The 58525-nt window shown below is 50.9% G+C and overlaps 1 protein-coding gene and 1 long non-coding RNA gene across 3 annotated transcripts; one reads left to right on the top strand and one right to left on the bottom strand.

Annotated features, from left to right (window-relative positions):
- Positions 1-10321: 10321 nt before the first annotated feature.
- Positions 10322-35476, bottom strand: MASP1 (MBL associated serine protease 1). 2 transcript variants are annotated; one of them, XM_061452189.1, is made up of 11 exons: positions 35212-35476; positions 32517-32742; positions 24654-24831; positions 24253-24384; positions 23591-23787; positions 23143-23290; positions 22509-22627; positions 21594-21672; positions 17059-17196; positions 16037-16111; positions 10322-12906 (listed from the first exon to the last, which is right to left on the bottom strand). In XM_061452189.1, exons 1-11 carry the CDS (start codon positions 35430-35432, stop codon positions 12011-12013), a joined length of 2409 nt encoding a protein of 802 aa, XP_061308173.1. In that variant the 5' UTR covers positions 35433-35476; the 3' UTR covers positions 10322-12010. The 2 variants fall into 2 exon arrangements, with proteins under 2 accessions (XP_061308173.1, XP_061308174.1); XM_061452190.1 differs by lacking the exons at positions 10322-12906; positions 16037-16111; positions 17059-17196 and adding an exon at positions 19425-19988 and having other exon boundaries at positions 35212-35469.
- On the top strand, positions 34204-56753 carry LOC133268703 (uncharacterized). Its single transcript, XR_009743147.1, has 3 exons — positions 34204-35203; positions 54608-54737; positions 56676-56753. It is a non-coding gene; the product is annotated as an uncharacterized LOC133268703 (long non-coding RNA).
- The last annotated feature ends 1772 nt before the right edge of the window (positions 56754-58525 follow it).

The raw sequence follows: 58525 nt of genomic DNA, 5'->3' as shown, positions 1-58525 counted from the left end.
CTGCACCAGTAAGAGGCTGAGATTTGATGGGCCTGGTATGGCTTTGGGGTACATCCAGCTGCTTTGCTGGCTGTGGAGGAGCACGCGTGGCACGGTTTCAATGGTCTTTGCTTTAGGCTGTGGACAGGAGGTTTGCTGCAGAGCAGACAGGCAAACCCTACCATCTGGCTGTCTTGTTTGACCTCACCCCCTGCAGCACTGCAGCTGCTGGGGCTGACCCCTGTGCCACAGAGTCCCAGCCTTGTCCTCATCATCCCATTTTGGGAAGACAGGCTTACAGCAGTGCAAGCAGGAGAAGAACAAGGCCCTGTAAAATTAAATAGCACCTGGATCTGACTCTTCTGTGCTCTCAGGATGTGCCGTCACTGGGAATGACTCCTGAAAGGCCAGAAGGCAGAGGACATAGGTTTGGATCTGCTCACCTCATTCCTACCAGTATCATGGTGTGAGTGACAGAGGATGCGAGTGACAGCCTCTTTTGCTGTGCTTTGTGCTCACAAACACACAGCAGCCAAACTGAAGGGTTTGAATTATATTTTTCTCTGTATCAACCCAGAGCGAGTATCCACAGCCTGGCTATGGACACTGATGTGAAAGCACAGACAAATGAACACAGAAGTGTGCGCACACCCCTAGATCTGTACAGTTACTGTGTGCCAAATAATGCACACCTCTGCAGACACACTGCACCCAAACCACCCCATCCATATGCAGCACCTCCTCCCATCCCAGGACCTGGGTGCAGCTGAGTAGGTGGCTGCAGGCACCAAAGCAGCTGTGTTTCCTGCATGCCCTGTTCTGGCAGAGCAGCTTCTTCCAGCTGCAGGCACCCAGCACTGCCACCACAGCCAGTACCAAAATGCTTTGCCAGCTCCCTGGCATCATACCTGGGCTCATCCCCCAGCCCATGTTGGGGTCTTTGGTGATGGGGAAGGGCCAGACGCTGGTGGAAGACCCCAGGGAGCTGATCGCTGTCAGCATCTGCAGGAAGCTGGATGTATGACTTCAGCATGCCCAAACTATTGTACCTAAGTAGCAGATGCTGAAAGCCAGCCTGGTTCCTTATATACCCCAGCCTTGATTAAAGGTGATTGGGAACAATATGTGAGCAAACACCCCTTAAAGAAACTTGAGCCCAAAAACCAGGTCTCAAGAAAACTGATGAGCTGCTTGCAGCAGTGTCTTCAAGGAGAGCTATGCCATGGGGCAGCAAAAGCACCATCCCTACAGAATGAGACATTGCAGATGCTGGGGCTGGGGGGGAGAAGGGGCAGGAGGTTATGTGGCAGTAAGGTCACTTACAAATACTCTCCTGGTCACTGGGAGGTCTCACCTGTGTTTCAGGTTCAAAGAGGTTGGGCTGGAGGTACTGCAGTATTTGGACCCTGGGTTGATGGCATGATCTGTGGGCTACTAGACAGGTTGCCTGGACCCCTAACCACGGCAGCTTGCACAGCCCTGGTGTGTTCGCAAGGGTCCAGGCCCACTGCATCTCCTCTGTCCTGTCTTACTAAGAACCTCGCCCTGTTGCCGAGCCTGCTGAAGGCTTGCAGAACATCTGCATTTCCTCCTGCCACCCTCATTTTGCTTTCTTTAGTTTTGCTTTGAATCAGCTCCAGGGTTTCTCCTTCTCGCTCTTCTTCTCTTTGGTGGGATATGCTGCTCCCTTTGGTGGGATGTGCTGGTGCCAGCAGGCCAGATCCTGGTGTGGGGGGTTCCAAGGGCTGGGAAGGAGCCCTGGCCCTGCCCATCCTACTGCCCCAAAGACCAAACCCACCACCTGTGGCACTGAGCCAGAGCTTTGTTGGAGGGGGCTTAGCTCTCTCCTGATGCCTGGAGGGACCATTGTGAGGCTCAAGAGGCCATGTGGGGTAATACCTGACCACATCTTCACATCTACCTCCTTTCTTAAATCTCTCCCCATTCCCCAGCATCCCTCTCCACCTCAGCAGTCCAGGGCAATGGGGCAATGACTCCTCTCTACAGTTCAGCTTGGGCATATCCCTATTTCCAAAGGACCTGATCTTCCTTGCCTCAACTCCACCCTGAGAAAAGTGGAACCCACTGTCCTGGGTTTAGCTTGTCCAAGGGCTTGACTATGAAGACAGACCAGCCTGGAAGGGAACCTACAGCCATAGCTTTGTCCCTGGAGGCAGTGAGTTTCACCACAATGGGGTAACCACCATTCACCCATCAACAGTGGCAAGGTTGGAGGGGGACAGGAATGCAGAGAGCTGCCATGGAGCTGTGTCCCAGGAGGTACGGATGCCCAATTCACCATCTGCTTCAAAGAAGGGGAAAAAAGAAGACCTGAGAAATTCTAGATGAGTCAGCCTGCCTCGGCACCCAGAAAACCACTGGAACAAATTAGTAAGGACACCAAGCGGTAAACACTGAGAGGGCAGCGCTGGGGCTGAGAACATAGGTTGAGCAGGAACCTGCTGTGTCAAACCAATCTCATTTTCTCTTCATTAGGGCTGGGTACTACAGGGAAAGCAGGAGCGATGCTATCTCTGTGCTGCCTTATGTGACATTCTTATAAGCAAATAGGGGAAATGGGAAATTCTACCATTGTGGGTAGATGGCTACCCAAGAAGCTGTAGCCCATGAGCAGTTATTAATAGCGTGTGACAGCAACACATCAAACAGGGGTTTTCTGGGGAAGCATGGCTCAAGTCAAGGCAACAGGCAATTGAGGGAGGGTGTAGGGGCCGTCTGGGAGAAGGGTTAGAAATCAAATTCACCCTGATGATCTGGAGAAAAGAGCAAAAATTCCCTGAAAGAATGACTGATGGGAAAGCATTGGGTGTGCTTAGTGCAGGAAGAGTCTTCGGAATGGAAGAAAAGTCCTGGCAGGGAGCAAGCAGTGAAAGGCAGAGAAGTGTTTAGAGTTACGCCCTGCTGCTCAGACGGCAGAAAGAGCTTCGGGAAACCTTCCTCCTTTCACACAGGCAGCGCACCCGGGGGTGGGAGCTGCACTCAAAAATAACCTCAGGCAGTGCGAAAGCAGCAGGGAAATTACCCCTCGGGCTGCACCTTGTGTTTTCCTCCTGCACCTGCGGAGCAGCCACAGCCAGCAGCTGCGGAGCAGCCACAACCAGCCATGTCCCTAGTCCATGCCGGGCTGTGGGGGGACCGGCAGGGGCAGCTTTTGCTGTCAGGTGGGTGCCAGTAGAGGGCAAGGTGCTTGGGCAGCGCCGGGAGGCGTGTGCGAAGTGGAACAGGACGTAAAAGCACTTTCAGCTCCGTGGGTGGTTCTGGGAAAGTCCCTTCAGTAAAAGCAAGTCAAAGGCTTTAATAGCGCGACCAGCTCAGGCTCTGTCACAGTGATGACTGCGAGGGCTTTGTACATTGTGAGCCGATATCTGACCTGCGTTGCCATGATGTAACGGGGGACTGGTTTCCATCACAGCCAGAATGGAGGCAGGGGCCTGTCCCCATGCTAGGGATGCCATCAGATTCCTGTTGAGGAGTGTGCCTGAGGGGCAGCATATTGCCCCCTGGGGTGGGCAGTGGGGGGAACAGTGCCTGCACCGTGGGGAGCATTCCTTCGCCCTGTGGCAGCAACTGGAAGGAAGAGCTGGGCTGAACCCACAGATTCCCTGGATGAAGTGACTGTTTTTTGGGGGGTATTTTCGTGAGTTTTGTGCCCTTTCTATGCATAGGATGGTCTCCTCTGAAAGCTTCACGTTAGGTGACATGGCTTTATAGAATCATAGAATCATGGAGCAGTTTGGGTTGGAAGGGGCCTTTAAAGGTTATCTAGTCCACTCCCACTGCAGTAAGAAGGGACATCTTCAACTAGATCAGCTTGTTCAGAGCCCCATCCAGTCTGACCTTGAATGTTTCCAGGGATGAGGCATTTACCACCTCCCTGGGCAACCTGTGGCAGTGCTTCACTACCATAGAATCATAGAACAGTTAGGGTTGGAAAGGAAGGACCTTAAGACCCTCTAGTTCCAACCCTGGTTGTCTTTCTGGGCTGTGAGTGCACACTGCCAGTTCATGTCCAGCTTCTTATCCACCAGTTCCCCAAGTCCATCTCTGCAGGGCTGCTCTCAATTTCCATGGTAGGCTGAGCTTGCCTTATCAAGCTGCAGATCTTCCTCCAGCTCAAGAGAAGTTATCATTTGGCCTCTTATCTAATCTGCTCCCTGTCCTGCATTGCTCTCCATGGGATGTCCCAGGAGACCTGCACACCTGAAGAGAGGTAAGCTGGAGGGCAAAGGGCTACAGACAGCTCTAGTACTCCCAGCTCAGAGCACACCTCACCTTTTTTTGGTTTTACATGTGGTACCAGCCTCCCCAGCTTTCCACCCTGCGGTTTCATGTCAGGCCTTTTTCTGCTTGAGTTGGCTGAAAGGTGTTAGAACCAGACTTTATTTGGTGGCAACTATTGAGAGAGGTAAAGCAGCCAAATCCTCTGTTTTTGTGGTGGGTTTCACTTCTTTTATTCCTATGCTGGGCACAGTCTCAGCTGGTTCACCCCTGCTCATGTGATGGTGATAGGCACAGGCAGCCTGGCAGGCGGTTCCCTCTCAACATCAGTGCCTACCTACGGATGGAGTAACATCATGAGAACACGGCTTCAGCGGGGTTGGGAGTTCATGTGTGGGGCTTTGTGAAACCCTCCTTTGTCCTTGCTTTGGAGGACATTCCACCTGGTCAAGATGTGGTGTAGCATCATCAGAGCCTGTTGTCACACGGATCAGGATGGGGCATTGCTGCTCACGTGAGAGCAAAGGTTCCCCTCTCCAAGCACCAATACGATGTGCAAAGAGGGTATGTTTGGAGAAAAGACTGTTGCACACATGTCTTAGCACTCAGAAGCTACAAGCTTGAACTGCAGGCTTGGTCACTGCTTCTTGCCCAGCTCCAGGTGAGACCATGAGGATCTCGCATGACATTTTTGCAGAGAAGATTGCAGATACGAATTTAACAGAGCTGTGGATGCTTCAGAAGGATGATACCCTGCAGGTGCATGCCCTCAAGCCTGGCTGGAAGGAGTTTGTGCAGTGCCATGCTCTTGGGAGGTAGGGGGCTGCTGGCTTGGTCCCTGTTGGAGCAGGACCAGGGAAAATGGGCTGTCATGGCAGACCTTTCTCTTTCTCAAAGTTTGCTTGTAGGAAACAGCTTTTGACACAAAAGAGGCAGTTTACAGGTGGGTGAGGCTGGGAGAGGTTGTCCCATTTTGTTCCAAGCTTGGTGGATTATTGCTAAACTGGAAAAAATCACGGTAATTGGAAGGGAGGAGAGAGCAGAGGCTCCACAGGGCCAAAGGGCAGCTGGTATTTGGCCAGAGTTTCCCCATGTTGGTGTCAAGATACAAAGATCTCCTCCAGTGAGCAGAGGTAGTTATACCACACTCAAAACAAATCTGTGTTTGCACCCAGAGGATGAGAATAGCCTCTGCCTGCTGGGACATGGGAGCGATGCCTCAGCAGTCCCTGCACCAGGCTGCAAGGTCACACAGCAGAGAGATCTGCATTGCTGATGAGAGGCTCCACCCCAAACATTTGTACCCCAGGAAAGACCCTGGGCATCAACCAGCCACCCTGACCAGGTGGCAGCAAACAGAGACCTGGGCTGCAGTTCCCATGCAGGTTGTGCAAGACAAAGAGTTGCGGATTGCACACCTTTTGGTTCCTCAAGACATCTCCTCACCTGCCCTGCAGCCTCCACCCACACCTTCCTTCTATTTGTCTTCTTTTTCCACTTCCCCAGCCTTGAGATTGATGTTGGCTTTCCGCTGAGCTGTGATGAGCTGGTATGGGTGAGGGGCTGCAGCACCAAACAGACCAGGGGCCTGGTGCTTCCCACCCCAAGGACCCCTGCTCCTCGGAATGGGGCCGGGATGGGCTAAAAAATGGGACCAGGGTGGTGCTGGCAGTCAGCCTGGCTCCTAAAATCTTTAATGCTCGGGCCAGCCCTGAGCTCACATCTGTGTTGAACTCCTCAGACACTGGCATCATGCTGTTAGGGGGAGGGCAGTTCAGTGTGAAGCTTGCTTGAGTGAAATGAATCCATCAGACCTGGCTGCCCTGGTCCCTGCTGACTGCATGGGAAGCCGCTGGCTCAGCACAGGGAACCTAACATTAGCTGATCTTCTCTGTGCCCTGGCAGGTTTTGGTGCTCCCAGTGCTTTCATGAGTGGTCTTTGGCCAAAGTGCACATCCTGTTCCACATGCACCAGTGCCAGGGCTGGGGCACGGTGTGGATGCAAGCCTTCCACCAGGCTTGCGTGCTGGAGGAGCCTGAATTCAGCCTGGAGACTGTGGAGATGCTTCTGCACAATGCTGTGCTAGGATCCTCAAGTACTGCTGAGTGTGAGTTCAGCCCTCTGACCTCCTGGAAGTTGTGCTGGATGCGCTGGTGACAGGGCCGCACGACAATGCCCACTGCTAGGGGATGCCAGCTCGACATTTGCAGTGAGACACGGCTGGACCCGGCGTCGAATGCCTGGAAGCCCTTGATGGATGCGGACAAGGCCAGGACACATCACACCCTTATGAGGCCTTATGTAATTCCAATCCACCACCCCTCACACTTCAACAGCAGCTTCTCTTGGAAATGCTGCTGCTTCATTGGCAGCTCCTTGCTCTGTATTCTGGCAGTACTCCTCTTTGTCCTGTTTTATTTCATCTAGAAGTCATGGGAGCTTGCAAAGAGGAACTGGGGTGATGGCTAGGTACCTGTTGGAGTGCCTGGAAAGCTGGGTACCCAAAGTCAACTTCCCCAGCTCCTGGAGACATGGGGACACAGTGGGGTGCCTCAGCCAGGCACCTCATCCCACAGCCTCAGGGAGCCTGGTGGATCTGACGGTTTCTCATGAGACATTTTGCATAAGGATGACTCTCAGCTGCCCAATGCAAAGGACAAATGTACTTGCAAGAATAAAACAAGCCCTTTCTCCTTAGTTCAAAGATGCATTTGTGCTTTTTAATTTCTCCAAAGCCCTTTTTAGATACATGGAGAGAAGCTGAGGGCTGACTTTACCTACCATGTGGGCTTAGCTGCCAGGGAAGCACATCCCCATTCTCCCCTGCCTTAGGAGCTTAGGGGCACCTACAGCTGGAGGTCTGCAGCAAAGCCATGGGGAGCTGGTGCCCGTAGTCACTGGTACTGCCTCCTGTGAGCTGTGTACAGCAGCATCTGCCCTGTCCCTGTGCACTGAGTGTCACCAGGGGTCAGGAGATTGCTTTATCCTCCAGAAAAATCTGGGTGTTGAGCTTTTACAAGGGGACTCCTTATTAGGCAGTATCATGGTGGGACTGAGGGTAATGCTTTTAAACTGAAAAGGGGTAGATTTACATTAGCTGTTACTGTAAGGGTGGTGAGACACTGGAACAAGTTGCCCAGAGAAGTTGTGAATGCCTGACTTTGAAAATTATTTGATGCTGAAGATGGGCATGACAGAAAAAGATTTCATGACTGAACTGATGAAAAAAAATGGGCTGAAGGAAAGGCAACAACCAAACCCAGCATCACCTGTGCAGCTTGCATAGCATCAAGCCTTTACAGTGCTCACTGTGGGTTTTCTTTTTTGCTAGTGTAAGTTTCTCCTCTATTTTCATATATGCAACCTGCAGGCTATTGGTTAAAAAGATGAAAGCAAGAATAAACTCCCGTGTAATCCAGGGGCCGTGTGGGTTTTGTTTCTCAAGCTCTCTGTCCCGCTAATTCCGCCAATTCTCCCTTTCCCCGGCCCCTTACCTTCTCTGCAGCCTCTGCAGCACTGGCCATTAAGCCAGCAGATGGAGCTGCGAGATCTCCGGCACTACACTAGAAGCGCTGGACCGCCGGCGCCGGAATTCGCCAGCATTCCCCAGGTGGAGGATACCCTCCCTGCCATCCTTTTGCCCAGCTGTTTGCCTGTAGCTTGGTTCCCCCAAATCATTTCCTACGTGGGTACAGTCCTGGTCTGTGGATAAATTGGTCTCTCACTGTGATTTTCCAGTCTCACAGCACTGGAGATGCACACATGATGCAAAGCACGGGGTCTCAGACCTTTACAGATCCCCAGCTCTTGCTGGGGGGAAAGTGGTGCCTCAGCAGCAGGGCTGGGGACCAGCTTGGTGCCACCAGCAGGGACTTCCCCAGGAAGGAGAGTCAGCATGACCTGTCCCCGTTAGAGAGTATCAGTGATGCCTGGACCATTTTGAGCAGAGGAACAGTAGCTGAGGGAGAGCTTGGGACCCAGAGGGTCTCGTGTCTAAATGGACCTGTCTTTCTGTCTCTCCTTGCTTAAGGTGGCTGTGTCTGAGTGGCTCTGCTGTGGAAGGAGGAGGCTGATCCTGCAGCCTGGACCAACTCCCTTCCCTCCTGTGTGGCTCTCTGCGCTGGGAGCAGCCCGCCCTCTCCCTGCTGGCGTTATGTCATGAAGCAGAGACACGGCCAAGTTTCTTGCTGCCGTTGCCCATAGCCCTCTCCTTTCCATGCTGAGGTTTTCCCAGCCCCAGTCATCATGTCTGGCTGGATGCAGCCTCTCCATCCACTCAGCTTCTGAGGGGGAACTCCCTTGCCTCCGCCTGGGAAGCCGGCTCTAATGGAGACCACATCCCTGTAGGGGTCCTTATTTTCTAGCTTGGGTCTCTCTGCTCTTTTACAATGGCAGAGCCGTTCCCTGCTCCCCTGCAATGCCCTCTGCTCACATCCTGTGCTCCCCCACCCATGGCTTTGCGTGTATATGCTGCTTTTCCCCGGGACCCCTCCCTGCTGCTGCCAGCTTGCCTGCTTGTTTCTTCATGCTGTGCATGCATGTCCCTCCATCATGCAGCCTTCATCCTCTCCTGTGCATACATTGGCTTCTCAACCACACCCTCATTTTTTGAGTCCTTCGAGGATACCGCACTCTGACATGCACTTGTGCCCATCTCCCACTTGTTTCTTAGTAAAATGGTCTCTCTCAAAGTGCTGCTTTTTGTGGCTCTTGGCACTTTTGGAGCCCAGAGCAAGCCCTGATGGCTCAGTCCCTTAGGATTCTGAGTGGTCACCAGCCCATCAGCTGGAGCAGGGACAGTAAGCCCATTACTGGGGCTGAAGGATGAACGATGCTCTCTCTCCCCACAGAGCCTGGGCCTGTCCCTCAGCTGTCTTCCCCTGGTCCATCTAAGGTTGGGCTGTGCTGCAGCCAACTCTCAGCTCAAGCCTGGCCTTCAAATGCAGCCAAGCACAGGCAGACCTCACCGAGGGATGTTTTGCTGACCCTTCACTGGAGCCAGCTTCATAAATGGCTTTCTCCATGCCTATCTCCCTGGGGAGAAGCTCTCACCACTCCTGCAGGTCGTGAGGTGCCAGCAAATGCGAATGGTGGTGTTTGCTCTTGCTTCTCTCCTCTGTTGCCCTTTCCCAGTGCTGCCTGCAGTCAGCCACAGCGGCTGCAGGGCAGGAGGGATTTGCACTCACAGCACAGCAGCTTGATGAGCTGGGGATGAGGGCTGGGTTTGCATCGGGGATTTCCCAGCAGAGCTATTGACGGGAGGCGCAGGAGAGTCTGCATTGTGACTGATCTATTATGGTGCAGCAATATTTTTTACTTTGCCTTGGAGCTGTCTAGGCTCAGACCCTATAGTTGGTGGTCTAATGCTCAGGGAAACATACCCTGATCTCAGTGTTTCTCTCTCCTCCCCTTCATCCCTCAGATGTCTCTGGACATGTTAGCAGACTGTGAGAAAGTGAGCCAGACCCACCACCCTCCTCCCTGCTATCAACTCAGAGGAGCCCAGTGCTGCTATTTCAGTTCTGTGCTGCAGGAAAATAGGGATCAATAACCCATCTCCCAGCCCGGTATCCAGACACATGGTAGGAAACAGTGCCCATGATTTCAAGCTGGATTTTCACAGCCTGTGATGCAGAGAAGAGATGCTGGGCAGAGCTATGTCCCTAACTCAGCTCCCATCTGCCTGCTGTGGAGTCTCTGCTATGAAGATGCACTCAAGCCAACATCTAGTGGGGAAGGGCTGATTCTTCACCCTTTTTAAAGCAAAAGTAACATATCTGTTATTCTTTCTGTATGTCAGTTGAACCCAGATTTAATTGCTATTCCCAGAGAACAGGTTGCTGCACTCTCCTGCTGCCACTGTCCCTATCTTGAGTGAAGTGCTGAGGTTATAAATAATTGAAGGGCAGAATCTCATCTTCTGTAGTTTGTATTCCTGGATGGTCGGGGTCTGTCTCAGCCCATGAAGCTGGGCAGGCCATGGCTGAGCAGCTGTTGGGGTGAGGGACGGTGTGAGAATCCCCCTGGGAGCACAGGCGCGTGTGGCAGGGACTAGCAAACAACGTAATGTTCCTCTTGGAATAAAAGCCTCAGGGCACAAGCTCAGTACATATCAAAGTTTTATTTTGTTTCAGGAGAAAGGTTACACAGAACCATCCTTATGTGACATTGGATATTTTTCAGAATGTAGTATCAAAAAGTAATATATATATGTATGTATATATAAAAATACCTTGCAGTTACATGACATAGCCAAGAGTACAGTTCTTAGCGTGTCTGCAAGTTTAACCTTCTTTAGGCCTTGTGCTCCTCTGCATGCTCTACAAATGGCTTTTTGGGTTATACCAAAATGGCTGAGTGGTTCATTCACTGTTGACTCCTTCTTTGCATGGCAAAACCAAAGGAGGAGGAGGAGGAGAGGTCCAGAAAAGGCTACAGGCATGCAGAGAGGACAGCAGGCAATTTTTGCATGTGGCTTACAGCTATAGGAGAGCTTTGCTGGCAAGTGAAGGAGATTGTCCTTACTGAAGGAGGGCCAGCTCATCTGAACTTGTTCCTTGGTGGGTTTACTTGTTTGTGTGGACCATGGAGAATGGGTGGGAAGATATGAATACTTCTTGTGTGATAAATGAGATAGGGTAAGTCTAGAATGGCTCGGACATCTGCAATAGGCCAGTGGATCCTATTAGAACAAACACTGAACACCATCAACAACCTGTAAATCAGCCAAACCAATGGCCTTAAAAGCAGTTAGAAAGGATGAGGTTCTTGAAAGAATGAAGGCACTGCCATACAGGACTACCCAGGCCCCTAAAAAAGAGGTGAAAACACAGAAAGGACACTTTGTCTGAAATGATTCTGCTGAAAATAAGTATTGCTTAGGTACAGCAGGTGTGATGCTGTCTCATGTGTTGGAAAACTTCCATTGGGAGGACTGCTGTGGCTGGAAACCATTCCAAGTGCTAGTCTGGAGGAAGACTGGAGAGGGCTTGAGGTGATAGAGGGCTGGAGAAGTTCTAGTGGCTGGAGGTGAATGTGACAGTGGGTCCAAACCCCGCTCCCTGTCTTTGTGTTTTCTGTGGGGCATCCATCCCACATGGTGGGATAAGGGTAGCCCATTTGAGCTGGTGCTGCCTTGGCAGCCATGGCTGAAGTTTAGGGCTAACGGGGATACCTGCTTACATCCCTGGGGCCAGGTTGACATCACCTGAGATGCCATCAGGCAGGGATGTTTGTTTGCAAACAAAAATAATAGCAAATCCTCAGGGCTGTCTCACTACTCCTACCTTGCACAGAAAAGGTGTTACATGGGGGGGGTGGGCTGTGAGATCCAGGCTTGCTGAGCTGGGTTTTCTGCACTGTCTGTAGCCTCTGCAGCTCCTGCAGTTGCATCTGATGGGAAGATCTGGCTGGAGAGCACAGGTATGGGGATAATTCTCTGCACAGCCCAAAGCTTTGGTGGCAGGGAAATGCTGCCTCCATTGCTGTGCCTTTGTCCTGTCTTGGAGGTAGGCTCCCCAGGAGTGTGTGTGAGGTTTGCAGATGGGCAGCACAAGCTGAGGATGCCAGCTGAGATCTTGCCCTTCGCTCCCTTCCTCCAGCTCCCTAGCAATCATTTCCTAGGAGTGCAAGAAAAGGGATGTGGGACCAAGCAAAACAGATGATGTGGAGGGCTGGCAAAGGCCTGGCATGCACTGAGCGTTGTGGCTACTGCTTGCGAAAGACCAGAGTCTGGAGCACATTAAACAACAACAAAAGAAAGGGAGCTGTGGCAGCAGGCTGCTTAGTTACTCATCTCTCCAGCTCCGGGTCTAGAAATGTCCACCTCTCCGAGGAGCCCGTTTTCTTCTCCACCCAGTCCACATAGTTGGAGACTTTAGTGTACACACCATAGACCTCCTTGCTCCCGCACTCCTCTGGGCCACCCCATGAGACCAGCCCTTGGGCCACCCACCTCCGGGTTCCCGGGTCCTGGATGACGAAGGCTCCTCCGCTGTCTCCCAAGCAAGTGTCCTTCCCACCTTCATAGTAGCCAGCACAGAACATGTTCTCAGTCACACTGTAGTTCCCTGACCGTGACTCATAGCTGGTCTTGCACTCTGCGTGCAGCACCACCGGCAGCTTGACGTACTGCAGGATATCGGACAATGTCCTCATGCCCGAGCTGATGATCTCATCCACCGTGATGTTGGGGTTGGAGATACCCCAGCCAGCCACCAGCCCCAGTGTGTTGGGGTGAGGCCCCTCCAGCTCATGCTCAAACTGGGGCAGGCAGACAGGCATGACATAGTTCCCCATGGTCACCTTCTCCTTCAGTTTGACTAGAGCAATGTCATGGTTGTAGTTCTGAATGTCAAACTCCTCATGGAGGATGATCCTTTCTACTGTCCTGTTGACAGCCTCCATCTTGTTCCTCACATCATGAAGGGCCAGGTAGACAGTGACGTGCTCCTTGGAGACAGGGATGACAGTCTTGTCCCGGCGCTGGGAGCGCAGCACGTGGGCAGCCGTCAGCACCCAGGAGTCCGAGAGCAGGGCCCCGCTGCCAAACCATTTGTCGTTGGGCACCCGGGACATGTCCTCCACCACAATCAGGGCCTGCCAGGGGAAGAAGCCGGGCTCTGCATTCCGCCCGCCAATGATGCGCTTGATGATCCCTGGCAGAGGACGAGCCGGCCGGCCGCACACTGCGGGCAAAAGGGACAGGACAGTTACTGCCCACTTCAGAGCTTTGAGCAGGCTGGATGTTACACCTCACTGCCTACACTAACAGGTCTTTGGAGTTAGTCTGGAAAAGGAACACATCTGTCCTCCTGAAGTGTTTTGCTTCCTAAAGTCAACCCCAGCTTCTTTTGGGTATTCCTTTCCCTGATGGAACCATTCCTAGTGGCAGTGGTTTGCCTTCCTGGAAAAGGGGTGGAAAAGGGCAGTGATCTGTTGCCCACTGGGCATGAATATGGTCAGTCAGAACTGTGTACAGCACACTGCGGAGCCTTGGAGGCTTTCATCCAGGGTTAGCTATCCCAAAGCTGTACCAGATCTCCTAACACTGAAGTCAAGCATGGATTCAGCAAAACACGTGAGCCAGGGTGGGACTTCAAGCATGTTAAGAGGTATCAGATCATAGTCTTGGTTTACATCTATGTGATCTGTGCTCCAGATGAGGACATGGTGCTACCAGCTTCCTTAAGAAAGGGCAAGCGGAGGAATACTGCTATCTCAAAGACCTGGTGTCATGGTTTAAACCCAGTCAGGTAACTCGTTCACTCGCTCCCCCCCTTCTTTAGGGAAAGGTTAAAATATTTGTGTATGCAGAATTTTAGGTGAAACTTTGCTAAGCCTGCTCAGGAGTTAGTTGTCAATACAGGCTGCCTTAGATGCTGTGCAGCAGACTAGGTGTGAGTAGGTTAAGTAGAGGTTGACAGAAAGCAGCTTAATTCAGGTGTCACCTCTGATGCTATGATTTCTGCCAAGCCTGGATTGAAGTAAAACAGGGCTGTACTTAAGAGTTGTACAGTTGAGCTGGTAAGTGGGACAAGGAGATGGCTTGAAGGCTAGCCTGTACTTTGCAATTCCTCACTTTGCAGCTCAGTTTCTGGAGGGATTTGGCTGGATACACACCACTTCAGAAGCAGAAAGGCCAAATGAGTAATCCCGCATCCTCAGTATGCTCTTCCCAGACCATTCAGCCCCTTGCCTGGCTCCTGTTCAGTGTGCCAAGAAACCCAGGAGAACGCCGTTTGGAAGCGTTTGGAAGAGGACTGAAGCCTGACATCAGCCCAGCCTCACCCCTTGCTCTGAGACCTCTCATGAGGTCTGTGGTCTCATGGCCATGGCATTTGCCCTCCCAGAGGAGCTGTGGCTGGGGAAGTCTCTGCTGTGGGATGTTGCCTAGCACCATGGGGTTTACTCTTGCATCTCAAGTCCTCACAGTTCTGGCAGCCAAACCAGCATCCCTCTGCTCAGCTCCTCAACAGACCTAGAATCAATATCTGAAGAGCAATGACAGGCTGCCTCCAGCAGATTTATCCAGCTTGCCCTTCTACTCCTGGGAGAGTCCTGTGCTGCAGCAGCTCATGTCCTGGTCTCATCCCTCCATGTCTGCAAGGGGAACCCATATCCTCTGAGGAAAGTGCCAGGACTCTGCCCCAGTGCCGCTTGTGCTTCAAGGTGGGGACACAAAGCCCCAAAGCAAGACTGGATTTGGGCTAAAAGTCAACCCTGCAACCAGGGCAGGAACACCAAGAGCTGCTAACATGGATTTGTTGTGGCTGGGGTCTGCTGCTAGGAAAACTGTGACTCCTGCAGGGAGGGCAGGGAGCATGGTGAGTGTCTTTGCATGTGCTCCACTCCCCTGCCTTTCCCAGTGCAGCAAGGAATAGAAAATGTGCTCAGGCAAATAATTCCTGCATCCCGGCCCGGCTGGTCTGCTGCGCCGAAGCTTATGGCTGTCCCAGGAAGATGGTTTTAGAGGAAGTGCATCCAGCCAAATATTTATTCTGTTAAATTACATATCAGAAATGCTGACCAGGCTGCAAATGCTCCCACTAATGGCAGCGGCAGGCACAGAGTGGCCTGGAAGAAGAGTTCCTATTGATGGGGAGGTGGCGTGAGACACAGGGAAGATCTGAAGAGCAGCTGGCCAGCTGCAGCCTGCAGATCCCAATCTCAGGAGAGCATCACCCTCTCTCTGGGATTTTCCGTTTTCCCGAAGTCTCTTTGACTTCTGTCACTAATCAGGAGGCCTGGAAGTGGCCCATGAAAGCAGCTATGGCCCCAAAAGATGTCCCCATATGCTCCCAGCTCAAATTAGTTCAGGCTGAAACATCAAGGAGAGATGCAGGGAGCAGCCACCGCAACAAAAGCAGCCACAGCCCTGATCTCAGACCTCCATGAGATGTAGGGAATCTGAGGGGGTCCCTCCTCTGGCCTTGCAGTTGTGCAGTGTGGGCAAGAGCAGATACCCTCCATGAGCCTGAGCCTCCCCAGCCCCAAGGTGGTTGTGGCGGCAGCAGCTCCACGGCAGCTGGGTCCCTGCACCTCTCTGGAGAGCTGTTCCTGCATATCAGACTGCAGCTGCACCCAGGGCTGCCTCCAGCACTGCCCGTCCGTCCCGTTCCCCCCCCCGCCTGGCAGCTGCAGCTGGCCCCATGCTTGGCTATGGCCAGCCAACATCCCAGGGACTTTTGTTTAATCCCAAATGGGCGCCTGGCCTGGAAACTTGCTGGCTGCAAACATTTCTGCTACTGCTCAAAGGCTTGGGACTTTTCCTTCCCTGCAAAGCGGCTGGGTTTTTGTGCAAGGCTTGGAGAGGTGCTAATTGCTTCTGCATGTGGACACACTGCTAATGGGAGCTGACAGCCAGCGGTGCTGGGGCAGGTAATGCTCTGCCCTTGGCTGAAGCCATCTCCGGTGATACTAAGGGTTGAACACAGCCAATGGCTCTGTCCTGGGCTCCTGGTTTCCTTGACTGTTGGAGTAGGGAGCCTGGGGAGCCCTGACAGATGGGGTGGCTATGACCCACTGCTGCCCTTTACTGACAGAGAGACAGGCCCTCATCACTGCTGTCCAGTGCCACCACTGCATCCTGACCTTCTGGACCAGCTGGGATAGCAGGAGGCCTCTGACCCCACCACCTTCCTGTCCATACATCGGAGCAGTTGTATACATATACTTAAGGCATATTGCATGGTCACCAGGGAGCAGGGTCCCTGCCTAGAGAAACAATATGTCACATCGGGAGGGGAGACATTCTCTGATGGCACATCCCTGCCTTGCACCCCTTGCCATGGGAACTGGCCACCCCAGCACTAGTACCTGGTCGGCAGGATGGCAGCTTGGTCCCCAGCTCTTCACTCCTCCATACCCCTGATGCATCACACGTGTAAGTGGCTGGAAAAGAGCAAAGCATTAGCTGGGCTGTGGTTCTGGCACGAGGGGTGTCTTCTGCAATGAGATGTTGGCCAGCTCCCAGATGTGCTCCCTTTTACACCCTCTGTGCTCCATTCCCTGGGCAGCCCTGGCGGCCCTGCATCCATGGACATGCCACATCCTCAGTTTCATTGCCTTGAGTTGTCTGGAGGGCTGTGCTGTGCCCTCAGCCTTGGCTGGCAGTGCTGCTCTGGTAATGCTGCCAGTGCCTGTTCTGCTAATGCATGCAGGACGCTGGGACCAGACACATGGGGCCAGCAGGTATTGCAGGGGGGATACAAGCAGGGAGACAGGAATGTGAGGAAATCCTTTGGCTTTGCATGCTGAGAGAGGAAGAAGAGCTAGCTCTGAAAGATGTAGAGACCTGGGATGCTTGGCAAAGCACTTTGTAGTGTCTCTGTGGTTCTGGACCAGGGGTTTAGGGGGAAACTCTGCCATGATCCTACTGCTGTCTCTTTGGCTTTGGCTATGCTGGACGATTGGTTGCTGGGGTGAGGAGCCTTCTGGAGGATCCCTTTCTGAGACTGTTGGCCCTGCTGCTCTCTGCTGCAGCATCTCCTTTCACAGACACACAGAAAATTCCATAGGCTGCAGGGAGCAGATGGCAGAGTAAGAAGGCAGAGTGCAGAAAAACAATCACTCTGCTCTGCTGAGGCTGTGAAACATGCAAAGCACCAGACAGTGGTAACTCCCATCCTACCTCGTTGCAGAGCAGGATGTGATCAGTCTCACGATCCAGGCAGTGCAGATGCAGGGTACGATGCGTGTAAGCTACATCCACAGCCTACTGCTTGCAGAGCATCCCAGAGGGGCCATCCTAAGCTTCCCCCGCTTGCAAATACACACACGCATGGCCACGCACCCACCCACACCGTGCCCTGGGGATGTGGCCCAGTCCCACTGCTCACCGGTGTTGTTGGGGGCCATGTGGTAGTAGGGATGTTGGCAGTGGTACTGGATGGTTGCTCGGTAGGTGGTCAGGTTGTTCCTTGAGGAGAAAGTGACAAAGCCATGCTCCAGCTCCGGCGGCGCTTTGCAGTCAGCAACTGAAAGCCAACACAGAAGGGGGGTTGAGGCCTGTGCTATGTCTTGGGTGCCCATCCAGCCAGTGGACAGTAATGCTGGGCTTTGGCATGTGATGGTGGTCCTATGGGGCAGAATGAGGGCCTGCATAGTCCTGTACCCCATTTCTCTAGGGCACTGTAGGGGGCACAGCCTGACATGGTCTCAGATGGCAGCAGGAGGCTATCCCCAGCCAGAGCAGCCCACCCTCCTGAGCACCCAACACTGCCACCCTGCAAAGACAGGGCATGCAGGCAATAGTGCTGAATACCAACAGCACATCTCACCCACAGGCTGTATGGAGAACACCACTTATGCTGGTGGAGAACCCAGCCCTGGGAGCCCCTCCTGTGCACTTCATTTAGTGCAACATCTGTGCTATACCGCTGAAAGGGGAAGAAACCTGCTCTGGCAGGTGAGATCCATTGGGAGATGGTCCCAAAGTATGTTATTGTATCTGATATAGGCAATGGTTGGCAGGGAAAAGCAGGCACTGATTCACTAACCTATGCCATGCATCAGGGGAGCTCCTTTATGCACAAGGCTTTGCTGAGTGCATGGCCTCATCCCTCCTGCTCTGGGTCTTGCTCACCATTCAGTGCTGATAAGCATTTGCAGATCAGGCTAAGCAACCCGTGGTTCTGGCTGCCTGCAATGGCAGGGGATGAAGGACACTGACAGTGTGGCTGAACTGGTCTGGGAGGCCAGCAGATGTTCGTGAGACCTCATCTGCTCCACCCCCCAGGACATGGGCAAGGTTGGCTCTGCTTCACCCATCTCTGGTGTGGGCTCAGGGTATGATGGAGAAGGTCGCCATTTCCCTTCCCCATGACCTGTCCATGGTCCCCTTTCTCCCCCACATCCCTCACAGTGCCCTGCCCTGCCCAGCCTCTACTCCCAGCTTGTCCCCTGAACTGGGCTTGTGCCACCCACTCCAGGAAGGAACCAAAGCTGAGAGGCCGCTCATCCACCAGAGCCATGGAAAGTGCAGCTCCCTGCCTTGGGGACAGTTCACAGCACACCCAGGTGATGCCATGCAACCTCCCTCTGCCCTGTCCAGGAACTGGGGTCTGATCCTGCTGGGAGATGTGGTGCTGAGTTCTGCCACATTTAAGATGAGAGGTTGAGTAGGGGATGGGTGACTTTGCACAAAGCAGGCCCTATGGATCAGGGATGATGTGAGCTCTGTGGGTCTCCATGTGCTCCAGGATGCAAAGGGGGTGGGACAGGAGGCAGAACTCCTTACACAGTGATCCAGGCTAACTAAGAGAGAATTCACTAGGAGTGGTACCTGGACCAGGGACATGTACTGATGCTCAGGATTGCCTAATTGCTTGGATGAATGAAACTCTGGACCTCACTGCTCACCAGGGTGCCCTCCACCCACTGTAAGGACAGCAGGGGTGTGTGGGTTCAGCCAGGTTGGGTAGAGGCTCTGGGCACTTGTGCCTTGCAGAGGGGCAGAGGAGGGGACACAGAGCCCTCTCCAGACCGAGGGGTCCTTGACTGAGCTTTCCTGCTCAATTCCCAGGGTACTTGGGTGCACCGTGCTCCTGTGCCATGGTACCAGAAACCATGGGGCATTTGTAAGGAACTGGGGGATGCTTGGGTTTGCAGGAAGGAGGGAGTGGATACTGGGGGACCAGCCCGGCTTCCACATCTGCTCTGGGGTTGTTTATAGCTGCAGGGCAGCATCCACTGGCCGGCACAGTGCATCCCCTCCTTCTGTGTCCCCCAGGCCTGCAGCAGGCCTGATGCCTGGAGAATGGGCTCTTGCACAGAGGTGTTACTCCAGCAGTGTCCTGGGTCCTGCTGAAAGGGTGAGCACAGGGAGTTTATGTCGTGCACTTTTCCAGACTTTTCCCTCAGGAAAGTGGCCATTTAGTATTAGTGTCATTGTAGGAACAGAGAACACATTCCAGCATCCTCCCAGTGAAGCCTCTGGTGCCTTGGGGAGTCAAGGGTGCACGCCCATGGCTCTTGGGGACATGAGCGGGACCAGACACAAAGCTCTGACCTTCCTCAGCTGCAATCAGCTTGAGGCCAGACTGTCTTTGCCTCTGCTGGGCCAGCACTGCAAAGAGAAGCAGAGGAGCATCCATCCCCCTGTGCTGGAGCCAGGGCTCGATGTGTGCAGGAAAGGGCTGGTGATGCCAACCCATCCTCCAGACCTCCTTGCCCAGAGGGCTTGAAAGGCACCAGGACTCTCAGAGAGAAAAAAGGAAGGAGTGTTTCTTATTTGTGATGCTGGGCCAGGGAGGAAGGGCAGCCAGGGAGGAAGGGCAGCGGGAGGCTGAATCCAAACAAGCAACCAACCAACCAGGCGGCCATGCTGCGCTCCTTTTGTAACGGCTGCCTTGAGGGGGGAGCCAGGCTGGCTGAGGCATCTGAGTGGAGAGGGAGGGATGCAGAGGACGTGCTGGGAGCTGGTGGCAGCACACGGTCCCCAGGCAATGGGGCTGGGCAGGCACCCTTCCCGTGGAGTAGTGTGACAGCAGGGAAAGGGAATTGATTCCAAATTTCTTTCCCCTTCTCGAGATGGAGTTAAGAAAGCACCAGACGCAGGGGATTAAGAGTGCCATGCCAGTTAGACAAGCCGCAGAGATGGGTTTGGCAGCCGGACCAGGGGCAAAGGGGACATGCCCTCGGTACCGGATAGATCAGAGGGACACTGAGACAGGCTGCCCGTCGTGGCGGCGCAGCCGGCACCAGCCTCACGCGGCCACTTGCTCCGAGCCGGCTCTTCCCTCTGTCTGGTTGTCGGCTCTATCTGCAGCTGCACCGAAAGCAGAGGGGAAGGAGGAGAGCAGAGAGAAAGCCCAATTAGTAGATGAGCAGAAAGAGGCATGCAGGAAACCCAGCCCCCAAAACACCAGCAATCATTAATGAGAGCCCAGCAAGCCGTGCCAGCGTGCTGCGGGTGCCGGCGGAGCCAGGGCTGTGCCGGGGACCTACTTGCTCTGCTTGCCCAGGGCAAATTGGGGACAGGGGCTGGGAGAGGCTGTCACTGGTTTGTGTTCAGACTCGCCAGGCCACGGAGCTGGATTTTATCCACCTTGGCTGAGAAGTTTTCTATTTTCTGCATTGCGTTCTAAAACTGGTTTTGCTTGTGCCCTGCCTCTCCCACACATCCTGGGGAGGTGGGAGGCATTGCACTTTGGAGGCCTGCACTGCCCATTTAGGGGCTTCTTGGCTTTCCCCAAAAAGTCCTAGAAATTTAGTGTGGTGAGTCATACCACACAAGAAGGGATCAGTTCCAGCCCGTCTCGAGCAATGTAGGTAATCATTTAAAAAAAATAATACTTCCTGGGATTAAAAATATTTGTTCTTTTTTTTTTCTGATCAATGCCAATTTTCATCTGATCACCGTTTAAGCTGGGTAAAATCAATGGGAGACTGGTAGTAAGAGTTGTAGGAGTGGGGATTTCCTTGGTAGGGCAGGGGCATCTCTGACCCCACAATTTCTAAGGAGCCCTTTCAGATACAAATTGATTTAGCAGGTCTGAGAGCCTCACAATTTTCATTTTGAATGAGAAAACATGAATTAAAGCTCCAGAAATGCTCTTCTAAGGTAAGATCCACAATATCATTAAAAGAAAAAGGATCTCCCCAGATGAGGAGAGCCTGGATCCCAACATCCCCTTAGAGCATCTCATCTGGCCTCTCCTGGAAGGTCTTGGGACCTTCTCTGGGTGTGCTTACTCCTTTTCTCCTCTCTGGGACAGCCTCACAGCCGGCTGAGCAGCAGTGAGCACCTTCCTGAGGGCTGGGGGTGTTTGGGGGAAAGGAGAAATGTCTTATCGGGTACATCTGCCAAGCCTGAGCTGACAGAGGAGCTGGGTTAGATGAAAGAAGGGGTGATGCAAATCATCACCTGTCCTTTCAAATGGCATCTCCTTTCTTCTCCCCTTTTCTCCTGTTTTTAAGGTTTGCAAATATTTGGGCAACTTTTCCCTTTCACTTGGCTGAGCAGCACTCAGTTTAGGCTAGTGCCTGGGACCTAACACCCTGGGTCTTAGTAGCCTCCACTGGGAAGGAAATTTGTACCAGGAATTAGATTACCCCAAGTTATGTCAGATTTATCCAACACACCCAGCTCTCGAGAGCCAGGCTTGCTCTTTCTTTGAGAAGGAGAGAGCCAAGCGGCTCGCAAATCAAGTTATACGAGTAATCTAAATAAAAGCACCAACCTCCTGCTTGTGGCGTTTGGAACGAGCCCCTCTGTTACCCAAGAATGAGCCAAAAGAGCTTTGCAGAGTTACGTAGCCTCTCTGGCTGGGTTTGAGTCTCTGAGTAAGGAACTCCACTCTGGCAAGGCAGCTCCCTTTAGCATGAAATTATTTCAGCAGGACATTGGCAGGGTGGGGAAGGGTGTTCTTACTTTTGCAGATAGGGATCTTGTTACTCCACGTCCCATCCTTTAGACACTCAATCTGGAAGGAATCACTTTCCAGGTTATCCTGTGCAGAAGATGCCAGCAAAAAAAATACTATCAATGTACAAGGCAAGAAAATCAATCTCTCCATAAACTGCCAATTTCTTGGTGATTAAGTCAAGCTATATCCAGACCCTCCTGGAGGAGGACTTTCCTAGCTAAATATGGCAATATAATCATAATGAAAATCTTGAAAAGTTTTATTGTTGCCCGCATCTCAGTGACTTGCTGAACACAAAAAACCCTGGAGTCATTTATTCCTATTCTAGGTGCTGGGATGGGTCAGGAGGCAGCTCTGCATGAAGGATGGGGCTGGGAAGAGATCAGAGAAATACCCAGCTCCATGTTGGAAGTCAAAGCAGGCTACTGGTTTGGAGGGAAGACAGCCACCCCGTGAGTCACCCGCACTCCCTGTGGCTCCCAGCTGTTTCCCAGCGAGGGCCTGCCAAAATCCCAGCCCCCTTGACTAGCTGAAGCTGTTCCAAAGTCCCAGAGAACCTCCTGGTCTGCAGGGCTGCCCAGAAAGCTGAGCCAGAGCCTGCCTAGGTGGAGAGCAGGCACAGTTCTGGCAGCTCCCCTGGGGCTTTTACTGACTTCTTCCCTGGCAGAGGTGCCAAGCCTGGCATTCTGTGAGACTGGCAGCTCTGGAGGGATGCTGGAGGGTGGCTTGGGAAGGAGCCATCTCCTCTCTTCCTCTGGAAAGCAAAGGTGGTGGCTCTCAGAGGAGGCTTATTCCTTGCCCCTGGGAATTAAGTAAGTGTATGTGGATTACGTTCACTCTCCCAGAGATGCAGTGGCTTTGGGAGGAAGGATCCCATCCTTTCCTACCCAGGTGCCCAGCTCCACAGGGTCACCCCATACCTTCAGTACTTTGTATCCGGTGTTGCAGCTGATGACAACCTGGTCTTTGAAGGTGTACTTGGCTTGGGAAGGCTCGATTTTCCCATTGATTGGTGGTTGTACCAATGGGCAAGGGTTTCCTTTGAATAAAAAGCAAATGAAGCAAACCAAAACTCAGCTGAATCAGTAACAGGAAGTGGAGCCCCAGCTCTGCCACCCAGTTCATGTTGTGCAGTCCGAGCATCCCTGCCCTGCTCTTGCTGTTAGCCTACACTGGCTTGGTCAGCCAGACTCTTCTCCTGGAAGAAGTGGAGGCTCCAAGTGTTTCCTCTAGATGTAATACCCTGGCTTTGGGCAAAACCAAATTATTAGCCCAAATATTAGCTGGGAGCTATTAACAGTAGCTTGTGCAATTATCCTGCCCAAATATGCTCTGCTTTGCAACGTGGTCTTGTTTCAGAGCTCATCTTGAGTAGGGAAAAAAATAGAAAGGAGGTTCCTTGTTATTTTATTCCTCTCCTCATATGATTTCTGTAACAGACCCTTTCTGGAGATGGGATCATGGACCACCAAATTCATGTTCTCCACCTGCAGGGTTTATAAAACCCTTCCCATTGCCCAAGCCCAGCAAACAGAGGAAAGCATGAGCAGTTACCAATAGCTGTGTATGACAGCTTCCAGCCCCTGTTCTCTCCAGAGTTGTCACTGTGGAAGAGGATCTGAACGCTATTGGTTTGAGTTTCAATGCGTCCTGGGGACTTCTCTCCACAGAAAGGGCCAAACTCCCTATTTCCAGCTTTGATCTGCCAAGGCAAAGAAGAGTGGGTGGTTTGAGGGGGATCTTTGATCCCTGAGGACTGCTTCACCCTGAGGCTGGCTAATGGGGCTGTGGTGGGGTCAGTGGGATTTAAGCACCATGTGTTGGGGACATGTGAACTGAAAGAGGGTCACTGTTGGCTGAGAGGGTCAAAATCAGATGTGGTAAGAGACATGGGGTCACTTGTGCACTAGTGTGTAGACAAGGATGATTTCCGTCCCATCACCAGGGCACTGGGGAAGTGACAGGAGTGTGGGATGGGAAGAGTGTGCAGAGGCCAGCTCACCTTGATGTAGTCATAAGGACAGGTCACCTCGGGGTGGTCTTCCACATCGAAACTCTCCTCGAAGCTAAGGGTAATGAAGAAACCCTCCTCCAGCTCGATACGGTACAGGCAGTCTGAGCTCTTGGGGTAGGGGCTGGGGAAGTCGGCGCTGGTGACCACCCCGCTCCTCTGGGTGTACAGGTTGTCGCTGCACTCCACTGAAATACACCCATGGCTCTCTCAGGACCCTGCCAGCCGCATCCCAGCCCTGACCACTCAGCAGCCCTCACAGTGGACTGGGGTCTGCTGGACCCAAATATGGGACTGTGCAAGGGGGACCTCACCCAGCCAATCTCCAGATATGCCTGTGGCATAGAAGTCCTGGGCTGTGAGCTAATCCCAGGTAATCTACATGATGCAGATTCAAAGCTAAGACTAAACCTTTTAATGTCTCTGACTTGAGAAGCACAGCCCATAGGAGAAACCACATCTCCTTTCCCTACAAGAGAACTACAGGCCTTAGGCACTCTTCAGTCCCATGCTATTGGTGTGTAGGGGAAGAGGCAACTTGTTTGCTCTGGCAGCGAAAGAGGGCAGTTTTGCATGTGTTTGGTAGGTCTGTTGCCTCCTCAGGGACCCCTCTGTGTGACCATCTCCACATCCAAGCTGTGCCTAGGTAGTACCTTTGCAGGTCCTGTTGTCGGAATGGAGGATGTAACCGAACCTGCAGGAGCAGTAGTACCCGCCAATGTAGTTGTGGCAGTAGTGGTCACACGCCAGCTCCTCATCACTTTTCTCCAGGCACTCATCCACATCTAGGATGAAGATAACAAGGAAGGGAGGTCACCCTGCAGCCCTCCACATGTCACACCTTGTGGTGACATTTGTCACAACACTGAGAAGCTAGTTGTCCCATATGGCACCAAATGAGTCCCATATGGCACCCAATGAGTCCCATATGGCCCAAGGGCTGCATACAAGGACTTCTCTTGCTAGGGTCCCCAAGGCTGGCCTGGGGTATGATCCCATCAAATTTATTTTGCTACCCTAAGAGGCTGGTCCTGCAAGCTGAACTGCTTCTTACCCACGGCAGTGTAATGGGCATCAAAGCCGGTGAAGCGTTCCTCGTTGGAGAAGTCAGACCTGAAAGTGAGGCCCATGTAGGGCCCTGGGGACAGGATCACTTGCTGGCCAGGAGCCTGCTCTGTGTCTGTGGTCTCCCTGCCGCAGAAGGTTGCCAGCTCCTGGTCCTCAGCTTCAATCTGTTAGCAGAAAGAACGGGTGAGTGCTTCGCAGGGCTTGGATGTCTGCCAGCCAGAGAGCTTTCCTGCAGGAGGTCAGGATTGGAGTCATGCTCTGCACCTCAGAGCTCACATCTCTGCCTGTGCTTCCCCAGCCTGCTCCCTGCCAGGGCTCTGCAGTATCTCTGTGGGGCAGGCTGCCCATCCAGCAGCCTTTGCCAGCCACAGTCTAAGGATGCAGCTCTGGGCCCCTGGGTGCCTTGTCCTGCTCAGCCTTGTGCTGCCTTGGCCCTCCCCAGACCACCTTTGGAACAGCAATTTCCAACCATTCCCGCTGCATCCGCTTCACCTTCTGCAGGCAAGCAGGGACTCTGCCTGCTCTGCCCAGAGCTTCTGAAGCAGATGATGAGAGCAGGCAGCATCTGGGATATAAGGAAGAGCTCGGGGGTGTAAGGGGGAGGATGCAGGTAGGGAGTCTGTTTGGGAAGTGGGATGAGGATGTAGCCAGGTGGTGGGAAGAAAGGGTGTGAAAATCAGCCCTGAGTGTCATTCCCACTCAGACCTATTGGCACCTGAGACACTCCCCCTCACCTCCTCCCTTGGCCCAAATGCTGATCTGTGCAGCAGCATCTGCATGAGGGCTGTGCTGCTGGGAGGGCACTGAGATCCCAGAGAAGCCCCTGCCCATTGGTTCTGCATCAGCTCAAAGCAGGAGCTGTAACGTGGATGGTGCTTCTGTCCCCTGGGCTGGCTTGCATCAGCTGGGTCTTGTCCCTGCCACCCAGGGTCCCTATCTGGCTCCAGACCTCCTTTGGACTCTGATCTATGCACTCAGGAGGGCTACAGCAGAGCACCAATGGGCCAGTGTGTCATGTTGGCACATCAGCATGCTCACTAGTGTCTATGTGTGTCCCTTTAAAGCAGAGCCTCACCTGTGCCTTAAAGCACTGTAACCCCTGGAGAAAACCCTCCGGTTTTCCCCCGGAAACTCCCTTTCCTCTTTTTTCCTTGCCATTTTCTCCAGGACCATTTCAGCATTGACCCCAACTCATTCTGTACATCTCATCTCCAGCCCCTGTCTCAACCATAACCTCTCCCAGCTGGTTCCCAGTATCCCGCCTGCTTTCCCCCAGGAGATATGAATATAAATATGAATAACCCCTAGTCTGAGGAATGCTATGAACACCACCACAGCAGTTTGCTGCCTCTGGTGCCAAGCCAGTGCTATTGAGGCCATTATGAAGCATGCAGTCCCCCAGCACATGCCTGGGGAAACAGCCGCCAGCTCTGGGACCCATGGAATCCCAGAGGCGTTGAAACACCATCCTCAGCTTGCATGGCCTCAGAGGCAAGACTCTCCTCTGGCTTCATCCCTGTCTCCTGGATACCCTCGGGATGCGCTGGCTCAGGAGGGTCTGGGGCTGAAAGGGAAATTTCCCAGGGCTGAACAAGCAGGCGGAAACTCGCTCACACCAGGGAAAGCCAACATGGAAATGGCAACTCAGCATGCCTTGACATTGCCTCCAGATATTTTCCATCTTCTCATACAAGCTGGAGCTGGCCAGAAAAGAGAGAGAGACTTTCCGATGATAAATTTTGAGAATTCGGAGAAAAAACATGTGCCTGCACTGGGACAAAAACCCAATTGAATTTTAGCTTTTTTTTGTGTGAAACAGTGTTCTGGGGAAAAAAAAAAAAAAGGAAAACAAGTAATTTGGGATCCATCTGGTTTCAATCCCTTTGAAATATACTGTGGTGCTTTAGAAACTCTTTTAAATTTGAAAGAAAGCTTGTTTTGAAATGAAATAGTGTTTCAGACTGACAAACGGGAGCGCCATCACTAAAAGCAAAGGAAAACGGCATTTGGCCCCATCATGCAGTCTTGGCTGCGCAAGCACGTGGCATGCAGCCTTTTGTGCAGGAACTGCTTTTTCTTAAGGGAAGCTGTGAGAAGGAGCAATTTCCAGCCAACTGCTCTGGGCAGGGCTGGTGGCTGTCACCTCTGCAGGGACACATGGACCATCATGTGGGCTCCCATCCCTCTCCTCCAGCCCTGGTCGGTGCAGGACCTGCAGCGTAGCATCACTGAGGAATGGCAAAACCTGCCCTTGTGCCCCATGTCTTGACCTAAGGATGCTCCTGCCATGGGTCCAGCCCCAACACTGCCACCAGCATCCCTGGATACAGCCCCAGATTGGCAGGATGAGGCCCCAGAGCTGTGGACTTCTTGATGAAGGTATCCAAGGCCTCTTATCTGTGATGGGTCCCATGCCCCGAGCCCCAGGGAGCAGAGACAGCCCTCCAGCAGTAAACTAAACAGAGAGGTCATCATCCCTGGTTAATATTTGGTGGTGCTGCTGAGGACTGTATACTTTTTTGTAGATCATTTACATCCAGCGAGCAAGCTGGTAATTAAATCCTGGTTGTTTGTTTGGAGTTTCTCCCTCTCGGGTCACGATGTCGACGTTTTCACTAGAGAAGATGTGTCCCTGAGGGAAATATCAATTGCTGCAGAGAAATTCCCTATAAAAATACGCTGAAAGAATCCTCCTTTGAAAAATAAAATATAGTGACACTCTCGTGCCTTAAATTTATCCTTCCCATTGCCTCTTGCCATCTGCCCTGTTTCTGCCTGCCTCCTTATTCTCTTGTTAAGATTTCTGTCTCTCTGGATGGAGGCAGATGGGGGTCCCTCGTTGGCTGTGGCTCTGCCCGCCTGTATTGTGGCTTGGGTTGTGGCTAAGAGATATGGTGACTCAAGCCATGTGTCCCCTTCTGTCCCATACTGATTTCCCCCTTTGAGGCAGGAGCTGGGGTGCTGCCCCGGGGTGTGAGTGATGCTCCAGAAATGCCTCCTGCAGTGGGTGGGTTAACGCAACACCAGGAGCACCAAGGGCAATTTGGCCCTGTGGTTCAGCGTCTGCTGCTAGAGAGGAGCAGGCAGCCGGCAATACGGAAATGCAGACGCCACCACCCCCACTTCAGTCCTCCAGGAATGCACTAATTGGACTGATGCAGGCCAAACATACCACTTGTAATATATATAAATGGCTCATTAGGCAGAGAAATCACAGCGCTGGGCTGAAGACACTGGGAACATGACATGGGGAGGATACACTCAGAGAGGGGAAGGGCATGAAACAGCCCCGGTCTCACTGCCTCACAGTTAGAGTGCACACAAAAAGCCAACACCCAGATGAATGGGGGGTTTTTGCAAAATGACTGATGCTGCTGCTGACTGTTGGAAATGAAGCAAGGATGAGACAGGAACCTCCACGTATGTCTCCTAAAGATCCTCTCCTCAACATGCATGCATCCTCCTCCTGATGGACGTTAAGGGTCCTTTTATGTGCAAACATGCACCTGAATTTCCACAGGAACATACATGGCAGCCGTGCCATGGGGGAAGGTGGATGATGCTGGTTTCCCCTGCTGTCGACTTGGCTCGGTGCCTGGAGACCATCCCCTCCTATGGCTGCTGCACCCACATAACCTGGTTTCTTTCCTTCCTGGGGAGGTGCAACGAGAGCCCAGGCAGGATGGTGGGGTGCTGATGGAGCTGCTGGTCCACAGCTGTGCAGGGGGTGGCAGGTACCACCACACTCTCTGTGCAGAGCCAAAAGGATGGGAAAGGTGAACAACAAAGCCCTAGATCCTCCCAGCTGCCTCTCAGGATTTTATATGCTGCTTTTGGGACTCCATTTCCCTGGGGCATGGATTACCCCCTGACTGAGGCCTTTAAGAAGATGCTCTTCTCCTGACCCTCCCCCAGTTCATGCTAACTCCCCATCTGTGCCCTTTCCTCCTCCTTTGAGCAGAGGAAGGTGTGAATAGGCCCTGTGCCCTCTTCTCATAGCCCCAGGCTGGGCATGCACTGCCCTGAACACAGCATCGATCTCCTTCCCTGGCCCTGCATGGCCGCTGTCAGTGCTGTGTTGAGCACTGAATGCTGCTGAGTGCTCAGAATATCATGGCACGCAGCCCTGCCCCACGGGAATCACCCGTGGCAGGGGATGGCACACTGTGAGCGCAGGACACTGCATGCAAAGCTGGTCTGCTATGCACCGTAAACACTGTGCCAAACCTCAGGGAGATGTGGCTCCATCACATCACATAATCCCGCTCTCCTTCCCGAGCACTGCTTCCTGGGGTGGTGGCACTAGCTGGTGCTCTGCCTGCAGCCCTGTCTTCCCAGCTTGGCTCAGACCCCTGTTTTCCTCTCACCAGCCCCTCACTGGGGCTGGCAAAAACTGCCTTCTGTGCTCAGCTGGGCCTCTGGCCACCCACAAATTTATTGCAGCCACTGGTTTTGCCTAAGATGCCTGGCCAGCTCGTTGGCACACACACATGGGGTTAGTAGGAGTCCTGTTTGTGTGAGCACTGGATGGCACAGATCCTCCCTGGGACACGATCAGGTCTCAGGCATGTGTCTCCCTGAATCAGGACTCAGTGATAGGGATTGGGGTGAAGAGATGTAACCTCACGAGCACTGTAGGCCATCAAGGATTTGCCATAGTCTGACTGGGGTAAAACCTCTCACTATAGGTCCCACCTTCACTTCAACCAAGGAACTGGTGCCAAGCTGGCCGCCAAGCCCTCAGGGGTTGATTTCATTCCAGGGCTTGACCGAGCAATGTGCACAACCTCATGGACAGGACCCTAGGCTCAGATCTCCCTAATAAACCTGGGGATTTACTTGGGAAGGCCCCTCAGAAGTCAGAATTTCATCTCCCATATCTGATGCTCCACTGTGACTTCATCTCCCAGCTCCTTGCCACAGGGCTCCTCAGTGGCGCTAGTCAGGTCACTTAACCCAATTTCCCAGTCACAGCTGTGGCTTTTGTTGTGCCCTGAGCCAGTGCTGGAGAGCAGGGTACAAAAGCACTCAGTGCTGGGTAACACCAGAAAGCAGCTGGGCAAACCACAGTGAGGCCCCCCACAAATGAGGAACGCCCAAATCAGCTCTCTGGGGACAGCAATGAGCTGGGCAAGCCTACTGAGGAGCATGGCAGAGGGCAGGAGCCAAAAGCCCAGCACAGATGACAGCTCCTTCTCCATCCCCAGGACCTGGCACATGGCTGAGGGCAGCCATCCACAACCTGGGGAAAGGCTGTCTCCAACTGGCTTCCCAAGACAGTCTATGGCTGTTTTTTCCTACCTGCATGGGGCTTCTTTGGATGGATATTTTGGGCTGGCTGTACCTCCTGGCTCACTTCCTTACTGAAGTACCCCTCTCTGCCATCCCCGTTTGCACAAACAAGCTTCCTGATCTATAAGCATTTTTTTATGAGCCATGATCTTTTTATATATATACACACAGGCACGCATATGTGTGTGTATATATATATATATATAAATAAACAGCTATTGTTTTAATTAGCCATTGTTTCAGAGCTCTGGAAACTGTTCCCTTCTGAAGACCACCCCGAAGGCAGAGATCTGCATGGGTTTACAGCTCAGCTCGCCTTGAGCCTGCCACTCAGGATGACTTTCCACACTGCTTGAGAACTGGGGTGTATAGGCAACCAAGGAGATATGGAAAGCAAAGGCCAGGGCATAGCACCTTTCTGCCTATCCTGAGCTGGACCCCCACCTTGCACTGGAGCTGTTCAGCCCTTATTTTGACCTCCTTCTTATGGCAGACAAGATGATGAAGACCCTGATGGAGACCTCAGTCAGACCCATGGTCAGAAACAAAAGAAAGTGTTTCTTCACACACACACAGAGGCATATAATCATATATTTAACCTGTGCTGCTCTCCCCTAGAGGATACTGCAGAGATTAAAGTCACCCATGAGTTCAGAAAGCAATGGTAAAAGTTCATGGAGGGGAATCCATTGAGCACCATCTGACACAGAGATGTGTTCTGTGGCTTTCTGAGCATCTTCACTGGGACTGACAGTATTACAGAGAAGCCCCTATGTGTGTTGGCTCTATACTTATGTTCTATAGTCATGCGCTGTTGGCCTCCGTCAAAGAGCAGGATGACACTTTTTATGTCTTGCACTGATGCAGACAGAGGCTGAGCACACAAACACAGGGAGGAAAATAGCCACAGAGTCATTTGCTGCCCTCCTTAACATTTTCTAAGCTGGTGGTTTAGCAGCATCAAGATTGGATCCCTACCCAGCAGAGTAGCCTATAGATCTCTCATAATCCATCCATTTTTAGCACTTTTCAAAGGTAATTCTGTGGTGAAGGCTCTGCAAGCTGAGTTATAGCCCCAGGCAGTTTTATACAGCTCAGATCTAAATCCCTGTGAAAAATACCGCCTTCTTATGGAAATCCAGCGGCAGGGAGAGCTATGGTGCCAAGTTGGCACCATGGCCGAATAACAGGGAGAATTATGAAAAAGGAAAAAAGAGCAGGGGGTGAAGGGTGGGAGGAGGGGTAAAGCTTGGAATGGGGAAAGTTTCCAAGAAATCCGCTCCTTGAGCTTATTGGGTTTTTTAAAGCAATATATCTCTATATATGTCCCTGGCCCTTGTGCTTGGAGAAGATCCAGGAGAAGCAGAAAGAACTAATCAAACCTCAATGAGAGCTGTTAGTAGCAGAACGAGTGCCAGCACAAAGGGGAAATTAAAGCAGCGAACAACATTCTAGAGGAAAAAAAAAAAAATTACAAATGTTTGCTTTGTTTTACTAGGGCAAGAATAAAACAATAATTTCAATTAGCTGGCAGCCAGCACCAGGGCTGAGTTCTGTGGTTCCAGACCTGGCTGCAACCTCCACCTGCCTCTGTGCGGAGGAGCGGGGTGAGGCTTGTGCCGAGCAATGGGGTAAGGCATGTTCAGCCAGGCAAACCTAGAAAGCACCTGCTTGCTATGCTAGTCTACTAGAAAACACCAGACCTGACCAAGTTCAAAGGTATGGAGAACTCGGGATTGTCCTGGGTACAAAGGAGGGCTTTGTTTGGAAAGACCTATAGTGCAAGAGGCAAGGGTGCTCTCTGTGGCACTGTAGTGTGTGGCCCACCACAGTTTCTGATGGGTTTCTGCCCAGCAATGAATCAGACTGAAATCTTCTGTGGTTTGGCCTTGAGAAGTCTTGGGAGCCTCCACAGCTTGTCTGTGCTGCAAGTATTTGTCAGTAGTGGCCCCAAAATTTGTATCTCGGCTCTGAAATGGGTTTGCATTAAACCCAAGGGAGCCTTTGGGTCTGCGCCTTGCAGCTTGTGGGAAGCTCTGCTTGCAGGAGAGCAGCCTCAAGCTCAGGTCTAACCTTTACCTTTGGCATCCCTGGGGGCTGGAAAGGGTGTCTCAGGAGCCTGCAAGCTGCAGCCAGAGATGCAGGCTGGCTGCAAGGTGCACCCACGGCCATGGCCTGGCAAAGAATGCCCAACTCAAGGATCCTCCTTGCATGTGGCTGGTATCAAAGTAGCACAGGCTGGGGGTTTAGCCACAGGAGTTCATCAGCAATGGGCATGTAAATCCCATTGGGTCCAATGAGAATGAGGTGCCCAAATATTTTCAGAAATCTTGTCCTCTGTATGTAAGTTCTGAATCTGGTGTCCCATTCATTGTTAGCTTAATGGTATGTTGTCAGCTTACATGTGCTCTCCCTGTTGTCCCCTGGACTGATAACTCCTGTGTCTGGTAAATGGGAAAAACTGGCTTGTTCCCAGCTTTTCCAGCACTACCCTCTCTTAGCTGGCCAAACATGTCTTCTGTCTACCCCACCATCTGCCCATGATATCACAGCTCACCTTCACATAGTCGTATTCACAGAGGTAGGAGGACTCCAAGTCAAAATGCATGAAGTACAGCTTGATTTTAAATCCCTCAGGCACAGAGATGTTCCATGTCACTTCTGAGTCACTGGGATAGGAATCTGGGAAGTTGGGAGACTGGATCTCCCCAAACATGTCCGTCAGCTCAATGGCATCCACTGTGTAGATTAGCAAGGCACAAAAGGCCCATGTCATAGGGTACCTGGAAAACATATGTGAGGAGATGAAATGAAACTCTGGCAATGCCAAAAACTGATGAGGTCTCAAGCAGGTTGTGTAAGGTCACACACTCCAAATATCTGGGAGAGGAGGTGCAGCACTCTGCCACCAGGAGCAGTCCCTCTGCCAAGCCACAGGGAGGTGGACGTGAGGGTGGGAGCTACACGTTGGCCCCATTGAAAGGTGGATGATGCAGGTGCCACACAGGATGCAAAGGCACCTCCACAGTTCTCAGCTCCAGGCACCATCATGAGCTTGGTGTTTTTCATGCTTCTGGGAGCAGCAGCCACTGTCAACACCTCCTTTAATTAATGGGGCTCTGATGGGCAAATCTTCATTTAATGGAAGAATAAACATAAGGATGCTTAATAAAATAATGATGCTTTCTAAATCAGTTTAATGAAAGTATCATGGCAATAACTGCTAAGTATCATTATTAGCACTTTGCCTCATCCTGCCAAATCGGGATTGTTAGGTCTCAATAAACAACACACATCTTTGCAGCTGGGCAAGGATGGACTGGGTCCCCAGCAGTGCAACCCAGCATGTTATGCTCTACTATCCTCCTCTTCTCTTCTCTTCTCTTCTCTTCTCTTCTCTTCTCTTCTCTTCTCTTCTCTTCTCTTCTCTTCTCTTCTCTTCTCTTCTCTTCTCTTCTCTTCTCTTCTCTTCTCTTCTCTTCTCTTCTCTTCTCTTCTCTTCTCTTCTCTTCTCTTCTCTTCTCTTCTCTTCTCTTCTCTTCTCTTCTCTTCTCTTCTCTCCTCTCCTCTCCTCTCCTCTCCTCTCCTCTCCTCTCCTCTCCTTTCTCTTCTCTCTTCTCTTCTCTTCTCTTCTCTTCTCTTCTCTTCTCTTCTCTTCTCTTCTCTTCTCTTCTCTTCTCTTCTCTTCTCTCCTCTCCTCTCCTCTCCTCTCCTCTCCTCTCCTCTCCTTTCTCTTCTCTCTTCTCTTCTCTTCTCTTCTCTTCTCTTCTCTTCTCTTCTCTCTCTCTTCTCTTCTCTTTTCTCTTCTCTTCTCTTCTCTTCTCTTCTCTTCTCTTCTCTTCTCTCTTCTCGTCTCTTCTCTTCTCTTCTCTTCTCTTCTCTTCTCTTCTCTTCTCTTCTCTTCTCTCTTCTCTCTTCTCTCTTTCTTCTCTCTTCTCTTCTTCCCTTTTTTTTCTTTCTCTTCAGTTCTTAGGGTACCACTCATCCCATATGGAGAAGCGCACAGAGGTCGCGGTCCTTAGAGATCTTTTGTCATCAAACTCAGCTTTTAAAAAATCTTAGCCCTGAAGAGTTTGTCCCAGCTTTACTAACTTTCTTGTCCCAGAGGAGGGCAGAAAGGACAGGTAAATCAGTGGCAGTCCACCTGACTTTGCACCACCCTCGAGCTCCATTTGAGCATGAAAGTGAGCATAAACCACATGTTTCTCTGTGCAAGGTGAGAACACTGCCTGTGATGTGGTCCAGACACCAAAGCTGGTGCCATTGCATGGGATTCAGAAAGAGGAGCAGACCTCTTGCACTTTACAACCCAGTGGAGTGCAGAAAGGAAAAGAAACATGCAGGAAATTAGAGCCATTAAAGATGGAAAGTTATGCTTTCTAAAAAGGTACTAAGGCCTGGCAAAGACTTGTAGGTGTGTATTACAGGCACTGGAACTGCTCACATGTACGTGTACACCTGGTTTCAAAATCAGGCTTGATTTGCGTATGCTGGTGAGGAAATTGAAGCACTGTTAGTGGATTATTTTTAACCTGCGTTCTTTCAAAACCAGGGCAATAGATTTCTGGGACTCATTTGTGTAGTTCCATCACTGTTCTCAGCTCTTCATTACAAACCAAAGCTAATAGGAGCTGAGAAATTTGAATTGATTTTTCTTTCAAGCACAGTGAGGTTGAACATGCCTTTTTCTGACAGCTTGTCTGAAACCACAAAAATGTGCGAAGGGAAAATCTGTTTCTCCTCTGGACAGGGTACATGCATGGGGCTGGATGCTTGGCTGGTGAAAATGGGCATCTCCTCCTCAACCTGAATGGGCCTTTTGCTGGTGCAACTCACTGGTTTCCCTTTAAACAGGGGAGACAAAACGACATCAAACTATTTTCTCATGCCAGGAAAATCTTACCCTCACCTAAAGGTGATAAATGACCATGGTGTACACAGAAACCCGAAGCCCTTGCAGCGTGCCCAGCCTCTCTCGCACCTTTTGCCCATGGACCATGGCAGAGCAGTATTCCCCGCCTGCGTGCCCATCACCCGAGGATTCCTTGAGCTCTGCCGGGATGCTGGCACACAAACCGGGCTGCAGCACGAAGCTGAGGCATGAGCAACGCCTGGTTCGCTTGCAGATGGGGAAACCAAAGCCACGGTCATCAGAAGGAAACCTTCCCCAGCGGGATGGCCCCGCTGCTCGGCCGTGCCCCGAAACCACGGCATGCGGGACGCCGGGGTCAGCCCGTTGCGGAGGTACTCACCTCATTTTGCTTCTAGGAGGGTTTGCTGGTGGGTTTGGTGTGGAGGATTGCCGGTTGGTTTGCAGGGGACGGCTTTGCCTCCTTCCGAGTGCTCCGCTGTCCGCCTTATCTCGGTCCGGAGATTTGTGAGCGTGTGTGCGCCTATGTCTGTGTGCGTCTGGAGTTGTTTGGCATTTTCCATGCAGGTCACGCCTTCCCCTGCCTGCAACCGTTCCCCACATCCCCACAGGCACGCAGGCAGACCTGCCTGCATTAGAACCGTCCTCCCCGCCCGCCCGCCGCTCCCTCCTCTCCCGCCGCCCGTGCGCTCCAGCAAAAGCCGCGGCGTTCAGTGAAGTTTTTGTCTTCCCTAATCTCCAGAGTTTTGTGTGTGTGTTTGTGCTCATGCACATTGTCCTTTTTTTTTTCTTCCCCCCCTATAGTCTGCTTTGCCAGATGGCTAAAATTTGCCTCTCAATAGGGTCGGAGGTTTCAGCAAAAACAGAAGGCAAGGACGTGTGAAACAAAACCTGTGCGGGGGGAAATAGCTTTAGTGTTGGTGCTGCAGCTGGGATTGGTGCTCGAGACTTGCTTTCAGCTTCCCACTCAGTGCCGTGCAGCCTTTGGGATGGGAATCTGGTTTCCAAGAAACTTCTGAGTTGTGACAATCTGAGTAAAATCAAGACCTAGTTTGCAGCCTCCTGCAGGACTGAAGAGTCGCTGGGTTCAGCGTTTTGTCCCAGGGCAAAAGAGCAGCTTTAGATGCTGACTCTGCTCAGGAGTGAGAACTTTAAACACTAAAGTTACAGGTTTTGAGTCTGACTCCCTCCTGTCGAGGAAACAGGTAAAAACATGAACGCTCCTCACTAAGCCTCGGGAGATACATTTCCCTTCTCTGTGCCAGGCACAAACCAACTCAACCCCCTCGTGTCTACATAGCTAAGTGGGAAGATCTTCTTGGGCTGCAAACAAGGGAACAGCCTGTAAGAACTCAAAGGATGCAAGTGACTCCCTTGTCCAGAAATGACACCCTCGGAGGCATGAAGAGCAAAACTTTAATAGCTGTTTACCAACTTCAGCTTGAGCTGGTTAATGTAAACCCTGCAGACATCCACTGGCAAGCACGGATTCATATGCGGCATGTTAAAAGGCACACACAAACAAGAGCGGGGAAGAGGCAGGGAAACAGGGATGTGTTGGCACCACTCCTGGAGCAGCAGCTCCCAGCCCTCCCTGGACTCCCCAGCTCGCTGATGTCAGGCTGTGGCGCTGCCGTTAAAGGGGCGATGTTAATTCCAGCCTCTGCGGCGGCTGTGCCCCTCCAGCGATCCGAGAGAAGCTGAGAAGGAACGGCATGGTGTGAAGAGAATAGAGTTTTACTCTTTTTCCATTTCTTGTCTTTGTGTTTGAGGAGTGACAGTTCCTTGGCTTCCCGTGCAGAAGCCACTTCTCTTGCTCCCGTGGGTCTCTGGTTCTGCACTGGGGAAGAAACGGTACCTAGGAGACACAGTGAAGTAAAATAGAAAAATATGAGTGGAAAAGCACTAGAAAACCAGCAGGAAGGCTCCGGGCAAAGGGAAGATCTCAGCCTGACATTATTTGTAGCTCTATTTTGGATGTTTTAACAGCTCATCACTGAACAGACACAAGCTCTCACTCATGTTAACACACCCAGGCAAGCTGATCAAACTAATTAATATGTAAGCAATGTGTCAAATGCAATGCTTTATTTTTGCAAGCAAGTGTGGTCTTGTCTGAGCCCTGACTACATTGTGATCTATTTTTTCCCTGCCTGTTCTGCAGGGTGGGTCCTTCACACATTCATTTTTCCATCAGGATAGCTTTTTGAAACAGCTCCTCTAGTTCAGGGGCAACTTAATTCTGAAGTGACATCTTCTTTGCTTGCTGATGCCTCAAGCCAGATCACCAATGGTCAAAGTCTGTGATAACACTGTGAGGCTGGATGGGGACATGTGAAGTGGCAACAGAAGCTCCATGTGTTTTTGGACCACATTGCTGGGTGTAGCAAGGGCTTAAAGCATACATGCTGACCCCCTAGGCTCTGGAGAGCAGGAGACAATGCCCAAGAGGCATGTCACTGGAGACACTATCAGCAGACCGCTGGGCTGGTTTCCCTGCTAAACTGCCATACCCTGGGTGCTTCCCTTGTCCCGGTCCTTGTCCCTATCAGCCTACCAAAACCCTTGGTGTGCAGAACCATAGCTTCCTGCAGGCTCATGCCAACCAGCTCAGGGGTCAGGGTTTTCTGGCCAGATCTGACCTGTTATAGTGTGGGCTCCTAAAGAAAGTTGAGAGGCAGTGGCTGAGTGGTCTCAACTGCGTTTCTGCCATCCCCAGGTGGCTAAAGCTATCTGCACCCTCATGCATCCCTATTCCTTCCTGCTCCAAACCCCATCTCCAACACCTCCAGTGTCCCAGTCCTCCACTAAGGTCAGGTCTCCAAACAAGTCTTATTGGAATCCTAATTAGCTGGCCTGGGTAATTGCGCTGTCTCCATCAGTTACAGTAGATCAGCCCCAATGGACTCTGCACCCCACTGCTGCTGTGGGTCTAGAGCTGCAGTGCAGGACTGGTCCATGCTGAACCATAGTGCCAGAGAGCAGCCAGGTGGACTTGGTGCTCCAGGTTGCCCCCAGGCTCCTTGCCAATATAAACCCTGTGCTGCAGAGTCTGCTGCTGGGGAGATGGTTGCAGGCCTGCAAAGGGAAAGAAGGTGGTGGAGAATCTGCTCTGGCTGCAACATCTTCTTCAGAGTTATTTCCACCTGAGAGGATGGTTTGCTGTGGCCAGGCCTGGACACTCGCATGGCTGTAAAGGCAAAAAAGTTCACTGAGAGGAGGATGTGGTGCTGGCCAGGCAGGGTGCCAGGCGAGGGTCACCTTGTCGCATGTACTGCTCTTTACCTAAAAGATCCAGCTACAGTTATCTATCTCAATGATGCCAGGGCTGCTGAGTCTTGTCCCCACCTTACTGGGCGACTTCACCTCATCATGCAGTAACAGGACTGTGCATGCTGAGTCTTTAACTCAAAAGGAGTGTTTTCTTCCCCCAGTGCTGATGGGGCAGTGGAGTTAGACTGTGACAAACTTATAGACAGACTTGGACCTACTCTCTCACCAATGTCTCCCATACTTGAAAAGGTCATCCTCAGAGTCACTTCTGCATGTCCAGGATGCTCGCCAAAGAGTGAGCTCAGCAGTGTTATCCAAAGCATTTCTTTAGCGCTGGGGTCAAATTTACCTCTTGGAAATAATACCCCTACACTCAGTGGAGTTAGACAGGGATAAAACAGCTGTGAGGGATAAATGTAGACCTGCAGGAATAACACTGTGGGATGAATGCACAGCTGGTGTAAGTGATCATACACTGAAAACCAGTATCCTGCAAGAGCTTATGGCCCTGTTTGTCCCCTGGGTCAGGCCAGCACAGCCCACACCACAGCTTCTTTCAGGCTCTGCGCTGGGCACACTGTGACACGTGCACTGCTCCTTGTCATGATGTATGTGACAGGGACAAAGGTTCTGGCAAATCCTCGACAGAGTAGTGTCATCTATCCTGCTCCCCTCCACCCTGAATGATGGATGAGACCCCATCTTTCAGGAGATGTGAGCTCAGCTCCTAGCATCTCTCCTCCATCCTCCAGGAAAAGCAAGCTCTGTTCCTGGCATCTCTGCTCCAGCTCAGATGGGTTCCTGGAGCCCCCTCGTGGCTCTTTCCACTGAATCCATCCTCGGGGAGCTGCTGGTGGGGCCCACAGCACTCTGCTGCGGGTTCTTTTTGCAGGTCCAGTGGTAGGGAGGCAGCAAGACCCATCCTGGAGATGTCACTGAAGGACAGGGCATGGAGGTGACAAGAGGGACACTCATCCGACACTGACCATCAGAGAGGGCAGATAGTTGCAAAGCCGTCTTCCTGCTTTGTGAGATTGGGAGGAGCACCTTTGCAGTCCCTTGCCCTTGGAGTGTGCTGCACAGTGCGCAGTACATGATGCAAGTCCCAGGTGGATGTGGCCATAGCCCAGACTTGGAATGCAGGAGAGGGAGGATGTACAGGCATGGGAAAAGGGGGATATATGACAATGGTCAAATGAAGAAAAAGATGGGGAAAGGAGGCTACACAGTGGTGGGAATAAGAGGCTTGAGGGGTGCTGGCAAAGGCAGGCTTTGTGGAGAAGAGTGAGGAGCAGCTTGGAGGCAGCATGCACAGAGGTGGTGAGCAGGGGAAGAAGGCTTGCTGCCGTGAGTAGGGGTGTCTGTGTCTCCCACGGGCCCTGTCTGCCACTAGACAGTACTTGAAGCTCTGCCTGTGGTGGCTGGGGGGGACAGTGGCCAAGCACACTGCGCTCTGTGGGGCTTTCAGATCTGCTCCTTTCAGGCAGCTCCCACAGATAATTCTACCCCATGGGCTGGGTAAGGAGAAATTGTAGAGGTGGGATGGCTTTCAGGGACAGTGTCCCTGGGCCATGCCAGCCCTCCTCTGGCATTTGCCCTGTTTTAAGGCTCATGCCACAGCCCTTGGCAGAGGTAACTTGCTGAGGTACATACAGTATTGACTAGAAGGTACCTAAAAAGATAATCTATTGCACTATCAGCACAGCCCAGTGGCTATTTGCAATAAATCAATGCTTCATTTGACTGCAAGAGAAAATCAGATCCATAATGCTGTGAATGGAAATATTGAGCCCTCTTTCTCCTCTTTCAACCCCATCATCTGCCCTTGCATGCACACCGTGAGACACAGATCATGGGTTGTACCCTGGCTGCCAGAGCATGCTTATGACTGATATGGAATGATTTGGATTGTTTCAGCAACCTAGCATTCCCTCCTCTGCTGAGACAAGTCTTGGGGGAGCCCCAAAGGATGCACATAACACTGAAACAGAATCAGAGAAATGAGAATGCTGTGTCACATATTTGCCCAGTCAAATGGATCTTCTCCTACTGCTGTGTTGCAGCCACTGCATCACTGACTCTTGACAGAGCTGTGACTTTGTACTGGTATTTAACCATGTGCGCTGGTGCTGATTTTGATGGATGTTTTGGCACCCTTTGTATTTCACTGGAAGGGAAGCCCCTAAATACTTTTGAGAGTGTGAGACTGAGGTGCTGAAGCATCATCCACCATGACAGGATATAGGCTTGGCTGTGCCTACACCCACTGTTGAAGGACAGACACAGCCTCGTGAAGGGTTTAGGCACTTAGAACATACAGAGGCTGGCAGCAGAGCATCCATTGCATCCCTCTGAGAGAAAAAGACCTCTGAAACTTTTTTTGAGCAGTCTGGAGGAAATCTGGGGAAGGGACAGACTTTAAAGCCTACAGTTTTGCCTCACAGCCTGATGCTCCCCAGCCCGGGGTAGCTCTTGGCATGGAAAGGGGTCTGTTTTCATCCCCAACCACTCAGACCCAGCACTCTTTACTTGTCCGAGCACTTGGCACCAAGTGATTCACTGGGGAGCTCTGGACCCTGTGAGGGTCCTGCCACAGACAATCCGTCTCTGTTCAAACCAGTGTCCTTTTAAGAGGCAGCACGCAGTTGTAATTCCAAATTGCTGCGATTTCCCCCTGACTGAGCGGCTGTGAAATTGCAGTGGGGGAGAGCGTGGTGTGACCAAAGCGATTATGCGGGTGGCAGGGGATGATAGCAGATCTGAGGCGTTGGAGGGGAGTGCACGCTGCGCCGTGCTCCTGAGCACAGATAACATGAGCTGCCTGAGCGCAATCAACAGTTTGTTGGCAGGAACTTGATTCCCTGTGGGAAAGAGAGAAGAAAGAAAAGACCCAGAGAAATATCAGAGCATTGTTTCCTTCTCTTTTTAGTTTGTGAAAGCTGGGCCTCACTGAAGCTGGTGGGTGCTGAACCATGGTGTGAGTCATTGCTGGCTCTGATAGCACCTACCACTGCTCACATGCCCTGGGTTCGCTGTGATTCGCTGTAGCTTGTAGCTCCTGGCATTTGGGTCTGCAGCTGCTGTTCTGGGCGCATAACTCTCTGCCCTAAATGCAGCCTCTTTCTTCCCTTGGGGAGCCTGAGAACTCACGGCCTGAGGAACCTAAAGCCTCCTGCTACTGGAGGAGATGGATGTCCATTTTGCCTTACGACCAGTAGACCCTTCAAAGCTCCCCCAAGGAGAAGCCCTCTCTACTGGGCTGCTGCAATCATTTCTAGACATGGTGGTGGTGAGGCTGTGATAGATATGGAAGCCTGTTGATCTTTGCTAGCAGCAGTGATGAGCAATCCTGGCCCTGCAGGTGATGCATTGGGCCTGCCTGCTTGCTGAGATGTAGGCTATTCATCCACCATCCACCGTGGATAGTGGCTCCTGGTGGTGCCATTTGGTTCTCAGTGGAGCTGGGGCCGGCAGGCAATTTGCTGTGTCTCACTGGGGCTGGGGACACTGCCCATATGTGCCATCACCAACCCATATTTAAGCTTCAGGCTGTCCCCTTGGTAGGAAGCATTTTCAAGGCTGGTAGTGTTGTCCTCATGATGTTGGCTACCTCAAGCAACACAGCCTGGAAAGAAAAGGACCCAAGGAAGATCTGATGTATGAAGAAATGCCAGTGTGACATCCAGCACTTCTGGAGCTGGTGAGGCCAACACTGATGGCAAACCCCTGGTGCTGGACTGCTTCAGAGATGAGGCAGTTCTTCCCATACAGACACCAGTGCCAAATGACTCATTTGCTCCTGGCCAGAAGTGGAAACATCCCCTGCTGCCGCCATCATGGAAACCCACATATTTGCAGGGCCTTTCAGGCAGTCCAGGAATCACCCCGCATGTTTTTGACATGTGGCCATCTCTGGAGTGGGACGTGGCAGCTGGGTTGCTGTAGAGCTGCTAAGGCTAGAAGGTAATACAGATGTATGGGGGAGGTTGCAAGAAGGTATCTTGACAAGTCCTTTGACTTTTAATGCTAGTGCACACCCTGCTATTGCTGAAGAGACCCCCAGCTCCCTGCAGCCACAGCTGGCCATGTGCCTTGCCTGAGAAGCTACAGCACAATGTCCCCTGCCTCAGTTTCCCTTGGTGTCACTTTCTTATGGTGAGGATTACTGTTAAGACATGTGAAATATGCTGGCATTGGAAGGGCTGAGCCATTAGTCACAACAGCAATACAAATGTTGAAGTCATTGCTCCCCTAACTGATAAAAATACTTCCCAGAGATTCTACCTTTAATGTGGCCAGCTGAAGGGCCAGCTCTCTGAACACCCGCATCCAAGGGCGATCTGGACATTTAACCCTTCCACTGAACATCCCTCGGAGCAACAATATGAAGACTGGAAACTCCTGGCAATGCAGAGGGGGGATTAGGAGAGGACTCAGCAAAGGAGGGATGCAAGCTGTTTGCTTGCCTCTGAGCATTACTCTCAACCATCCTGGGAGCAGTCATTCTTCATGTGGTCTGCATGGGTCTTGCTGTTGATTATTATTGACAAGCACCAGCTCTGCCCTCATTAACAACCTGTCATTAGGAGGTGTGCAGAGACACATTGACTGTTATGGTGGGCAATGCATAACACGTTCTGTAGGCTGGAGAGGGAACATAGCTTATAGATCACATAGATGGAGACTGGAGTGCTGGGTGGATTTTAACAATCCACCTGGATTTATGAGACCCAGGAGTGGGCCATTAGTTATCTTCAAAATCTGCTGTGGCTTGTGCTTTTATGAACAACCGCGTTTATAATGTCATTCAAGTCACATTTTAGTTCTTACTCATACCCCAGCCAACCCAGACAGCACCTCAGCTGATGATGAGCCGTACGTTTGGGAGAAGCAGAAGATGATTAGTTTTGAGGGTGGCTGAGGGCAGAGGGATGGTGCCCTGGGCTGTATTTGTGGAGAGCGATTTCTGCATTATTCATTCATGTGTGAGCACTTTGGGGGTGTATTTGAGCACAAAAATTGATACTGAATATTTCTAGCATCACAAAATGATTTGCACATGGTTGATTTCACACACTGTTAGGATGCGGCCGCTTCTAGGGCAGAGTAAGGGTACTAAGAGCACATTACCTGTGCAGAAATAAAGCAGGGGCAGGCTGATGAAGGCAGAAGTGTGAAGGCAGTGTCTATCTGAGACACCACTGGGCAGTGACCCAGACACACATGTGGCCTTGCTTGCAGATGATAGAAGAAATTTAAACATCAGTTTTACACCACAAAAGCTCTGCAGCCTCAGGACATGACTCAGGACCGCATTTCCCTCTCAGATCCAGGGGCTGAGGGTAGCTCTAACTTTGAGGTTAGCAGTGCTCACTGCTCTGACTCAGGTGCACTGCATTTGCCTGAGGACTAGTTAGAGGGAGCCTGGAAATGGCATAAATACCTACAGAGCAGCAGGGGATGGTGTTGTTATACTGTCTTGGAAAGATTTTCTCCTCTTCTCTTTTCATTGGCATTGAGCTCAGGGCATGCAGGAGTGTGACTAGTAGCATAGTTACTGCATAAGGGATGTAGTCTGGGTGAGGCATGGTGGGCCTGGTCCTTAGGAAAGCCTGGTGTTGTGGGTGGGGATGCCTTAACCTGCTGGAGAGGGATGTAGGCTTGTCTTGCCATGGAGGATTTTCTTGCAAGCCAGCTATGTCCATTTGCTCCTTAACTGTATCTTTATAGCGCTTCTGGGGCTGAACTGGGACACACAAAACTTTGCTCGGCTCCCAGTCTGGGGTCCCTGGGAAAGTTGGTCTGTGATGACCAAAGGCTGGACGGTACAGTGTGCAGGGGATGAGCTGTATTTATAGCTAGTGTGGATGGGTGAAGCTACTGTGTGTGGCTGTGCTATATAGCAGGTCACTGGTGAGATTCCAGCAGCTCTAACAAGAGAGTGAAGGACCATCAGCCCTGTGGCTTGCAGAAACTGCTAGTGGTGAGTTATGCTTCTTGTGCTGAGGAGCGGGTGCTGGAGCAAAGAAGCAAAAGGTGAAACCAGGGATGGAGAGGGAGAAGATGGACAGAAAATGTGACTTGCATCTTTTTCCTAGTGAGAAAATCTCGAGCATATTACAGGATGGGGTTGCCTTGCTCAGCAGGTTTTAGGTCACTCCATAGCGGCACTGGGGCATGATAGACTATTGGTATAGTCAGTGATAGCATCCAGTTTGAACTGCACATGTATGGAGTGACTCTACCAAACAGTTGTGCATCAGTGCTGTGAGCAAAGGTGAGATGAATCCCAGTTCCTGGGCCACTGAATACTGGAACTGTCAACCTGGGCATGTCCTGTACGTTCCTCTGAAGCAACTAACTCTGGGGATGAGGTGATGAGGAAGGACATAGCATGGGGTGACTGTCAATTCCAGCTTGTCCCTGCTGCTTTGTGCCAAGGTCCTTACTGTTTTCTGGGTCTTCTTTTTGTTTGTTTCCCCTTCCCCCAGCTGTGTAATTTCATTTATAAAATGCTGAAGTGTCAGCTGGGATCAAGTTCTGCCTTTCTTTCTCCATTTCTGCTTAAATGAATACTGATGTAGTGTTTATTTTCCTTTAATATTCATGATAATAAAGGACTTGGAGCCATTCACTTTTAATTACACCCTTCTCCGGGAAACAGTTTAGTGCAATTAGAGAGCTTCCAGTGCACAAAAGGAAAACAAACAAACTTTTTGCCTCCTCTCCCAGAAGCATCAGGTGGGGTTCCCATCAGCATCCCCTTTCCCTCTGCTGCAGTGGCCTGGGAGTGGGAACTTCAGTCCAGGACTCCTGAGCTGTGGCACCTCCCTGCTGTGCTGTTGTGGAGCCCACAAAACTTGACGACCATTTGCAGCCCCTGCAATGAGGGGCACTGGCCTGGAGGGGTGGGAAGGAGGCAAATTTGCATCTCCACTGTTTCCCAGATGGGGGCTGTAAAATAGGAGTTCCATTTCTACACTACCAGCACCTTCCCTGTGTGACCATAAGCTCGGTGCTGTCTCTCCACACCTCAGTTTCCTCAGCAGTGAGGAGGAATTGGACCACTTGTGCTGCCTGCCCTCCCTCTTGACTGGACACTGTCTTCCTGCCCTTGTGAGGCTCAGTGTCTCTGTTCTTCTGCGGCAGTGATTAGCTGTTTAAATTGCATCTGGCAAAATGATCATGGAGTGATGCCTTGATGACAGAGCAATGACCAGCTCTCCCTTTCAGCACTCAGTCAGCACTGCTTCTCCCTCCCCTAGCATTATCCATGAACAAATTGTTATATTGAACTTGCAAATTGCCGAGGAGCTTCTGTTGGGAGCCTGAACCTTCTCTGACACATAATACCAATCTGCCTGAGCATGCCTGATGGTCAAACGCAGTCTGGTGTGGAGATGAGCAATTCCCTAGCAGCATCTGTTTTGGCAGTAGGGGCAGTGGTGGCTTCTGCTCTTGGTGTAGCTGGTGACAGAAGGCAGCAAGCCTGGAGACTTCTTGTGGACCATAACAATTCTGCTGCTGTCTCAAAGCTGGTTTTTCACAAGTCTTTGAAAATCAGAGCCCTTAAGTGTTGTATGTCAGCACCCAACGTGGAAAACATCCTATGTTACAATTCCGTTTGGAGACTCCTGTGCCAGAGAGCTTTCTGTTCTGGAGCTGCCTTTTGATGAACAATCAGACATTATTGGTCACATCATGCTCAAAACCAGCTGAGTGCTATATGGGGCTTTCTCACATGTAGTGGTTGTTTTCAGGAGCAATGTCCTTTGGCTGAGATAAAACCTTAAGAGATGCTCTTTTAACGTCTCTGTTCTGTCACATATGGGTAGGGCTGAATAGTGCAACAGGCTGATCATTTTCATCGTGTAAAATATGCATAATTCTATTTTACACAGGGGATAATCATTGCAGAACTGACTTTTTTTTCATCCTTTCCCTGCTGTAATTACTATCCACTTGCTGATGCCTGCGCCAGTGTCTGTGCATGATGAAATGGGTGAGAATTTAAACTGCCCTGGGTGATGGGACATAGACCTTGCTGAAAAATTTAAATGTCTCCTAGCCAGAGGAGGCTGGTCCATAAATAAAGAATGAAATCCCCACTGCAGGAGTGGAGAGCTAGTGCAGCTCCAGACTTAACACCTTCCTGCCCACCTCCAGACATGCCTAGAGCTGTGGTACCCACAGCATGTGTAGGAGCCCCTGGGCTAGAGGGCTTGGCTGTGCCCCTGTGTGTCAGAAGGAAGCCTTGAAGTTAGGAATAAATTGAAAGCACCATCCTGAGCTCAAGTGGCGTGTTGATCCATTTAGCCAAAGAGCTAAGGCTCCTGGCACCTGTGGAGCAGAGAGACTTAGCTGGGGCAGAAGAAATAGGCAGTTTTTCTCCATTGGAAAATGAGAGAAACAAGGAATTAATCTCCTTGCAACATGGAGGGGGTACCAGGGGAAGAGCATCTTTCACATGCTATAGCTGGTAGCACGACTAAACCACTATCCTTTAAAAGGTCAGTGATTTTTAGTTTTCCAGTGGAGAACTGTTTCCATTCCCACATCTCTTTGAAGATATTTTACAGCCGTCTTTTGGAGATCAGCCCACATGGTCACAGATGAAATGACAGTTTGGTGAAAAATCTCTCCCAGAAGTAAGTTGTTATTTCTGTCCATTACTGACTGTGCTGCTGAATTCACTGTGAAGCACAGGGGTTAGAGACCTACAGCATCATCATCTCTGACTCCTTTCTGTCACATGCAGAACATCAGGGATCCCTTCTTCATCTTTTGCTGCTGGCAAAGGCTCATCTAGCATGCAAACATGAGGCTCAGTCTGCTTCTGGACCTTCACCCTCAGTCCACACTGATTTAAACAGCTGCATGGAGGATGAAATTGTGTGGAATGGACCAGTGTCTTGGGAGGAGGCCATGCCACTTCTTGTTTCCTGGGTGGTAATTTGCTTGGGATGTGAAATCTCTTATTTTCTGTATTCATGTCCCAGGAATGAGGTGAGGAGCTTGGCTCACCCTGTATCACCAGATATCACCTGGTATCTCACCCTAGCCCCAGGTACAAGAGCCAATTGCCCCATTTCAGCCAAAGCTGTCATGGGGCAGGAGTCTCAAAGATGTTAAGTTCCTCCAGTTCAGTGAATGGGGGGGGGTGGGGGGGGGAGGGAGGAGAAATACCCAAATTGGTGGTTCCAAGGGAAAGGCAGTTTCCAAGGGGCAAGCTCACCAGCCTCAGACATGTGAGAATCCATTCAGGAAAGTCCCTGAAAAATCACCTTTGTGGGCTCTACTGCCTGTGGATGAATGGGTGTGATTAGGGGATGCAGATGAAGGCAGGTTTCAAGCTTTACTTAGATGGCTCCATAGCACCTTTCCGCCACCAGCTCTCAGGGGTGGGATTACAGCAGCAAGATAGGCAGTATGAATATCTGCTTCCATTAACGTGGGTAATTGCTTTGTGATTCCCGTCTCAGAGCTGGGTGCAGTGAGCTGTGCAGAGCAGATGGAAATTGCATGGGTGTAATTTTGGGAGACGATGGAGAAATTAGCCAAGGTGCCAGAGCATCCTTTTCTGGGGTCCCATGAAGGTGGGTGCCCCCCACTGTAGTGGGTGTGCAGCAAGAGCTAACGAACCCTCTGGGGGTTGCAGAGGATGGTGTGGGGTAGGGGAGAGCTCATTCCCTGGCCTTGATCCTTAGGGATATCTGTGTGGGTTCTTCCAATTAACCTGTTGTGCTTAATTAGCAGGAGTTCTTTGTGGAGGCAGATAACTAGGTAACAGATTCGAGGTTTGGTCCTTACTAACTCTGGGTTAGGATATGGGGAAGTGCAGGATGCTCTGGGATCTGCTGCCTGAACCCTGGAGAAACTCAACCCCATCTCCTGAGTGTCCCTGTCCCCAAAGTGGACAGTGTCATTCAGTCCCTGTGAGCATTGTGTTCTCTGCAATGTGTTTCCATGAGGTAGCCCATTGGCTCCCCAGGATCACCTCATGGGCCACAGATACCTGTGTGCAGGTTTTCTTTAGAGGGGAGATCCCAGAAGTGGAGTGTTGCCCTCAGGGTGCAACGAGCAAAGCTCATGTTGGTGAGCTGGAGCCTCAGTTGAGGAAGCCTGTGCTAACAACCTGGTGCAGATGACCACACACCACTGCTTGTCGCATCTTCCTGCATTCCAGGTATTGCCAGCGCTGGAGACTTTGGAGGGAGGTTTGCTTAAGGCCAGAGGAGTCTATCCAGCTCAATTCAGGCTGTGTTCTGCCTGTGGTAAGTAGTTTGCTATAGCTCTTGCCTCTAACAGCATCTAGCCTTCTGCTGCCTGTTCCCACCTCCCTTAGGGTGGCCTATCCTCCCCCATCACTGTGAGGCAGCCCTTTCATTTTGCAGCTGCACCATGGAAGAACAAGGAGCTCTGGGTTTTTATTAATTTTGAAGAAACAGGTATTTTGATTCTCAAGTCAATCCTGGATTATTTTGGGCAAATGCAGTTTGACAGACCATTATTTTGAAGGGACACGGATCATTTAACCAAGCCTAATTGCCTCTGTGTCACAATTAGTCACTCAGGCTGGGAAGGAATTGGTGTCACCATCATTTTGTATTGGGAACCAGTGACTAAATCTAATGAAAGTGTTTGAATCAGAACTTTTATGTACAGACATTCATCATACTTCTAAATTGGTCTTATCTCCTTGTAAGACTGGAGAAGACTCCATGTGAGAGTGTGCTTGGGTGAGACAAAGTGCTGAGGGTTTAGGATAGGCAGGAGGGGAGACTGAGATTTTCAGGTGCCTCCTTGGCTGGACCAATGCAGGGCTGCTTCCACAGTCATAGAGAGTAGTGCTAAGTACAGGTTTTGGAGATGATCTCTGAGATAGGATTAACCTTCTGGCAAGGGTGATAGGCCTCTGTCTGCAGGACAGACCTAGGGGATGGAAGAAAATATCAAAAGGGCTGGAAAAGGGAAAGGTTCAACAGTCCTTGAACTGCTCCATCAGCTGGTGGAGTCACCTTGAAAAGCAAGTCAGGGGGTTTGACATCAAGGATGCAAGTCTTTTCTTCAGGATGGGGTGAAAGGGTCTGTCCCCCTTCATTTCTGTGGGTAAATGACACTCTGTGGTTGCGTCCCAGCAATGTTCAGTGTTACATAGCAGGAGGAAGGGTTCGCAAGCTTCCACTTCCACCGCCATAGCACAGGCTCCTGGGATGCTGAAGGTAGTTCATTTGCTGTTTACATTTTAAATGTGCCAGGTCAATCTTGCCAAACTTTAAGGTTGTCATTTGTCTGCTGTGCTGAGTTTAGTGATGGGAAGGCTGTGAGAAGGAAAGCTGTGAGCCTTGTGGGAAGCCAGGACAACACTCTTGTGCTGCAGGTATCACACGCGCTGGATGCCACTGCAAAACTGGAGGGGGCAGGAGGATGCTGGGACCTCACCCTCCCTATCCACAAAGCCCAAAGTTTCAAAGTCTGTCATCTCTTCAGAAAGCATGCAGACTGTCAGCCGAATGTCATGAGTGAGCAAAGGAGCCAGGAAATTAACTTCTCTGTGAAACAAAAATCAAACTGACTCATTTGTTTTCAAGGTTCTCTACCCCAGCAAAATGAAAGACATAATCATACAGGGGAAATAGGAGGATAAATTGGGTGTTATTTCAAGTATTGCTGGCTCACATAATTTTATTGTGATGTTTGCAAGAATGGACATTTGTTCTAAAGCTTCAGACTCTGGATTCGAATGGATTCTTGCCACTGTAAGCTTTTAGTACAGAAAAGGACATTCTGTACTTCATAATCATGGAAAACAGCTTGAAAATTGTGGTCTGAGATCAAAGTCAGAAGTTCAGCAACCAGAAAGTAAGTAAGGAGAACTCAGAGGGCACAATTCATCTGATTTGGGCCAGGAGGTCTTGTCTTTGAATGCCTCCACCCACAGTGCAGTACAGATAATGAACAAGGAGCCAAATATGCTGTCTCTGAATGTCTGGAGATATCTAGGTGTTGGATAAGTGAGCTGATAATGTCTGAACCAGCCTACTGAGAAGCTCATTTTTCTGCAACATTTCTGTAGGTTGAGTGGGGAACGGCTGCTTGGGTAATTTGTCTTACTGAGTGGGGGAAGGAGCTGGCCCTGATGGCAGGGGAAGACGCTGTGGGAGCTGGTAGACCCTATGACCACTGGCTTTCTGACTTCATTCTGCCTCAATGCTGTCATTGGATGAACAGGGGGAGCTGGATGCAGCTCCTGCTCCTCCTGTGAACAGTTTGACAGCCTCTCTGATGGAAACAAAACTGTGTTGGCCCCTTTCCTGTTTCACTCAAGAGAAATTTCTCTCTAGTTTTCTACAGCCAAACACACAGCTTTGGAATGAGAGCAAATTTTGAGAACACATCAGGTAATCTGTCTGTGACTTGGAAAGCTGTGCAACATTGGGGGAGATGTGGGTTCAACAAAAAATCTTGCCATGCTCTTGAGAAACCAAATACCTGGACCCACTACGGCTTTGGGGAAAGGGAATGAAGGGGAGACAGGGTCAGTTTGGTACAGTTACAGAAAGATTAGCACAGGCTCTCTCACCTCTCCATCCCACTACCAATAGATGGGTCCCTGTCACAAGAGGGCCCTTTTGTAATCATCCCAGGTGAACAGAGCCCTGAATAATGCTAATGTGCCTTGCGGAGCTGTCCCCCTGCCTTCATTATTAACGTTTAAATCCCTTTCAGAAGCACAGTCATTAATTTTGCCATTGCCTCGGTGTCAAAGAGCCAGCACAGGCAATGTCAAGTGTTCCTGGTGGCAGAGCAGAGGTCTGGATGAAAACAGCCTCCCCCTTTGCTTAGCTGCCTTTGACATCAAAACCATCCAGGCAGAGGCAGGCTCAGGTTGTTTGCTGCAGGTTCTGCTGGTTGGAGAAGGTCTGCTTCACTGAAAAAGGGACAAATGTCTCTGTGAATGCAGAGGATAAAAGGTTGTATCTTGTCCCTGTCTTCCTCTTATCTCATCCCATATAACCCAGCCAGTTTGTTCAGTGGCTTGTTTGGCCATTGTCCTGCCTTATCTTGCCCATGATGCAGTTTCTGGGGAGTGCAGCTGTAATCTGTCACTCTGAAGTGTCATACCTTTGAAATAATGAATTATTTCAGAAAAGATTAGTTACAGAGTAGCTATATTTATATATAAGAGAAGTATCTAGGGTTTTAAGAAATAATCCCACAAGGCTTTTGGACAATTACAGCTTCTATTTTCCCTAGACAAAAGGGAGAAACAGTCAAAAGGAGCAAGGTGATATTCAGCAGGTGGAAGCAAAAATTTCTCTGATATGTCCATGCTCCCTGGCTGGTTTTGGCCAAGTGATTCATGTTACACAGATGGAACCCAGCCTGTCTGGACTCTAAGCCTCTAACAGAGGATTCTCTCAGCCCCATAGTAATCCAATCCTAACTGGTAATCACCTTCACCCTCTTCCCAGAATTTCAAACCTGAACTTGACTGACTCCTGTTCCTAGCTAGGAGACTCTATGCTTTCTCCCCCTGCAAGACTAGGGTCTCCTCTGTAGTTAGGGAACAACAATATGCATAAAAATGTGTAGACTGGGAACTGTTCATCCCATAACATAAATATCAAGTGTCCGGGAGACACACAGTCTGGCTCTGCTGCAGCTAAAGACTTTCTATGTGATGTCCCGATCAACATAAAAGTCTCTGATGCTCTCCATGGCTGCCTGTGGTCCAGCACTGCTTAGCTAGCAGACTGCATCTCCTAGTGAAATGGTCAAAGACAAGGGTGGGGAGGAAAACCTTGTATTCATGAAGAGGATTGATATGCCATATTGCCAGTCCCCAAGGCATTTCCTTGTTTCTACTTTTGGATGTACCCTCGCCCTGTCCTTGAATCTTACACCACAATCTGAGCTCTTCCAACAAAATGTGGTGGGGAGGTTGATGGCAGACATGGATCTCCAGCAGCTGCAGTGGGAGCATGGCAGGAGGATGCTGCTAGGTCCCTGGGTGCATGCAACTTAAGATGCACGTGGGTCTCTTTGTTACAGAGAGACCTCTTTGCTTGATTTCTCTCTCCAACCCTTTTTCATTTTAGGAAGTTCTAAAAGCAAAACTGCTGCCTGAATTATTGACATAAACTGCATTTAAACTGCTTCTTGCGTAACTGATGAATCAGCAGCCAGCAGTTAAACAGCCTGTGCCATGTTACTGGTCATCACCCTGAAACATGGGGCAGGAAAACATTCTGTCCAACTTGTGGCAAGTAACCATCCCACACTGGTGTGTTAAAGAGCTCCTCTTCTGTTTTATCCACTCTCCAATTGATTTACATGTCTGTGTCTAGGTGTCTGTCCTCTGATATGTCCCACAGACAGCCTGGTCCTTGCTTGCCTTTCTTATCTCACCCCCAGTGTGATGCTCAACCGTTAGATGGAGAGCTCTGACTCACCAGTAAAACTGGGATAAGGCAGAGAGCGGAGATGTGCTGAGGTGAAGCCAAGTGGTTGTTGGAGGCAGCCAGGAGGATTTTTTCCTCACCTGGCTTGTTTTGCTCATTTTCATGTCCTGTGTGAGGGGAAGCTGAAGGCCTTATGATGGAGCTGTGGGATGATTGCAGAGCATGAGCCTTCCACCTGGAAGACAAAGTTTTGTCAGTAGAGGTAGGTCAAGACAGCAAAAGGGGCACTGGAAGTTCTGGCCATAGATGCAATTTTAAGAGTAGGACTGGTCTTTCCATTCCTGAGCTTCCCTTCCCAGGACAGGCCAGGGGAGCCTTGTTTCCCAAGCAACGGAGGCCAGTGTGCATCTCCTAGGGCCAGAGTACCCTGCAGCAGAAAAGGCCGTGCTTTTCCAGATGGGGCATTCATGAATTTGAATGGATCTGCTATCAATAGTCAGCTCCAGCAATCAGAGACTGTACTGCAGATCCAGCAGCTAACCACAGTCAGCTGCATGGCCAAATCTGCACCAGGGCTGGAGCTATTTCCAGTGATGCTAATGAGCCCTGTGGACATGTCGTGTGGCACATTCATGAGATCTGGGACACATTTGCTTTTGGTACCTGTGGTTGCACGGGCAGAGCAGAAGCCCATGGGATTGGAGGCTTGTGGAGGAGAAAATGGGAGCAATATGTGAGCAGCAGGGAGGCAAAGATGTAAACCAGGGACGGGGAGCCCGAGGACTTCTTGGCTCTGGGGCAATGGAGCAGCACAGGCTGTGGTTTATTCAGGCCAGCTGCTTTGAAGAGCAAACGTTTCCTAAACACGGGTTTGGGGACCGGTATTTCCTGGCGTGCAGCCACTAGAGGCTGCCCTGCTCCAGCTCCTGAGCCGTTGCTCGTTGGGGCTAACAGCAGCGCTGCTGCCTGTGTTTTAGACGCTGGGGGAAAGTGATAGGAAAAGCCACGAAGTCTTTTTTTATACTTCTGTGAGTGGATTGAGCAGGAGCCACAGCAAGCCTGCTCTCAGGGGTGTCACTTGTGTCCCTGTTTATAGACGGAGAAACTGAGGCACAAAGCGGTGCATGGAAATGGCTGGCTTAGCTGATGGCAAGCCAGCTCTGCAGCTCAGGGCCAGTGTCTGGCTCTGCCTGCTGCCACACGAGGGGGTAGAAACAAAACCTGTGTGTGGAATAGCCGCAGACCTGAGCTCATTCTGTACAGCTGGGCAGACCTGATGGCTGGAGCTGGCCTGAAGCAGCAGAGCTTCTCTGGGGGATCTGTGGTGTCTCCTGGTGCACCCTCAATCCTGCACTTGCACACCTATGCAAGCCCAACGCCTGTGCTGGTGTTTGCTGAGTGCTCCAGTGCTGGGGGGAGCTTGGCCTCATCTTAACTCCTTGCTGGGCATCCACTGTCAGCACACTAGCTGCAATGTCCTGGTCAGTGGAAATCCTGCCTGAACACTGCTCACTGTTTGTTCCCCACGGCAGATGTAGATATAGATGTAGACAAGTCAGACTTGAGCTTGCTAAGCAGGTTGACTATGTCCCTGAGACAGTCCTGCTGCCTGGAGAGCAAGTCATGGTGATGAAGCCACGGACTGCAGACAGGATGCACGAGCTGATCCCACAGGGTTGCTGGATGCCAGAACAGATGATCCTGATGGTCCCTCATAGCCCTCAGAGGTATCCAGTGCTTCAAGGCTGATATCACTAAATGCACCAAACCTTCCTGTCTGCACCCTTAGGGTGTTTGGGGGTCTCAGCTCTGCTTGCCAAACCTGCTTTGCATGGTGCTACATGAGACACTGGGTTTGGCTCATGGGGGCAGATCTAGTCTTGGATTTGGCATGTTTGCTAACCCAGCCAGCCTCAGCAGGAGCTGTTTTCAGACAAGGGCCCATGTGCTCCACCGTGTGGCAGCAGGCAAGGCAGCACTGGGGATGGGGTAGTACCGAGGGGTCAGGCAGGTTTGGGGGTGTTGATGAGTCAGAGCCCGTTCCTCTTTCTCCTTTGATCCCACTCATGGTTGCTCTTCCCTTTTGTTCCTGCCCTACAGAGGTTGTCATAAATCTCTGCTTCTGCCCTTCTGCTAATGGGCTGCTTTGTCCAAAGTGAGCAGGATCCTCAGACAATGTGAATCAGTCTAGCTGCCCTGTGATTGGAGCCCTGGCACTGAATTAACCCAGGTGAGGATCTGCTCCATAATCTCTATTTTACTGTTATCAAAGCCCAAGCATTGCTTTTAGTGCCTGAAAATCGCTGCCTTCTATCACACTTGGTCTTTGGCAGACCAGTGTGTTGGCAAAGACGTCTTTGTTTATCTTCTCAATGCATCCGTTGCAGCTGGATGCTTCTCTGACCCTCACATTTTCAATAATCTTTTCCCTTCTTCCCTCCAGCATTACAGAGCCTCTTATTCATCTGAGAGATAAGTATTTACGTATGTGTTGGTGAGGAAAACTTAATCAATAATGCCCATGAATAACATTTCTTTGTGTTTTAGATCCACCAAGTCTGCCTCCCTCCCTTTGTTCTGCTGGGGGTTGTGGTTTGTTTTTTTTTCCTTTCTCGGCAGGATTCACATTCTGTTCCGGCTCTTTTTGTCGAAGTTCAATTGTCCGAGAGAGAAAGCGAACTCCAAGCAAGCTGTCATTTTGGAGAGACATCAGTCTTATCAGTCCCCTCCACCCACACTGTGCCTGTCCAGAAGGGCTGCCATCCTGCTGCCCCCAGCCTCTTCCTGGGGGACAGAATCATCTCTCCCTGCAAATTCAGGTTTGCAGCTTCTGGGCACAGACTTTGCTGCCAGGAAGCGGCTCCCTAATTCCACAAGTTTCAGAACTAACTAGCATAATGCAGCTGCAAAGTCCTCATGCACAGATTTGTTTCTTTTTTTTTCCACCAGATGATTTAAAAATAAGGGAAAGATTTTGTCTTGGGTTCCAGTGCAGCAGTCTTACATGAGGCTTTAGCTGCGTTCTTTGCAAGAGTGGGATGTTGTGGGCACTGCGACCTGTAGGCTGCTTGGGGTGAGCTGCTATGAGCTGGGGCTGGTCAGATGTTGCTCTGCCTGTGGAGTGTGATGGGATGCTCCTGCTCTAGCTGAGGGCCTGGCTGGTGGGGAATGCACCCTCTGCTTCCTCTGCCATGCTTTCCCTAGTGTATTTTCTACATTGTGCCTCTGCCAGATGGGTGTCATACAAACCGTGCTGTGCTGGGGCGTGGGCAATCTGGGCCAGCCCTCACCCAGTAGTTCAGCTCAGTGCATGCACATGTGCATTTCACATGTACCAACTGCAGTGGACATCAGCATCTCTGCATTGCACTGGATGCAGATGAGACACTTTTTCTGTGCCCCCAGAGCAGGTGTAACCACTACTTGTGTAATCTGCCTGGTCCCTGTGCTAGCGAGAAGGAGACTTACACACCATGGTGACGTGTGTGTGTTTGCAGGGAGCAACTACAGGAAATTAATGGACCATGAAATTATCCAAGGAAATATAAAATAAAGGGGACTGTTAGAGCATACTGCACTGCATCCATAGCCCTTGCTCCCTTCTCAGCCAGCTTAATGTGGTAGCAAATAAGATTTAGTAGCTTTATGCTGAAGACAGGAGGGACTGGCAAATGGTTCTTTCCAGGTTATCTGAGTGACCTAGTATGAAACTACACTGGAAACAGCAATTACCTGGGGAAAGCTACACGGAAGTGTTATTGCATTAAAAAAATAAAAGAGGCTTTGGAAATGTCTAGGCTGGCTTTTAGGGGATAGTAGGATACTCATCAACATCCTCATAATAGCAAAGTGCACTGATCCAGCAAGCTTTATCCCAAGGGGTCCCAAAGTGTGTTGATAAACTATGTATACAGCAATTCCTTCCTGTTTTCCTGGAGCTCACCTCAGTGGGGGAAGCGCACACAGGGGAAAAATGTGATTGTGGGTTGCAGGATGAAATTGAGAGACACGGTGCAGACACTTAAAGCAGAATTCAGCAATGGGGCAGCATCCCTGGTGAGAGGGAAGGAGGTCACTAATGGTCTCAAATGGGTGCAGAGACAGCAGCAGCAGCTTTTCATCACCAGGCTCCCTATCTAACCTAATGTGGTCTAATCAGTTCTCCTAGATTTCTGCCATAGCAGTGTCCGAGATGGGAAATGAAGTCATCTGCAGTAACTAGAGCTGTTTGGGAAATGTGTTATTTACTTCTGCCAAGAAAAGCTGGGTGAGAACATATGTTTCTGGGGAGGCAAGGGAAAACCCCTCTGATTTTTCTTTTTTTTTTTTTTTTTTTTTCCTGTCTATTCAAAGTCTGAAGCTCAGGGTTTCAGGTTCCTGGAGTGTCTACTGGTATTAATGCATTTCTCAACTCACAAAGAAGAATTGGTTGGGGAAATGGGTTGATTTGATCAAAAAGCAATGTCATTTCTGTGTTGTTTCAGGAGTAGAGGACTACCAGCCCGACTCTGCCAAAGAAACAGTAAGAGATCATTTATTCACCTCACTGCAAGCAATTTGGGCTATGATAGCCTGTTATAGCTGCACCTTTCTCAACGTCTTCATAGAATCATAGAACATCAGGTTGGAAAGGACCTCAAGTATCATCTGGTCCAGCCTTTCTTGGTAAAAGCCCTGTCTAGACAAGATGGCCCAGCACCCTGTCCAGCTGAATCTTAAATGTTCAGTGCGGGGGAATCCACCGCTTTCCTGGGGAAATTATTCCAATAGCGGATTGTTCTCATTGTGAAGAATTTTCTTCTTGTGTACAATAACCTTATTACTCTTCAGGTTTTGCATCCTCCAAAACGGTGCATGTGGCAAGGACCCAGCCCCAGGCTCAGCATCAAGCCCTAACCCTGCTGCAATTCCTTGTTGCCAGGTCTGAAAGGATTTACCTGCTCAGGAGCTTCTTTTTATCCTGATAGAAATAACTGGCAAGGGAATTTTGACAGGTAAGAGACAGTTGAGAGATCAAGAGGAACCTCTGGGGCTGTTTCATATGGCTTGAATCTGTGTGGTAATTTGATTTCTTCTCTGCAATGTTTGTTAGTTTTACACCGGCTTGAAGATCTGAAATGTGCTTGCTGAGTTAATTTGCTTGCAAACAAGAGATAATTGAAACTAGTGCTGCAGCTCAAATGCTACATGAGAGAATGTAAGCACATGTGAAAGGGCACCCCCCCCCCCCCCCAAAAAAGCACGGTCACTGTGTGCTCTGCTAAATACAGCCCCAGCTGGGATGCAGAAAGGGGAAAACACGTAAATAAGAATGAGGTGGAACTACCTAATGTGGCTGCTTTGAGTCATGCACAAAGGCAGCTGTGGGAGGCGGATGGGCAACCAGCACGCGTGGGCTTTCCTCCACCTCTTCTGTGTTTTTCTTTTGCAAAGTGTTTTGTGAAAAGAACATAAAAAAGTCCATGGCAAGTGAAGGTGTGCTGTGTGCCTGTGATCCTGCAGTGCGATGAAGCTCTCCCAGACCTCTTCTCACTGAGGTCCTCTGCTCTTGCCCATCCAGGAGGGCCAGCCTGCCTCAGCAGTGCTGGTCTCTTCTGCAGGCAAGAAAACCAGCTCAAAGTCTCCCAGGCATAAGGGATGTCCTCGGCTACTGCCTCCACCTCCTAACCCTAACCCTGTCCACGTCCCAGCCCAAGTCATGTGTCCGTAGCTAATCAGTCTGAGGGCTTAGTGATGCCTTCCAGCTCTCTGCTGTAACCATGTCCCTGGGATGTAGACGAGAGCTCTTCTCCTCATGGGTCTGCCTAAGGTCGCTCCTTTTGAATTTGAATAAGCAGTAGGTTGCACTGTGCCACCACACTGGAAGCAGCCTGAAGCGATGCTGGGTTACACCAGTCCGGCACCTCTCAGGTGAGTGTGGAGGCCTGCCCTCTGATGATGAAAGTTACATTAGAAAGGCCTTTCACCCAGATACTTAATTAAAATAATATTGAAACAGGCAAGGCACACTGTGTGCTG

This window comes from Pezoporus flaviventris, unplaced genomic scaffold, assembly GCF_033815535.1.
Source record: "Pezoporus flaviventris isolate CSIRO_AGI_PZ_B2104156 unplaced genomic scaffold, CSIRO_AGI_Pfla_v1 ptg000013l, whole genome shotgun sequence".
NCBI classification, from domain to species: domain Eukaryota; kingdom Metazoa; phylum Chordata; class Aves; order Psittaciformes; family Psittacidae; genus Pezoporus; species Pezoporus flaviventris.
The sequence above is the reverse complement of the archived record's forward strand: the minus strand, read 5'-3'. Positions and strand labels throughout refer to the sequence as shown.

Coding starts and splice junctions, on each gene's coding strand:
- MASP1 (XM_061452189.1), bottom strand. CDS start 35,432: ATGTGGGGAACGGTTGCAGGCAGGGGAAGGCGTGACCTGCATGGAAAA. Junction 23,291..23,590: donor GTCCTTATGACTACATCAAG/GTGAGCTGGCCT, acceptor TTGCCTTGGCAG/ATCAAAGCTGGAAATAGGGA. Junction 22,628..23,142: donor GCTGTCATACACAGCTATTG/GTAACTGCTCAT, acceptor TTTTATTCAAAG/GAAACCCTTGCCCATTGGTA.